This window comes from Rattus norvegicus, chromosome 17, assembly GCF_021556685.1.
Source record: "Rattus norvegicus strain SHRSP/BbbUtx chromosome 17, alternate assembly SHRSP_T2T, whole genome shotgun sequence".
Lineage (NCBI taxonomy): Eukaryota > Metazoa > Chordata > Mammalia > Rodentia > Muridae > Rattus > Rattus norvegicus.
In genome coordinates this window covers 59302959-59375047 of record NC_141550.1, presented here as the reverse complement: position 1 = coordinate 59375047, position 72089 = coordinate 59302959, and the positions used below count along the sequence as shown (strand labels likewise).

The window sequence follows — 72089 nt, the reverse complement described above, 5'->3', positions numbered from 1 at the left end:
CTGGCACCTGTCCGGCTCCGTGGTATAACCAGACTTTCTGCAGTGCTCTGTTTTTTCCACTAACATGTGCCAAGCAGGGAAGGAAGGAGCACCTTGGCCACCTCCACTTCAGGAATGTGAGTCTCAAGAAGCCTCACTGGACTGGCTCCCTGTCTCTCAAAAATGTCAGGCCAGATACTTCCTAGACTATTTCACACCCCCCCAAGACAAGAATGTGCTCCAGAATTCTCCCTAAAATGCCCACCCAAGGAGATCACCTCCACTTACAGAATAATGGATGCCTTCAGAGGTCTCTGTAGAGCAAGCTGACCCTGGTGGTTCCTGCTCAGCACCCTCCCTCCATACCATCAACTTACAATGTGGGTGAAGAACCGAAGTCCTTAAGTCGGGCAGGGCACAGTGTGGGCTTCCTTTGTACCCAGGATTACAGGAGCCGATCGATGGCTACTTTCTACTGCGGAACCACAGCTGGTTCACGGGGAATTCCTCACTTGTCCAGACTTGTCTCTCAGTTTGATCAGTTCTATCAAGTCCGTAAGTGCATTCTCCATCTTCCCTCCAGCTCTGCCCACTGTAGTCTGCAGGGTCATCTGTAAAGCTGCCGTCATGGCTTGTGTGTGTGTGTGGACACTGGTATGGAAGGTACACGCAGGGGTGGATCTCAGAGAAGGATGTGATGTCCTCTTTTATCCTTTCTACCTAGTCCCTTGAGACGAGGTCTTTCACTGAACCAGGAGCCTGCTGCCCAATCATAGTTTCCCATCACTCCATCCCCTCACCCCTTCCCTGGCCTGGCCTGGCCTGTCACTGACCACCAGCCATCTTCTTGTGTCTCCCTTCATTTTCCTGCATCCGGTGCTGGGGTTACAGCTCTTCGGACCACACCCAGCTTTCTACACGGATGGTTCTAAAACTCAGTAATAGAGCTTGTGATTGTGACTTCCCTCCAGAGCCCCGTCCCTCATCCGGTTACTTGTACTGCTCTTCTGAGCATCTGCATCCCTTCCGGCTTCACCAACACAGCGCCTAGACACCCTTTTCCTTGGGGCAAGCCACGCTATGCCCAGCTGGTCTTCCTGGCAGTTCTGCGCGTGGGATTCAAGATCTCTAAGGTAGATAGATCCTGCCAGGCAATCAACGTGGGTACCAGGCCCATATGCTGCAATGTAGGACCCTGGGGCTCCTTTCCAGGGCTCAGCTGCACAGCCCAAGAACACAGACAGTCAGCTATGCAGAATTGAAGACATAATAAGCCCTGGGCTGGCTACAGGAGAAAACATGATATGACATAAATCATCCCTCCAGGGCCAAAATAAAGTTAAAATCCAAAGTTTTAAAATGATGACTGCTCATTAAAGGCATCATCGGATAAAGCATTCTGCCTATATCACAAACCCTGGCACTGAAAAAGCAGAGCACTCTAGCTCGACCCAGGGGACTAGAGACTGCAGATTATGGAAGGAAATTACAGCATCCAGAGGACGCAGATGTGCCAGATGACACATGGCTGGTATGTCCTCTCATTTACCCTGCTGAGCAGCAGAGCAAGCACCTTGGCACAGACCTCTGTTTAACAAATTGGGGAACTGAATTTTTTTAGGCTGCTTGGCAGCTATAGTCAATGGCACAGTTGTGCTGGCTGAATCCATCGCTCTGGGTTCTGGTGTCTGGGAGTCTGAGATCACTGTCAGCACAGTGTGAAGACCCCTCCCTGATTCACTGATGGCTGAAAGGCATGTGAGTGGCCGGGGTTCCTTTTATAAAGCCACCTGCCCCTTTCGTGAGAGCTCCATTCTCATGACCTTAACACCCTTCCAAGGGGCTCACCTTCATCTGCCACCAGCCTCAGTATATGAATCTGGGAAATATATTCATTCAATAGCCACAAGATTCACAGAAACAAGAAGTCTGCTTCAGAGAATGTGAAAAAACACATGGGTCAGTGAGGTTCTGTCCCTCTTCTAGTTTTGTTTGTGTAGTTATGACAAAACCCTGTAACAAAAGCAGCTTTGGGAGAGAAAGGGCTTATTCAGCTTGAACTTCCGGGTTAGCGCCACACCACTGTGGAGAACTCAAGGCAACAGGGATTCCAATCAGCTGGTCACATCCACAATCCAATCAAAGAAGATGGATGCATGCGTGTCTGCACTCAGCTACGTTTCTCTACTCTTACAGGTCAGCCCCCAAATCTAAAGTGTTGTCTACTTTCAGGCTACGCCTTCCTACATCCATTAGCATAATCAAGACAGGGCTCCACAGATGAGCCCACAGGTCATGCTGATCTAGGCAATCCCTCATTGAAACTCTCCTCTCAAGATTATACATTATGTTAAGTTGGCAATTAAATCCACTGGTTCCCTCTGCATTACATAGATAGCAGGTGATGGGAGGACTAGAGCACCAGACTCTGGAGATAGGAAGTCTTGAGTGGCCCTAGTGAGGACAGTGGGGAGCTTCTTAGTAGTGAGCAGAGCTGGCACTGCAGTTTCCATGATTGGATAGGCAGGTAGCAACACCCCAGAAATAGGAAGAAAGAATAGGATGTGGGAACTCATACCTCCTATGCGAAGTGCACACTACCCTCAAATCTCACTGTGTTCTCTCAGACATGACGAGATGTGTATCATGATGAGCAGATAGGCGTCTTACTTATCCCCTTTCCTCCCATGATGGCCAATGAAGGCATTGCACACAGGAGAGGCTCCAAAAGGTTTTGTTTCTTTATTCATTCAGGATGACCAGCCACCCTTCTGACTTCTCAGAAGTAATCGCTCTGAGATCCTAATTGAGCTAAAGCTGTGTCCAAAGTTCCAGTTCATCTCATAGTGGTACCATCTGGGGAGACACTATCACTGACAACAGGCCTCTGAATCTTGTTTGCACAAAGTGAAAGGGGACACTCTTTAGTCAAATCTGGAGACAAAAGGCAACATCCTATGGCCTGGATACCAATCAGAGTCTGCCCTGACTGGCTGTGGCCTTCTTGGGGAGTTCAGTGACTCCAGTGCAGACTAAGTAGTAGTACTATATAACCATATGAGAGCAGGCAGAGGAGGTATTGTGGGTTGACTGGGAAATGTCCTTCATTGGCTCATGAATTACAACAGTTCATCCCCAGGTTGTGGGGCTGTTTGAGAAAGTCGTGGAACCTTTAGGAGGTGGAGTTTTGCTGGAGGAAATAGGTTCCTGGGGGCTGGCCTTTAGGTTTTCTAATTTGTCCCTATTTCCTACTTACTGTGTGCTTCTTGGCTCCAGATGTAATGTGACCTCACTCTCCTGATGCCTTCCCTGCCACGGGGGACTGTGTGCTCTTGAACTGTAAGCCAGGACACCCTTCTTTTCTTAGGTTGGTTTTGTTAGCTATTTTGTCCCAGCAAGAAGGTAGGTATAATAACTGATACAGAATCCAACAGGGAGAGAGAATCTTCGTGTCAGAGGCATAGACAAGGGGCCCTGACTGGGAGCGTGTCCACCCTGCTGTGCTGTGCCAGATCCCAAGGAACTCAAGAGAAGTTTCTTCCCTTTTAAAATCCCGCCCAGGTATTTACATCCAGGCTCAGAGCCGTGTAACTGCAGGAGCTGGGTGGAAAGGCTAGCAGAGTGTGTACTGAGGGAAGTCTGTGTCAGAGAGCGCTCTTTCCTCTTCAGACTTTTTACAAGACGCTCTGTGGGAAGGAAGGGAGGGAGCCTCATGGGAGAGGAAACAGGAGAGGAGCTAGACAGAGGAAACAGGGTAGAAGGGCCTCAACCACATGGAGCTTACCGTGGAGAGCCGTCATGTGTCTAATGTTCCTGTCACAGAATATTTGGGTTGGGGACATTTATAAAGCATATGGATTTATTTCCTGTTGTTCTAAAGGCTGGGAAGTCCAATATCAAGGAGCACACATGTGGTAAGGGCGGAATCCCCTAATGATAGACGGTTCAAGTGCTAGGATCCTGGGAGAGAAAGAGATGGCCAATTCACTTTGGTAATAGACCCCCACAATGGAGACCAATAGCATGTAGGTGACAGTGTCCAAGGTGGGGTCCCAAATGCCAACCATGACGGTGTATGGAAAGATGAATTCTATATGACATCCTTTTCCCCTTACCCTCATTTTCTTTCTTTTAAGGTTTATTTTTAAATTACATGTATGTGTGTGTTTCTGGGATAGGGAGCCGTATGTGCACGTGTGTGTGTGTGTGTGTGTGTGTGTGTGTGTGTGTGTGTGTGTGTGTACCCATGGAAGCCAGAAGCATGAGCTGGAGCTGGAGTTATAGGTGGTTGTAAGTTTCCCGGCATGTGTTCTGGAGAGCAAAATTAGGTCCTCAGGAACAACAGGATGCATTCTTGATCACCGAGCTATCTCTCCAAGCTCGTGTATCTTTATTTTCTATGATGAATATAGAAATTTCATGGCAGGTTATTTAAACTATTATTTCATAACAACTTAAATTTAAGTTTTTTAAAGCTAAGACTATGAGCCTTGCTCTGAGGAAGCTTAGCTGATATTGTTGACATTTGGAAAATTAAAAAGAAAAAAGTGTCAGGCAAGGCCTGTTCAAGTGCTGAGGCCTGCAGTCTGCCTTCTGTGGAGTCCAGAGCAGAGGGAGCAGAGTGCAGGGTGGCAGAGCCTGGAGGTCAGGGAGTCCGAGATGGAAGGACAGACACAGTCAGGGCTCCCCACCCTGGTGTTTTGCACGACTCCCATGGGCTGCACCTTCCCTTCTGGCTCCAGGTTGCTGTGCTACCCAGGTGTTTGCTAACTTCCTGAGCAGTGGAAGCCAAGTCTGGTGAGGTGGTGTGGAGAGATTGGCCTCTCAGGCAGAGGCAGGGCTCAGGTAGAGCTCACAGGTAGGGGCGCATTGTCTGTGCCCCCTTTAGTGACCAAGTCTGGCTGTGCCTTCCTCTGGGAGCAGGAATCTGTAGTGTGCAGTTCACAATGGCTGAGCCATACGTCAGCTTCACGCTGGGCTCCAACCTCTGGTGACTCAAAAGCTTTCCAACAGGCGAGTGGATACTGGCAGGAAAGGAGTAAATGATCAGATGCTTTATCAGATAATATATTCCTTGGTAACTAAAGTATTTTCAAACCACAATTGGCTGAATTCTGAAGCCAATCTCAGCAGTCTTTCTCACATTCTGCAAGTGGGTGTCACATCCATCCCAGTTGTTCCTGTTCAGAGTGGTGTGTTCAGTGGGTTAGCATAGCAGCTAACACTCCCAGGTTTATTTTAAGGATGTATTTTTATTTTAAATTGTGTGTGCATCTATGTGTATCTGTGTATCTGTGTGTGTGTGTGTGTGTGTGTGTGTGTGTGTGTGTCCATGTATTTATTGGTATGTGCATGTGAAGAGAGTTCAGAAAAGGGTGTCAGATCCCCCGGAGCTGAAGTCACAGGCAGTTGTGAGCTTCCTGGTGTAGATGCTGGAAATCAAACTTAGGCTCCCTATGGTCATGAGTCTAGGCGTTGTTAGAACCTCTTTTTCAGGGTATTTGAGCTGCATGAAACCGTCTGCCAGAGCTGGGTCCTTTCGGAAACTCATCTTGGGAAAAATCTACTTCCAAGTTCGTGCGGTTTGGAGAAGATTCCATTCCTTGCAGGTCACTGGACTAAGGCCCATAGCTCCCTGCTTGCAGCAGACTGGAGGCTGCGCTGAATTTCCTGTCACTGACATGTGCATAGTGCTTGCTCCATCAAAAGAGCCAGAGGAAGCCAAAGCAGTCTTCTGGGAAAATGGAAGATCTTCCCTAATATAACCACGGAGTGCCATCCCACTGCCCTGCCCTTGCTGATCCTGTTAACAAGAAGAAACACAGGGTCATAGACTTGGAGAGTATGGCCCCCTCTTCTACACATGGGAGACCAAAGAAAGGCCCTGGCACTGCACACCTGTTATTTTGGCACCATGGGTGTTTGGAAACCTGGTATGTTTGAGCCAATGTTGAACTACATAGTAAAGGACTACCTAAAAAGCAGAATGGGCTAGCAAGCTGGCTCAGTGGGAAAGAGTGCTCAGGGTGCAATCTTGAGGACCTCAGTTCTCATCTTAGAAGCCTTTTTAAAAGGCAAGTGTGCCAACAATGCTGGGGAACTCAGATAGAAGGACCACAGGGACTTCATGTCTGTGAGCCTAACTCCAGGTTCTGTGGATACAGTGGTCTAATAGAGCAGATCATTCAATGCCCTGCATCTCGTTTGCAGGCATGTGCCCCTCCTTATACACATGAACCACACACACACACACACACACACACACACACACACACACACCAATGAAAAGGGCCATTGAAACTTTTGACATCAAGAAAACCTCCTTTTTCTCTCATTAAAGATACAGTCCATGCACCACAGGAAGACCTACAGAGTCAACTAACCTGGGACCATGGGGCCTGACCAGGACTAAATCATCAACCAAAGAGCATTCAGGGTCTGGACTAGGTCTCCCTGACACATTAGTAGCCAATGGGCAGCTTGGTTTTCATGTAAGTTTCCTGACAACTGGAGCAGGGGCTGTCTCTAACTCTGTTACCTATCATTGGATCCCCTGGTTTGGCCTCTGTGGAGGAGGATGTATTTAGTCCTGCTGGGTCTAGATGTTTCAGGGTAGGATGCTACTCAAGAAGGGGCTTCCTTCTTTGAGGAAAAGGAGAGAGGGTAATGGGGGAGGGATTTGTAAGGGTGAGACTGGGAGGAGAGGAGGGAGGGCTTTGATGTAAAGGGAATAAATAAATTACTGAAAAAATGATGGTTTGTATGAAAATGGCCTCATAGACTCATAGGGAGTAACATCATTTGAGGTGTGGCCTTGTTGGAAAAAGTGTGTCTCAGTCTCCTTCTGCTACCTGTGGACCCGGATGTAGAATTCTCAGCTACCTCTCCATCACCATGTCTGCCTGTATGCTACCCTGCTTCTCACCACAGTGATAAATCTCTAAAAGTGTCAACCAGCAGGAATTAAATGCCTTCTGTTATAATAGTTGCCATGGTCATGGTGTCTTTTCACAGCCATAAAACCCTAATATGGTAATATCATCATAATTTTTAAATAGTGATTTAAATCAAAATTTATATTTTACATTTTTACTGAAATTTGGAATAATATTGAAATAATTAAATATAGTGCTACAGCCTTGAAGCTTGTAGGCTAACTGCAGGTCTCCACTTCTCCCTCCTCCCCTCAAAATCTAATCCCCCAGTTTCACTCCCATCTCAATGATCAATCTTGGGTAGCTTCCCTCTCCTCACTGCCAGAATCTACAGCCTAGACCTTTTCTTCCAACCTTCCTCCCCACTCATCCCATTGTCCCAGCCTCCAACTCCAGAGCAGGCATTCTCTGGGAACCCATCAGCCAAGCCTGCCATCAAAGCCGTCCAGCAAAGCAGGGGGGCAAGCTTCGGATCTTCACTCTGTTCTCCCTCCAGATCCAATCCCAAGTCTGTATCAGACACTTTTGCCCTCTCCCCACTCTCTGATCCCATTCCCATAATCTAAGCAGATGCTGGTAGAACTCTCTGCTTTCCTTTCTCCTGTTGTCTCCATCCCAGCTCATCTCCATTCCTAAGTGTCAGTCCTCAGTAACTAGAAACATTTTGCCAGCAACCCCCCAGTGGCCATATCTATCAGGATGCCAGAAGAATTTTCTACCAGGCAACACACAGTCACGGCAACCTAAGAACTAGAGAGGGGCAAGAGAAACCAAAGAACCTATCAAAGACATGGCCAGATATCAGCACCTAGATTCACAATCTTTCTAAAGGAAAATCAAAATGGCCAGGACAATGCCTCTGCTAGCAACCCTAGCAGATCAGACCCTGAGAATTCCAACATAACTAAAGCCCGAGACAAAGACCTTAAAATAGCTTTTACGGACATGATAGAAGTTCTTAAAGAGGAAATCTATGAAAACACAAACAGTGGAAGGAAACGAGTAAAACAGTTCAAGAACTGAAAGTGGAAATGTAATCAATAAAGAAAACTTAAACAGAGGGAAATTTGGAAATAAAAATCCTAGGACTTGAATAGGAGTCACAGAGGCAAGTTTCATCAACAGAATATAAGAGATGGAAGGGAGAATCTGGGGCATTGGAAACACCATAGAAGGAAAAGATACCTCAGTCAAATACAATGTTAAGTTTTTAAAATTCCAGGAAATCAGAAAAGACCAAATCAAAGAATAATAGGAATCATCTGAGGAAGGAGAAGAAACATGGGTGAAAGGCACAGAAAATATTTTAATAAATTCATAGAAGAAAAACAATTCCTAACTTAAAGAAGGAGATGACTATCAAAGGTACAAAAGGCATACAGAACTTGAAATAGACTAAATCAGCAAAGAAATTCCCCTCAACACATAACAATCAAAACACTAAATGTACAGAACAAAGAAAGAGTATTAAAAGCTGCAAGGAAAAAGAACCAAGTAACATGTAAGGGCGGGCCTATTAGAATTACACCCAACTTCTCAGTGGAGACTCTGAAAGCCAGAAAGACTAGGCAGATGTGCTGCAGTATCTAAGAGACCACAAATGCCAGCCTAGGTTACTATACCCAGCAAAACCTTCAATAACAATAGACAGAGAAAATAAAATATTCATGATAAAATCAAATTCAAGCAATACACACAAATTCAACCCCACAGAATGTGTTAAAAGGGAAACTCAAGCCTAAAGAAGTTGACGACAGTCAATAAAACAATTTAATCTACAAAAAAATAATCTGATTAGCAAATCAAAATGGTGAAACACACATACACACACCATAAAAGTAAGAACAAGGGGTTGGGGATTTAGCTCAGTGGTAAAGCGCTTGCCTAGCGAGCGCAAGGCCCTGGGTTCGGTCCCCAGCTCTGAAAAAAAAAAAAAGAAAAAAAAGTAAGAACAAATATATACACCATAACAATAACAAAACAACAGGCATCAACAAACACTACTCTTTGATATCTCTCAATATCAATGGTTGTAATTTTCCAGTAAAAAGACATAGACTAACAGAATGGATGCAAAAACAAGGTCCATTCATCTGCTGAATCCAAGAAACACAACCTAACGTCAAGGATAAACACCTCAGGGTAAAGGAATGGAAAATATATTCCAAACAAATGGGCCTAAGAAGCTCATGTATCCGTTTTAGTATCCAATAAAATAGACCAAAACTAATCAGAAAAGACAGGGAAGGGCACTACATACTCATCAGAGGAAACAAAGCACCAAGATGATGTTACAATTCTTAGTATCTATGCACCAAACGTAAGGGCACCTAAGTTCATAATTGAAACATTCCTAAGCTTAAATCACACATTGACCTTCACATACTTATAGTAGGAGACTTGGATACTCGACTCTCACCACTGGACAGGCTATTCAGATAAGAACTAAACAGAGAAATATTGGAGCTGACTGATGCCATAAGCCTAATGAACTCAACATATTTACAGAACATTTCACCCAAACAGGAAGAATATGGCTTTTTCTAAGCACCTCATGGAACTTTCTCCAAAACTGACCACATACTCAGACACAAACCAAGTTTCACTAGAAAACTGAAATAACACCCTGCATCCTATCTGACCACCATGGATATCTGTATATCAATGACAGCAGAAACAACCAAAAGTTTTCAAACCTGTGGAAGCGGAATAGCTCACCACCAAATGAAAATGGGCCAGGACAGAACTTAAGAAATTAAAGACTTTCTGGAATAGAATAGAAATGAATACACAACATATCAAACTTACCAGAGCCAATGGAGACAATGCTAAGAGCAAGTTCATAGCACTAACTTTCTATAGAAAAAAATGGTGAGATCTCATACTAGTAAGTTAGTGGCATACCTAAAAGCTCTAGAACAAACAGAAGAAATCATGCCCAAGAGGAGTAGGTAGCAAAAAATACTAAAACTCAGGGCTGAAATTAAATAGAAACTAAAGCAATACACAGAATCAGTGAAACAAAGAGTTGGGTTTTTGGGTTTTTTTTTTTTTTTGAGAAAAATCAGCAAACATGCAAGCCCTTATTCAAACTAAAAGAGAATATTTTGTTGATAGGTTATCAACAAAATCAGAAACAAAAAGGGGAATATAACAACAGACACCACAAAAATCCAAAGAATAATAAGGATATTATTTAAAAATCTGTACTCTATTAATTTAGAATAATCTGAAAGAAATGGATAATTTTCTCAATACATACCACCTACCACAAGTAAATCAAAATCAGATAAGCAATTTAAACAGATCTATAACACCTGTGAAATAAAAGCATGTCCTGCGCTATCTTGCCAGCAAGAACACTCGGGGACACACGAATCCTTCTGCAGCAAAAACCTTTTTATTGTATCTTAAAGAGAGGGCCCGGGGCGCCAGCATGGCGCGGCTTATATACACCCTAGCGCGGCACATCCACACCTGATTGGTCGCTTACCCATGATCTCATAGGCATGCCCCGGAGTGGGCAAAGACCTGGCACGAAGGCACTCTTGCACATGCGCACACAGTTAACTTCCTGAAAGGAAGTCGGCTGGCGCGGCAGAGGCCAGCGGCATCTTGTAATGGCAAAAAGCTATCCCAGCTTTCCACGTGGGGCACAGTGGAAGCCAGCGCCATCTTGTGGTGGCGAATGTTATTGCGGCTCTCCACATCTCCCCCTTATTGTTTTACTAATATGAGGCTGGTGTAGGTCCCTGTAGTTATGTCCATCTGCTGTGGCTCCTGTCTTAGGTCGTTCCTCTATGTCACAGCCTTATCCGTCGAAGGGTAACCCTATCACCACCGGGCCCCGTGTCTTAGATTGGTCTGTGTATGAGGAAAGTTGCCCATCTCTGGATACCACAGTGCTGTGTGACAGTAACTGTTAAACTACCTAGGGAGAACTCTATAAAAGAGGCCAGCCAGAAAATGAGTTAGTGGGGAAATCATGATCACCCTATCGCGTGTAATGAGGAAACCTCAGTGATGTAGAAGGGCTGATCAAAGAATCATTGAGTCTCTCTCATCCCAGTGTAAGAGCAGAGAACTCAGATATCGACTAATTCTTGAGCATAGATAACCAAATTCTAGGGGAGGCCCCTTGTTCAATGGCCACAAGTGCTTGAGTGATAACGACCTTGTCACGTTTTTGTTGAGATCTGAGTTTGCAAACCAACCATAGCATGAACACCAATCCACAGCATAGGGCTGTACCAAACAGAGCCACTCCCAATAAGTAGTGGGCACCTCATCTGGTTCTCCTCAGCTGTTACCATCAAGGGCTGTAGTCAAGCCACTCCTATAATAAAATTTAGAATTCCCAATTGTTAGCAACTACTCCAGAAAGTTCATCCACTGTGTTTGCCTAACAATAGATTGGGGGAGGGTAACTCTAGACACTGTAGACACAATGGCTGTAGCAGTAAATGGCTGCTACAATAGCAGCGAAAATAACAAGGTCTTTTCCAGGACAGTTTAGGATCTCTGGAACAACCAGCAGGCAAGGGAACCATGTCTGAGATCTGCACAACCAGGGCAGGGTTCCCCAGTCCACAGCAGCTTCACGCAGGTGGCATTCCTGTGAAGCTACAGACTGCAAAATGACAACACCAGTTAAGGCAGCAAGAGTCACCAGGGGAATGAGGGGGGGCAGCAATGGCTGGAGTCCAGTCTTCTCCAGCAAGCAGCAGTGCACAGAGGGTCAGAGAGCAGGCCACAGTGGGACGGGACACACACAGCGGTAACACTGACTGCAGCAATGCCAAAATCTCTGTGATGACAAAAGATGAGGGGGAATCTTCCATCTTCCTCTCAGGGCAGAGGAATGACTCCAGGGACCCGAACCAGGAGAGCTGAATCTTCATGCAACCAGGATTTGCAAGTCTCACCAGCCACTCAGGCAGCTGGCACACTCTTGTAGCATCCTGTAGAAAAAACACAAACATTCCCTCTTCCCCATATAAAATATCTGGACAGGATCATGTCAATATGTGCATCTTTCTATTTTACCTAGGCAGAAGTATGCCTAGTTGTAGGGTGCCATAAACACTCAGAGTGTTCCTTGGCATACAAATTTTAAAATTGAAATAAAAGGAGCATTATTTAGCATACATGGATAACTCCCCCTTTTTATTTATTAAGATATAGTAAAGATATTATTTATTAAGGTAAGTCTTCGAGGATTAAATTGAGGACACTGAGCACTTATATTTATAAATTGACTTGTATACCAAATTATTGTCTCTAGCATTATTGTTTTGGATATATAAAGAATGAGATTTTTTGACTAATTGTTCCTATGTAAGGCCTATAATCTGTCTGGTATCATTGCCCTCCCTTGTTAAGGAGTCCAGGCAATCCAATTTGAGTTCTTAATGTCCTATAAAGTAACAGTATTTAGTGTTCTTAACCACTAAGCCATTTCTCTAGCACCTCACAAACTTTATTTACCTAAACATAAGCATTAATTAGAAATGTCAAAACCTGTAAATATTGTCCAATTTCAGTCTTAATAGAAATCCCTGAGCTGGCAGGGTGAGGCTGGGAATTGAAAGTAAGCAAATGGAGTCTTCCTCTTTTCATATCAACTCCATTACCATTTTCAAAGAGCTGGGTCTATGGTTTTGTTTAGTTGTCTGAGCCAGAGCACTGAAAGGACAGTGAGTTGTCAGACAATTTACACTTAAATCATCACTCACTGATTTCATGTAGAAAACTTGTCTCTAGTAAAGCATTAAGTAATTGAAATCAATTGTAAACCACAAGCCACACATTGGCTATCAGTATGTGAATTGAAAGCTTGATTTAAAAACAGTGGCTAAACCACGGAATTTAATAATCTGTGTTGAAGCAACAGAAACTCAAGAGAATAAACAAGTGATCCAATCATACATGTAGCCTTTTCATTAGATGAACCACTTATAAATACAGTAAACGCATTTCCTATGGGTTGTATGCACAAATATACAGGAAGTACAAAAGCATGTAAAGAGTAAAATTATCAATTTTGCCTGAAAATTTTGTATATGTAATAGGTCAAATATCAGTATTTTGTAATAACCAATTTACTGCTGTTTGGAATAAGGTATGTTTTACCAGGTTTCTTTTTAAAATACTTCCATGACTCTAGCCTACAATTCTGTATTAACACAACTGAAGCTTTATTTCCAATGAGGATAACAAACAAAGACCTAAGTCCTCTGGTAAGGTGAGGTACTTAGCCAATTAACATATCCTTAGAAGCTTAAAATTAGCTTCAAATATTCTTTTTTTGGAGTAGTGCAACAGCTACTCCCCAAATATTAAAGCTCATTTTGAGAGCAAAGATTGGTAGTAAAAATTTCCATATACACTGAAAGATTTAAAGTTCTAACTTCTTACATTGAAGAAGCGACAAAATTACATAATACAAGGCTGTTAGCCATTTTTAATGATATCACTTTATGGGCTCTCTAAAATTATAAGCAAGCTCACGAAATGAAAACTCACAATCAATCCTCTAAATCTATCTTGAAATGGCAGTTGGAGTAAGCAAACAAGATGTAACGCTCTCACAAGTTCCAAAGCCTCATCAATCCTTCATAAATCCTGTAACAATCTCTACCTGTTTGATTTTTCTTAATTACAAATAAGTTTGAGTTAGTCAATGTAACACTGGCAATCCTTAATCACAATCTTTAAGTTCTCCTTGTAACACCAGAGCACAACCACAAGGTCACCTGAGTTCTGAGTACTTGACTAGGCAGCTGTTCTTGGGGCAGTGGAATTAGCATCAAAATACAGATAACTCCAGGGCAAACCACAACTTTGGAAAGCACAACTCAGCCTCTAACAAACTAGCTTCTAAAATCCAGTCTCCAAAACACTGTTACAAAGTTTGACTGTCAGTTCCTATAAATGAATGCACGATGGTGTGGTCTCCAATATCTCAACAAAGAGACATTATCCTAAAATCTTTTAGAAGCCTGGTTTCTAGAATAAGAATTCCATAAAAATATTATCTCAATTTAGACCTGTTTCCCTAGGTTGGCTCATGTCACATGTTGTCTAGAATGACTTTATCCAAATTACCAGCTTTATGTCAACTTTCTGTTACCAATATTATACCTTTTTAACCATATCCAATAACTTAAAAGCCAATAGTCCATAACCAAGGCATGTGGAGCATATTTATACATTTAAAACCAATGAGAAACAAAATTGAAGTGGCTACACATATCTTTAATATTTAGACCAAGCACCATTTTTACCTTTTTAGCTATGATTTTAAGAGAAGCACCTTGTCACCTGTTGAGTCTAATAATCAGCTCATGTAGACGCTTACCCCTGGGCAGCTTCTCCAGCTGACCTAGACACCTGGCTACAGGTACAGGGCTCCAAGGACTGATTGAAACTGCTTTTTATTCATTTGTTCCTTTTTTGAAACGAGTTAAAACCAAATCAAGGTGTGAATGACCAGCAGATAAAGTTTTTACCATTTTCTCTTTTGAACATGAAACATAAAACATTTAAGCAACAAGAAACAAAAACCACAGACATAAACTGACATACATGGATAGCTTGGTGCACCAAGGACAGACAATAGACAAAGAGGAAAAACTAGATGGTGTTCCACGAAAGGAACCCAGATTCCAATAGGAGTCAGCAGAGAGGTAGGATTTCCCCTTTCCCACCACTTCCACGGTGACCATCCACTCGAGTGGAGTTGATATGGACGATGGATTGTCTCAATTCCTGGACTAGTCCATCAACATGTTGAAACCAAATTCCTGTAAGATACTGAGATATATTACGGGATATCTGAGCAGCACAACTAACATTCACAAATGGTATGGAAGTGAAACACAGTCCTGAATATTTCCACTCACAACCCAATTACATTAACTCCATCAAGCTGTGCATGGGCATTGAGATGTCCTTTTGTTTGATTCTCCTGAATAAATTTTTCAGGCGGTCTACCTCTATCAAATCTGATCAGTATGACTCTGTGAAGCTTAGACAAAATTACCAGCCTTGTCCACAAAGGATCCATAACTTTTGGTTTCTTCACAGTGGCTCTCCACCTAGGCCCATATCTTTCTTCTTCATAGCGAGCTGCCTCATCTTCTAAATCCTCTTCCTCAGAGGAGCCAAGCTCATCTGTTTCTGAGCTATCAAGCTCTAAAGCCTCTAACTCCTTTACCGGATAAAGGCTTCTCCTTTTCAAAACTTTTTTCTCCTTTCTCTGTTTCTCTCCTGGGGCATTCTTTCCCCAATATCTCGCTCCCTCAGATCTGAAGTCTTTGGAAGGGTCTGTCTTCTTATATTTATCTTTTCTCTTTGAGCTCTTTAATTTTTTATCCCGCTCTGTTTCTGACATGCAGCCTTGTAACTTTCCTAGCACTCTCTGTCTGGCTATTGCAGTTGGGCGGCTCCCATCTTCCAGGCACGACCTCTGACGTTGTCTAGCAGCAGCCACAAAATCAAAAACCAAAAGAGAAAGCATGAAGGCTGCTAAAACGATAACAAAAACTTCCGCCGCATCTTCTAGCGGGGGAGAGAAGTGGAACAGATCAAGACCAAACATATCTTTCAGAGTTTACCTTAAACACTACAGTTCTGGATTCTCTCTGCGGACGGAGGACCCCTCCTCGGCGCCTGGCGATGGTGTGGCGTTTTTTATTCCGGGTTTCGGCACCAGATGTCCTGCGCTATCTCGCCAGCAAGAACACGCGGGGACACACGAATCCTTCTGCAGCAAAAACCTTTTTATTGTATCTTAAAGAGAGGGCCCGGGGCGCCAGCATGGCGCGGCTTATATACACCCTAGCGTGGCACATCCACACCTGATTGGTTGCTTACCCATGATCTCATAGGCACACCCCGGAGTGGGCAAAGACCTGGCACGAAGGCACTCTTGCACATGCGCACACAGTTAACTTCCTGAAAGGAAGTCGGCTGGCGCGGCGGAGGCCAGTGGCATCTTGTAATGGCAAAAAGCTATCCCGGCTTTCCACGTGGGGCACAGTGGAAGCCAGCGCCATCTTGTGATGGCGAATGTTATTGCGGCTCTCCACAAAAGCAGTCATTAAAAATCTCCTAACCAAGAAAAAGCCAGATAGTTTTAGTGCAAAATTCTATCAGACTTTCAAAGAAGTCCCCCAATGCTCCTCAAACTATTCCAAAACATAGAAATAAAAGGGACATTGCCCAATTCGTTTTACAAGGCCACAATTACCCAACACCCAAATGATATAAAGGCCCACCAAAGAAAGGACTAAGTTTTCTTATGAACACTGAAAAGATTTGCAAATGGAATTCAAGAACACAAAAAAAGTTCATTCACCATGAACAAGTAGGCTTCATCCATGGGATGCAGGGGTGGTTCTAATAAACAAAAATCAACAAATGTAAGGTACCATATGAACAACATGATCATCTCATTGGATGCAGAAAAGGCCTTTGACAAAATTCAACACTCCCTCATGATCAAAATTCGGAAGAGATTAGAAGTACAAAGAATATAAGCAAAGCATTTACAGCAAGCCCATAGCCACATTATCTTAAATAAAACTCAAAGCAATTCTACTAAAATCAGGAACAAGACACTCACTCCATACTTATTCAATAAGTACTTTAAGTCCTAGCTAGAGCAATAAGACAACTGAAAGAGAACAGGGGAAAACAAATTGGAAAGGAAATTGTCAAAGTATCTTTATTCACAGATGATATGATAGTATGTATAAATAACCTTTAAAATTACAGCAGGAAACTCCTACACTTGATAAACACTTTCCGCAAAGTACCTGGATATAAAATTAACTCCCTCAAATTAATAGCTCTCCCATATACAAATGACAAATGGACTGAGAAAGGACTTAGGGAAATAGCACACTTCACAGTAGCCTCAAATAACATAAAACATCTTAGAGTAATTCTAACCAAGCAAGTGAAAGGGTTGTATGGCAAAAACTTTAAGACACTGATGAAAGAAATTGAAGAAGGTATCAAATGAAAATACCTTTCATGCTTATTAATCGGCATGATTGGCATAGTAAAAATGGTCATCATACCAAAAGCAATCTACAGATTCAATGCAATTCCCATCAAATTTCCAAAACAATTCTTCACAGACATTAAAAGGACAATTTTAAGCTTCCCGTGGACACTCAAGAACATCAGGATAGCTAAAACAATGAAAGAACTGCTGGATGTGTTGCCATCCCTGACCTTAAATTGTAGAGCTATAGTCATAGAAAAAGCATGATACTGGCATAAAAGGAGACAGGTTGATTAAGGGAATGAAAGTGAAGGACCAGACATATATTCATACACCTATGCACTCCTGATTTTTTGATTCTTTCTGATAAAGAATTCAGAAATACACATTGGGAAAAAAGAGCATCTTCAACAAGTGGTCAAACCGGATGCCTGCAAGTAGAAGAATCCAAATAGATCTATATTAATCACCCTGTACAACATTCAATTCCAAATGGACCAAACACCTCAACATAAAACCAGACAACTAGAACTGATAGAAAAGAAAGTGGGGAATAACCTTGAACTCATTGGCACAGAAGACTTTCTGAAAATAACACCATTGACACAGGCACTAAGATAAACAACTAATAAATGGGATCTCATGAAACTGAAAGATTCTGCAAGAAAAAAGACAGCATCGTTCAGATAAACCAACAGCCTATGGAGTGGGAAAAGATTTTTTTTACCAACTACACATCTGACAGAGGGCTAATACCCAAAATATACAAAGAACTATATATCAAGAAAAGAAATAATAAATGGAATTGAAATGTAAATAAGAAATACTCAAGTTAATAAAGATAAAAAAGTTTTAAAGAAAGAAAGGCAAAAAAAAAAGAAAAAAGAAATAATAAATGGGATTGAGATATAAACAGAGTTTGCAAAGGAAGAAACTCAAATGTCTGAGAAACACTTAGGAAATGTTTAACATCCTTAGCCATCAGGGAAATACAAATCAAAACTACTTTGAGATTTCGGCTTACATCTGTAAGAATGTCTAAGATCAGTAAAACAAGAAACAGCTTATGTTGGCAAGAATATAGAGCAAGGGAAGCATTCGTCCATTGCTAGTGGGATTTCAAACTTGTAACTCACTATGGAAATCAGTGTGTCCGCACCTCAGGAAGATGGGAATTGATATTCCTTAAGATCTTGGGTGTATACCCAAAGAACACTTCACCCTACTACATAGACACATGTTCAGCCACATTCACTGCTGCTCTAATTATAATAGCCAGGAATTGTAAACAACCTAGATGTCTCTCAATACATATCTAGATTTAAAAAATATGGTACATTTACACAATGGAGTACTACGCAGCTGTTTACAAAGAAATAAAATCATGTAAGTCACATAGAAATAGATGGAACCAGGATAAATCATTCTGAGTAAGGTATCCCAAACTCAGAAAGACAAATATGGGATGTATTTGCTAATATGTGGATATTAGCTCTTAAGTCAATGGTAATGAAACTACGATCCACAGAACAGAAGTTAGGTATGGAGTAAGAGAGTTGGTGGGAGGAGGTCTCCGTAGGAAAGGATAGAAATTGTGGATGGGTGCAGGGGTGGAGTGTGGACTACAACAGGAGGATTAAGTGGATAGAGTGCATAAGAGGTGATGAGGGAGGCCACTGAAGGAGAGAAAGATAAAATTAAGGGCTACTTAAGAGGGAGTATGGAGGTGTAGTACAGTAGATGTTTCCTAAAAAACACATGTATGAAGGTGATCTAAATGAAATCACCAAATGGGGGAGACAGATCCCAAAATGGTCATCTCTTGTCACCAAATGAAGCTTCCAGTAGTGGGATTGGGTAATAATTGAGTCGTTGGCCAAAGGGGTCCCATGGGAACCCTCACAAAACCCAGGCTGTTGCTCTCTACAAACTGAGAAAACTTAAGACAACACCTGCACAGCTCCTAAATGTGAAAACGTTGAGCCTACACCTATGTAGAGCCTTTCCTCCCATGTGCTAGCATCTTCAGTATGGGAAGGTATTCAGCGAACCACCAAAGGAAATACACAAACACCAACACAACCAAAACCTCTTTGATCTACAGTGCTGTCCTCCCTGCAAGATATGCTGGATAATTGTGGCACAAAGTTTATGGGAGCAACCAACCAATATCTGATTTAAGGCCCAATGCATGAAATGGAATCCACACAAGACACTTCTTGAGTGACCAAGGACCTGAGACTAGAGGTCCCCGGGACCTAGGGTAAAAACAAATACATTTTTTTTAAACGTAGCAATATAATGCCTCCTACTGACATTCTGCTATATTCACAGATCAGCACCTTGCTCAGCCATCATTCCAGAAGCTTCCTGCACCCATCATCCTCCTGCAACAGATAGGATCAAATACAGAGCCGTATACAGTCAGACATCATACAGAAAATGAGAGACCTTGTCTGCATCAAATTCCTCCCCTGACGGCTCATGGAACCTCAAAGAAGAGGAAGTGGAGAGAGGGTAAGAGCTAGGGGGATGAAAGGCACCAAGAAAACAAGGTCCTCTAAATCAACAAGATTTCCATGTAGACTCACAGACACTGTGTATGCACAGGGCCTGCATGAGTCTGCACCAGATGGAGACCTAGAGCTGAAAAGAGAAGTGGGCACAGGCCCCCATCCCTGACCCAGAAGCATTCTCTAATTGATAGCCACTTGTAAATAAAACTTTGGCTTCCTCCAAGCGAGTCTCCCTGGAGAAACAAGTCCCTCTCCAGGGCAGGCTCCATGCCAGCAGTAGATGACTGACTAAGAGAAAGTAAACTAAATGGTGTCTCTGGATGCTACTTGTCTAATGTGTCATGTCAGGGCTTTTCCTTTTTTATCAGTTTTTATTTTTACCTTGTTTTATTTATGTTTTCCATTACAGTTTTTAGCTTAGTGGTTTTTATGGGCTTCATGAGTGTACGAACAGATGGGTCTCTGACTCATATGCCTTCTCTTGGGTTCTTCTCCTTCTGTTTGTTTTGTCCAATTCCAATGTGTTAGTCTGTTTTATCTTGCTACATTTTATTTTATTTCATTGTTATCTCTTAGGAGCCTGTTTATTTTCTATTGAGAGTCAGAAATGGAGTAGATCTGGATGAAAGGGAAGGTGGGGAGGAGTTAGGCAAAATAGAGGGTGGGGGACCATTATCAGGATGTATTATGTGAGAAAAAAATCTGTTTTCAATAAAAAGGAAAAACTAAAAAAAAACTAGATACAGAAGACCTTTTTGTTTTTACACGCATGCCTTTTTGGGTGGATGAGTATGCCTGTGTGTATATTCATGCATGTGTGTGTAAATGCATGTATTCAGATGGTGCACATATACATGTGCGAACATGTATATGGAGACCAGAGGGTACTCTTAGGTGAAATTCCTCAACAGCTCTTATGCTAGTCAATTTTGGTCGATGTGACATCACTACTGTCACTTAGGGAAAAGGAACGTCAACTGAGGAACCACCTCCATTATCTTGGCCTATGGCCATGTCTGTGGGGCATTTTCTTGATTTGTGCTTGTGTCAGAATGCGTCCCACTATGGACAGGTACTCCTGGGTACTGTAAGAATGCAGGCCGAGCAAGCTATGGGCAGCAACCAGTGAGCCGCATTCTCCTAAGGCCTGTACTCAGTCCTTGCTTTCATGGCCCTGCCTTGAGTTCCTGTCTCGGCTTCCCTTGACAATGCACTGTAAGCTGCAGGCCAAATAAATCTTTTCTTCCCCAGGTTGCTTTTGGATCACAGCATCACAGAAACTGAACTAGGATAACTGTCTCCCATGTCTTGTTTTTGCTTGAGATTGTTGTTATCGTTTTGGGTTTTGATACAGGGTCTCTCGGTGGGATGGCGCGCCCACTAAGAAGGCTAGGCTGAGTGGATCGCAAGGCTAGCGACCACCTGTCTTAGTTTCGTTTTTGTAGTTGTAGTAAAATACTCCAGCGAAAACTGTCACGGGAGAAAGTTCATCACGCACTTCATCAGAGCTGAGAAGTCAAGGCAGCAGGGATTTGAAGCAGATGGTCACATCAATGGCCAAAGCAAGGAAAGGTGGATGCCGGTGCGCCGGCACACAGCGCCATTTCTCTGCTTAGTTCAGCCTCAAACCTAGAGGGCAGTGCTACCACTTTCAGGCTGCGCCTTCCCACATCGGTTAACATAATGGAGACAGTCCTCCACAGATGAGCCCACAGGCTCTAGATGATTCTTCGTTTCAACTCTTTTCCCGGATGACAATACTTACCTCGCCACCACCCCACCCTTGGTGGAACTGTTTAGGAAAGTTTAGGGGGTGTGGCCTTATGGAGGCGGTACATGACTAGGGGTGGACATTGAGGTTTCAAAAGCACACTCCTTTCCTAGGACCTCTCTCTCTCTGCTAACTCTCAGATGAAGATCTGAGCTCTCAGGTCTCCTTGAACGTATACAGCTCATGCGGATGCCACTGCACATTTTGTATTTGCCATTTGTGACAGAAACAAAGAATGTGGGCTTGGACTCCTCCAAGAAATATTTATTTTAATCTCAGTTGACCTGCACAGAACTGTGGCACATTTTCCCCTGCCCCCTCCCTGATTTTGATCGGCACTGCCAAAACGCCTATTTGGGTGTTAGAACTAAAAGACTGTGGTTAGCCAGACAGAAGTATGGAGCTCTGGTTTTCATCTCTTGGTTTTCATGCCCCTTTTTAGGCATCTTTGAACTGGGAGGAGAAGGGCTAGGAAGCCTGAACTTTTCCGAAGGCTGAGACAGCCCACTGGCCTTCCAGTGCAGCATTGTCTGCTTTGAAACCACTTCAGAAATGCCCTATCCCCAGACTAGTCTATACATTGTACAGACCTGTGACAGTGAGTGGGAGTAGTAGACTGAATTCTGATCTGCCCCGAGGCATTGGCACAGCTGGCACAGAAAGTCAGAGCTGTTGAATTCCCTCTAAACAAAAGCTGTGGGAGGCAGACTGTAGAAGGCTAATCTTTTTGCTTTTGGGATTTTTTCCCTTTTGTTTTATTGATTGGTTATTTGCTTTCCTTTTCGATCAGCTTGACTTTTTAGTGCAGTCTCAGGTTTGCACATGATGCTCCCCGTCTTTTGCTGTACCCTCTGGCTGGTGGCCAAGTTCCTGGCACTCATCATCTTTCAATATATTCATCGCTGACAGATCCGCCGAGGAATGGCATTCAGCCCACATTGCTAAAGAAGGAAAGAAAAGGAAATTAAACTAGATAGCAAATGGGATAAGTGCTGAAGAATTTGCAGAGGGAACAAAGCCTGGGAGGATGGTGCTTCCTGGTCAAGGACACAAACAAACTCCCAGCACCTGTGTGTGCCCACACCAGTGATAGGAAGCACAGGCCCCCTTAACCCCTCGAGCAGAAGAGGTGACACTGGAGGGTGTGGTTAAGCACCACAGTACTGTGGGCAGTGCTGAGGCCAGGGATGCTGTACACAGCAGCAGTGAACCATCACCATTAGCACCCACCTGGCACAGAGCTTCTAAGTAAGTCCTGAGCTGGAGCAGTTCATGTATGCCTTGACAGTGGGTAAGGACTCCAGTGCAACCTACAGTCACTTCTTCATCAGAAAACACATTTGCATTCCTGTCTTCCTTCCATTAGCTCTGAAATGTGTCTCTGTCTCTGTCTGCCTCTGTTTCTCTCTCTCTCTCTCTCTCTCTCTCTCTCTCTCTCTCTCTCTCTCTCTTTCGTGTGTGTGTGTGTGTGCTTGTGGCTGTGCACACACAGATGCAGAGGCTAGAAGAGAAAGTCAAGTGTCCTCTATGACTCTGTACCTTGTCCCTTGGAGACAAGGTCTCTCCCTGAGCCTGGAGTCATGTTAGTGGCCAGCAAGGCCCACTGATCTTCCTGACCCATCCCATTACACAGTCAGTGCTGGGGTTGCAGACACATGGGGCCATTCTCTATGTTTTTATAAAGGTGGTGAGAGCCTGAACTCAGATCTTCACACTTGTGCAACAAGTGTTCCTACCCACTGAGCCATCTCTCCGCCCAATTGTTGATTCTTTCTACAACCTTCCATGCTATGTATCTATAATGATGAGGGGAGATCACTCCTGACCATAAAGTCTTCCCTGGAATCTTACATTCTATACTGAGTAGATCCTTCCTCCCCAGCCTTTCCTCCTGGGTTGAGAAAATGGCTAAGGCATTAGATGGCTTGTTTGCAGAAAAATCTGGGGACCTTGGTTGGAATAGGATTCAGCCTTGGTTTGAATAGAGCCGTGCTACCCGGGGCATGTGAGTACCAGTTCAGTGTGGGAGCTGACACTTACTCTGCTGCAGACAAGACACACAAGCTATGGGATCTAGGAAGCTGCCATCAAGCCAGTAGCTCGACGAGTCACATGGCCCTGGGGATTTTTCAGGCCAAAAAAAAAAAGGCATTTCATGTCCAGTGGGCTGCGATATAGGGGTAGAGACCTTGCCATAGTCTGAGCTCCATTATTATAAATGGAAAAAGAAACACAAAATAAAATCACACTGAACATATTGTATCTGGCATGCTCAGCCTAAATGGCAAAGAATCTGATACTTTGGCCAAGTTTTTCTGTAAAAACCACAATGTTTTGTAAAGGAAAAAAAAAGAAACGTTGAGTAGGACAAAGGAACACATCACAACTGTAAGGGAGGTCCAAGGTCCAGAGTGGGTTCTCAGTGCAGTCAGCAAAGGGAGGTTCTGCCCTCTGCTCAAGCCTGGGTGGGGTTCAAGTCCCAGTCTTCAAAATGAAAGCTTTTTTGCCCTTGATTTATCCTGTATCATTTCAAGACTTGGCTGAGGCTCCTGAGGTCCCTTCGGCATAGCCAGTGCTTGGAAAGACTCTAAGACTACAAGGAACATTTTCCCAATGAATCATAATCTGGTGGGGTAGGAAGAGAAATCAGTCAAGTAAGTATCAGTTTTCCCTTGGACCATTTGGACCATTCAGATAAGGAAATTGTGGCCACAGTCCACATTGTTTTGTTTTCTTTGATTCCTTATTTGAATTTGTTCTGAGGCAGGAAGCGAATGTCTGCACACATAACGGGAAAGAAGAGCGGCCTCAGCAAACCGGCTTTGGAGACATTTTCTAAGTGATTGGTCCTGGGATTCCGCCCTTTGGCCATAAATCCCACTAAATGAGCAATGTCCAAATTCTTCAGCCAGAAGTAACTGAAGCCCCTCTGTAAGTACCCATGGCAGAAGTCAGTGAGCCTGGAAACGAGCGCCTCTTAGACTGGGAATCAGAACAATCAAGCACAACGAATTATCAACAGACTCTGTGAAGTTCAAATTCAGCATCTTTGGGTCTCATAGTGGTTTGTGGAATTCATGTTTCTCATACCCTGTCAAAACTAGTCCAGAGACAGCAGTTACCACCACACTGTCTTCACAGGGCCTGCTTAAGACCAGCTCTGTTTGGCTTAGCCAAGTCACCTACAGTGGCTTCTATGCTTAGAACTTTCAGGCATAGCAAGCTATCTCTTGACTGGAGAGAAAGCCCCCATGGTAATGATTCAGGGTAACATCTGGCTGACACTCAACTTTGCACTGTGGTTGTCAAGCAAGCTCCAAGGTTCAGAGGTAGAGCCTAATTTAAACACAGGCACACACATTCTTCATGCACCTTTGAGATCTCCTCCACTCAGGATGAGCATTGCTTTTGACAAGTGCTATTTCTCTATGTTCTAAATCAGGTAAATTTTATGACAGCCAAGCTTCTTGGCCAGGTCTGTGTCTGAGAGAATTTGCAAAAATCTCTTATAGAGGTTCAGGAGGAGTCCCGTTTTACAAGTGGCATCAAAATGATGGGGCAAGAGAAACATGGACACAATAAATACTTATAGGGACTTGTCCAAAGAGAGACATGCGGTGAGCATAAAAGCATGTAGCAGCAATTGGAAAAGGTTATGCATTGCATTGAGCTACTGTGCTTAGGATGAGGTAAGTACAAATACCCGGACAGGTAGGTTTGGAAAGGGAGTAGACACCACTCCCAAGGCTTGGAGAACAGGACTTTTTAAAAGACAGTCTGATTTGACTTCTCTATTGTTACTGTGTGTATGGGATATGCATGTATGGGCATGTAGGTAGAGACCAAAGAACAACTTTGTGGAATAGATTCTCTGATTTTACTTGGGTCCTGGAGATTGAACTCGGGTCATCAGACCTGAGATGAAGGTCGGCATCTGTAGACATCATAAGCTGTCTTTTGTTTGTTTGTCTTTATTTTGTATTGTTTTTTTTCCTAAAAATAAAGGTTCCCCTGAATGATTCTTTCAGTACTAAACCAAGGGAAGTCCTGTTTTATTCACCTTACCTGAGAATAACTCTGAGCAGCAGGTTGGTCTGACAGGATGCCTATTGCCTCCACCTAGCAGGCAGGCAGGCTATCACAGTCATGAGAAGTGACGAGTTTCACAAATCCTGGCTGACCTTGGGTTTCTGACAGGCAGTGCTTATAAACCTCATCAAGGCCACAGAATACAGAGGCTGAAAGGACAATGGGAGCCAAGGGGGCTTTCCAGGGGCAAACCCAGCACAAACAGTGGCTTTGATTCTGCTCAGGCTGCAGCTGCTGAAGAGAAATTGTGAAGGGAAGGAGCCCATAAAAAGCCTTGCAAAGTGCAGGCTCCAGTGTTGGTCCCTGGCAGGCCTGGTGAATCATGCTGAATGCCTCCTGGGCATGAATGGCAAGATGACAGCTGGCTCCCATTGGCAGGGAAACTTACATCACAAACCAGCTCAGCTCCTGTGCCTGGCCAATTTGCCTTGCCTTGCCTCAGCCTAACTCAGACCTTTGTAGGTAGCTTAGGGAGGAAAACCCTTATGTCTTCCACAATGGACGCTAGAGACACTGAATCTCAGAGTGAATAAGATGGTGTACCCTTGGCCTTCTATCTAGTGTTGTAGTTAAGAACCAAGTTCATGCCCACGAAGGACACTCCCTTCCTTTCATAGCCAGTGCTCTCACATAGATATCCTGTGCTGGAACATTCTGTCCTGTGCCAACCCAGCCTTTCATCCAGCAGTGGGCATAAACAGAGGCCATTCCTATTCTAGAGACTACACCCAGAATGTCCAGAGTCATTCTCCTTGGAAACTTGATAATCACAGAGACTCCTGGGCAAGGGACTGCTGTCTCCCAGTTGTTTCTCCCTCACACCCTACTCCACCCCCCACTGCTCCTCCTCACCCCATATTGACAATACAGTTCCTCATCCATCCTTAATTTATACAAACTTCTTATGGACATCCCAGAAAAAGAGAGACCCCCGTGGTATCTAGAGAAAGTAGTAGAACTCACAATACTGTGCTGTTTTAGATTTCAATTTATACTTTCCTTGAAGTAAAGTTGCCAAAATAAAAATAACGGGACAGTGTTCTAATTTCATTTCTGTTGCTGTGACAAAATACTCTGAAAAAAAGCTCAACTTAGGGGAGAGTGAGATTTATTTCAGTTGACAATTCCAGGTCACAGTCCATCATGGTGAGAAGGTCAAGGTGAGGACATCGAACAGCCAGTGATGTCACATCCAGAGAGAAATGGATGCATGCACGTTCACTTGCTTGCTTGTGCTAGTTTAATTTCTCTACTCTTAGGTAGTCAGCCCTTGCCTAGGGAATTTGGCAATGCCCACAGTAGACTGGGACATGCCATTTCAGTTAACTGAAGACACTTTCCCCACAGGCATACCCACACACCAACCCAATGTAGGCAATCCCCCTTGAGAATCTCTTTCCACATGATTCCACATTAATGCTTAAAGCTAGTCATAATAGAGGGGGTGTCCCATCAACTTTTCCATGCATTTCTAAAATAAACACTCTAATCTGTGTATTTGGCATATGGTACATTAGGTGCCAAAACTAGAGATGTGGACCATGCCCTTGAGGAAAGCACAGGTTTTTTTTTTTCTTTCAGAGAAAAAGATAAGTGAATGCATACATTGTGGATATTATGACAACAGTCAGGCAGAAGGCTGTGGGAGCCTTGGGCCCTGGGGGAGGACACGGGGCTCTCTCTCTGCTGAAGCCATTGGCTTGGTGAGCAGAAGATAAAGGCCACTGAGAATCAAGAACAAGGGTCATCAGCCATCTACAAAAGGGTAAAGGTGCAGGAGACAGTAGTCTGTCCTTCAAATGACAGAACCTTAGAGCAAACAGCAAAGCAAGTGGAAGACATCTGACTCAGTGACAGAACCCTTAGAGCAAACAGCAAAGCAAGTGGAAGACATCTGACTCAGTGACAGAACCCTTAGTGTGCACAGAGGATGCCGTGGGTCCATCCTTAGCAATCTCCACTCACTTATTCCCAAAATAGGTAAAGCAGGGCCAGATCCCTTGGGCCTTGCGTGCAATGAGAAGTAATTCAGGGTTTATCATGGGGTTTTTCTCTGGGAGTTTGGGGAATTTAATGACAAGGATTTGTCTCTGTTTTTTCTATAAAGGAAAAGTCAGGGCAAGAAGAGACTTGAAGTAAATAAACTAACCAGAGGCTGTCAGCTGTGGGCCAGGAGAGGAAGGCTAGATCTGGGTGGTGGCAGTGGGGGTTGGAGGAAGGTGGGAAAATTGCTGGACATCTGGGAGCAGACATAACAGGGTTTTGTGAGGTCTGGCTCTGAGAAGTCAGGACGGGCCATCTGGAAGCGCGAGTCGAGATTACCAGAGCGAATCTAGGCTGGTGCTCAAGTGTTTAGAGATGGGATGCGCTCTCCTATGGCTCAAGGCTGGAAGACTGTGGAGAAGAATAGATTGCAGCATGTAGTAGCTCCAGGCTCAAGCTCAAATACTGTCTCTTAATGGAGTAACAACCTGATGTTCAGTCCCAAATCCAGGGCACACTGCGCCATCTCTAATAAATGCATTTCAACCCACACAGGTGCTGGGAAAGCCCCCAGTACAGAGTCCGTGCAGATACTGAGCCAACCCACGAACGGAGGCTCAGGAGGACTGCTCAGGTGAGGAGGCACGGGGAAATAAAGCAGCCTCTGCGGTGGATGTCAAGAGCTGGGCTGTCCTGCTCAGCAGAAAGCATGGAGAGTGGCCCTGGGGTCCACAGTAGTCCTACCAGGTCAGAACACGGGTCTTCTGGAGCCTGCTACACAAGTAAATTAATAAGTAGCTTGTCGGAATTTGAGTTTTCAAAAATCCTCAAAGCTGTCTGTTCACTGCTCCGACACTGCTGAGGTCAGCAATCTTCTGCACCGTCTTCTATTGCTTCGCTGTTGACTAATTAGGGAAGAATCTGGCCCAACAGGGTTGATCAACCACGTTCCCCTTTCCTCAGGAAGCCACACTAATGCAAGCTGCCTGGAGGAGACTCGCCTCCTGCTTTCAGCAGCTCACTGTGGGCCTACAACTCCCTTCGTGTTTAACACCAGATCGGCTTAGGCCACTGGGCTCAGCCCGGCAGCTATGCAGTTTAATTATTGAGATCTACATGTCAGATGGCACAGGGAGAGGCAGTTTCTATTAAAACTAAGCTGGAAACCTAGGAGCTTTGTACAAATCAATAGAAAAGTTGCCTGTGTCTGACTTATATACTGGCAAGGAAATTGCAAGCTCTAGAGAAAAAGCCAGAAGACTCTAGAAGGAGGAGGCTACAGTCAGATAGCTGCCCATATGCCTTTCAGTCTGAGCTGTGGTGGAGGCTTTCTAGGGATGGTGGATGCTCGGAGAGCAAAAAGGAGAGCTTTCTTGGCAACGTTGGATGCAGAAGAGGTTCTGATCACAGCTGGTGACCCGCAGTACTCCAGCCAGTGTTTGGATTGCTTATGATTATAACATTGTTCAAATTTCAATGTGAGACAAATCTGCAGGCTTCCCTCCCCTGCTCTCCTCCTGGAGTCTTCTCTTTCCTGCCCTCCTCCCTGCAGTCTTCCCTCCCCTTCCCCTCCTCCCTGCAGTCTTCCCTCCCCTTCCCCTCCTCCCTGCAGTCTTCCCTCCCCTTCCCCTCCTCCCTGCAGTCTTCCCTCCCCTTCCCCTCCTCCCTGCAGTCTTTCCTCCCCTTCCCCTCCTCCCTGCAGTCTTCCCTCCCCTTCCCCTCCTCCCTGCAGTCTTCCCTCCCCTTCCCCTCCTCCCTGCAGTCTTCCCTCCCCTTCCCCTCCTCCCTGCAGTCTTTCCTCCCCTTCCCCTCCTCCCTGCAGTCTTTCCTCCCCTTCCCCTCCTCCCTGCAGTCTTTCCTCCCCTTCCCCTCCTCCCTGCAGTCTTTCCTCCCCTTCCCCTCCTCCCTGCAGTCTTCCCTCCCCTTCCCCTTCAATCTTCCCTCCCCCTGCAGTCTTCCCTCCCCTTCCCCTCCTCCCTGCAGTCTTCCCTCCTCTTCCCCTCCCCCTGCAGTCTTCCCTCCCCTTCCCCTCCTCCCTGCAGTCTTTCCTCCCCTTCCCCTCCTCCCTGCAGTCTTCCCTCCCCTGCCCTCCCTCCTGCTTCTCTTTTATTGTCCCTGTGCTCTGGGTTGTCCTCTCAGCTTGACAGAAGCTTCCTCGCCTTCCCAGACATCATTCCCCACATACTGACCCCATGTCTCTCCTAGGACACTAGGTACCCAGGACCCATTAGTGCTCCCCTTAAGACATATTAACTCAATAACTTAGTGTGAAGGAAAAGATTTTCCCCCTGAATTTGAAGCAAAGCTAGTCTACATATCAAGTTTCAGGCTAGCCAAGGTTACACATGGAGACCTTGTCTCAAAAAAGAAAAGAGATAAAGGAAGGCAACAGTAATTAAAATGGTAACTGTGCAATCTTAAATTACAAGTTTTAAAGTCCTAACAAACTCATAAACATCAAAACATCAGGAAAAACAACTAATGCAGAATTTTCACAGGCGACCCTCAACAATACCATCTTTTCCTAGAAAATGTTGGAAATAACTTAGTCTTTCCTCTGACATGATCGGTATTTTTGGTTTCAATGCTTAAATTAGGGATCATTTGTAGACACTCTGTTTTACATTCACAGTCTTTTCTTGGCCATGTCAAGTAGGGTTAGGACAGTGTCCAATTGTGCAAACCCATGTCCAGTTTCATTTATTCTGAGAGCCATGACTTGCAGGGCTTTCCAAGTTCTCTTCACTGTAACTAATTGCTACAGCGTCGAGTCCACATCGTTTGTGTTAAGCAGTTTGTTTGTTGCTTACTCTTTCGGGTTCAGGTTTTTTCTTCATTCTCTTTACCAGTATCTAAATTGCAGTTCAAATCAGCAAGGAACGAATGGGTACCTGTGCAGAAGTTAACAGAAGTCACATTAACTGGGGATCAAGAATGGAATGGTCCAACAAAAGCAAAAAGTAAAACTATGTTGGCAACAGTGGGCAAGGATAATAGCGTCCAAGAGTCAGAGTCTGGGCTAGGGCTCCATGGTCGAGCATTTCCCAGCATGCAGAAGGCCTTGGGCTCCATCCCCAGCACCAGGATGTGAAATTGTAACGAAGCAGAATAGAGTGACAGCCAGACTCTGAAAGAAAGGGCAAAAAGTATCAAATACAGATGTCCCCTGGGATCCGTAAGGGGTCGGTTTCAGGACATTCTGGCTTCTAGGATTGCCCAGGTTCTTCACCTGGAATCACATTGCATTATATATTTCCCACATAGTTTATCTCTAGATCACCTGTAATATCTCATAAAAAGTAGACATCGTGAAAACATTGTTTACGCTGCACTGTTTAAGAAACGATGGTGAAGCCAAGAACATGCCTTTAATTCAGAGACTCAGGAAACAGAGGCAGGAAGACTGCTGTGAATTTGAGGCCAGCCTAGTCTACCTGGGAAGTTTCAGGCTAGCCAAGGCTAATAATGAGATCTTATCTCAAAAGAAAAGAAGAGAGGGAGGGAAGAAGGAAAGAAGGAACCAAGGAAGGAAGGGAGAAAGGGAGGGAGAGAGGGAGAAGGGAAGCAAGCAAGAAAGAAAGTAAAGAAGGAAAAGAGGGTGGGAGGGAGAGAGAAAGGGAGGGAGGGGAGAAAGAAGGAGAGAAGGAAAGAACATGTTTGGTACAGTTGTAATTTTTTTTCAAAATATTTTCCACCAGACTACAATGGCTAAGAACAGATTATTTTGCCCTTAAATTAAGGGGTCACAGTTTTCTTGGCTTCTCTACCAAGCTGAAAAAGACAATGGAGAGATTACTGGAGTAAGTCAAATGTCATCATAAGTTGTAACTCTGCCGCAGACCCTGTGGGAAATAGGGTAACTGTACACAGAAGAGTCTGTAATTGGGGGTCTCAGATAGCCACTATCCCCACCCAAGATGACAGCATCTCAGCTCTTCACCACATCAGGGTACCAAGTTTGCCTTGGAGATCCCTGTGGGCAGTGAGTCAGGGCTACTTCATGCTGGGAATGGGAGCCCAGTGCATAGAACATGGGGCCATTTGTTTTTGCCCATTGAAGAGATCTTAATGCACCATTCATCATTGCCCTTCCTTCCCATTGTGTTGTTTTACCTCTGCAGCAACTCCTCCTCCATCTTGTGCATTTATGACATCTCTTTTCTCCACATGAGCTTTCTTTTGGTTCTGTTTCTTGTATCTCTGACAAATATAAAACACACCTATTAATTATTCCCTGGTGAAGCCTCTGAATTTTCTGCTTTTACCTTTCAGGGCCCCAAAAATTCCTAGGTCATAAATGTGTTCTTAAGAATATTAAGTTTATATCTCTTTATATATTAAGATACATTTTTATGTTTAATGAGCCTGAAGTTTCTTTATGTACATGATGTAAGGTCAGACCTTTGTTTTCACTCAGAAGACTTTTCTGGGTGTTACTGTGTTTAAATAGACCCTTCCCCTCACCATCACCAAACTGCAAACCCACCTGAATTGTATGCTAAGTTCCCACTTGCAGTAGAATTTCTTCGAGGCATCTCTGCTGTCCCACTAGTCCGATGTTCTTATGTGGGATCCAGCAGAGAGGGTGGTAGAGCTGTGGGAAGCATTCAAACTTGAAGTATGGCAGTCAGAGTAAGAAAAGAAATGGACCAAAGGCAGAAAGATCCTTGAGGAATGTTGTAGTTGAATTCTGTTCCCAGCAAAGGTGTTCAAGTCCTGTTTCTCAGTGTCTGGAAATATTACTTGCCTGGAAAAAAAAGATCTTTGCAGATGTAATCCAATGAAGACAAGAGCATAGTGGCTTAAGGTGGGTGTCCTGATGTAATGACTGGTGTCTACCTTTATCAGGGATATGTAGACACATGTAGACACATGTAGGTACATGTAGACACTGGGACTTCTTTCTGTCATATTCTCATCATGGTGCCTAAATGCTTGAGATGGTCAATTTATGAGAAAGAAAGGTTTGTTTTGACTCTGAGCTTCAACACTTTGGGATCCTGTCATGTTAGATCTGCAGTGAAGCAGAGCATCATGGCGGAATGCATAGAGCAGAAAGGTACTTACTTCTTTTGTAGTTTTCACTACAAAGAGAAATGAAGACGCTGGGGTTTCCACATCCTCCTTCTAGGTCCCCAGTGACCTATGTTCCTCTTACTAGGTCCTATCTTAAAAAAAAAAGATTCCAGCACTCAATGATATGACAAGAGACCGAAATCAATCACAGCGACACACACAGAAGAGATACAGGGAGCAAGAATGGATGCCAGGGGTAGGGGCAGGAGGGAAGGGGGACAGGAGGGATGTGCCTATCAGCTGAAGCATGCCAGGAGCTTCCAGAAGCTGGAAAAGGGCATGGATGGATAGGAGTGGCCTGCAGAGGGAGCCTTGATTCAGGGCTTTGAGCTCCAGGGACTGAGAGAAAACAAACTCCTATTATGCTAAGGTATCCATATATGATAGTCAGCTTTAGCAGACTCAAGAAAAGAATCCACGGAACATGATTACTTCAAGAGAGGGACAGGAAAGCCAGAAGAAGGCATTGAGCAGGGAAGTGGGCAAAGGGTCAAAGGGCACCAAGATCCAGCAGGTAGGAGGGCTGTACAGTTGAACAGTATGAAAGGGAACTCAATATCCGAGAGTTGAAGAATGGATAGAAGATGGGAAAGTCACAAGTTAGTGCAGACTACACTATCAACGTTTTTGAAAGAAAAAAAAGTCTTCTCAGTTAGGAAAAGGAACAACACCTCCAACCAGGAGGTGGGTAACCATTCAAATAGTTTAGATTCAACACCACCTAAGCTGACTGACTCATAGATCAGAGTAGAGTAAACTAGACTAATAATCCAAAGTGCTTCTCTGTGAGAACACAGCTCAGGCAAGGGGGACTCTGCACATGCTGGACCTGAAGTGTTACCATGACAGTGGCCAGCTGCTTGAGTCTTTTCTGCCTTACAATAATGTCACTTCCCTGTCTCCCCTCTCCCCTGTCCCCAGGACTATTTATCCAAGCCAGGTATGGTGACCTTGTCCTCTTGAGACTTCACCTGCTACTCTCTACAGAGTGCTTGACTCGCAGAAAAGACGAGAAAGCTAAAGAGGTGGCGTGAGTAAGAACATTTACTGCTCATCCTGAGGTGCAGTTTCCAGCCACTATATGGGACCTTATGACCACCTATAACTTCCGCCCTAGGAGATCTGATGCCTTTTCTAGTCTCTGAAGGCACAGGGAATGCGCGCGCACACACACACACACACACACACACACACACACACACACACACAGTACACATGTGTACAAGCATTCATATACACAAACTAAAATAAAGTAACCTTTAAAGCACAAAGAAAAACGAAGAGCTATCAATTTGGATAATGCAACAAGTTCTCTTGATGAGGGAGTAGAACTTCCTTTTAACCCTGCAACTTTGTACCAGATTCAGACCCCAATCATAGTTTCCTATCGCTCAAATTGTATTTATTCTCAACTTTATTTCATGTTATTTTTTCTGGTGCCGAACATGAACCCAAGAGGAGGAGGAATGGGGGAGGAAGAGGAAGATAAGATGGGGGTGGGGGAAGGAGGAGGAGCAGGGAGAGGAAGGGGAGGGGAGGAAAGAGGGCAGACACAGACAGGCAAAGGCATCCCAGTTCCTTCAGAAATCTAGCCACACTCAGTAGGAGGTGGGAGATAGACCATGCACAAGTTCCCAAGATGATGTGTCTCTGGCAATGGCAGATGACAAGAACAGGAAGCAAAAGACAATTTCTGCTGGAAGGAAGAGAAGGAACATGTAAGTGCAAAGGAAAGGAAGAGCGGATGTGTCCTTGCAGCCCCCCATGGCACTGACAGCACATGGAGCAGCCAGCACCTGAGCAGAGCTGACAGCTGACCTGTTGGAACTGGAACTCCACTTGTGTGTTTTCAGAGTTTCTCAGAAAGGACCTGTGAAAACGTTATTTCTTCTTATCTCTAGAAAGAAAAGAAAACTTTGAGGCCAGCTTGTGCACAGCCTGGTGCTTTATCTGTGAGGAAGAGACAAGGCACACAGAGTTTGGATGCATTCCTTGCTAACAACTATCTTCCTTCCTCTCTCATCCACCCCAGGCAGGCTCTGCCCATGCTGTCTGCAAAAGCCTCTTTGCCCTCAGCCCTCCCCTTCCTCCTTATACTTCCTTAAGGGGTGGCTAGTGAAGGAAAGAATTCCTAGGACAGAGACTCCTCCTGACCCTCTTGTCTAGACTCTGTTGACCTGGAAAGTGGCCATTATGTCCCTTGATGGTCACGGAAGAATGGCCTATCCCTACCCTGTTCTGCCACTAGCTGTACGGTGGCTGTTCTAGGCTTGTCATTACATGCGGGACCAGAGCAGAGAAAGCAGAGATCAGAGTTCTCAAAGCTGCACCAAAGCAACAATGTGTGTCCTGGGAGGAGTGAGGTTTGGTAAGGATTAGAAAGGCAGGCACCACCTTGTATGCTCATACCTCCCCTCCCCATGATATGAAGTGTGGCCTGGCAAAATCTATGGGGGCACTGAGCTTCTGGTTCCAGGCAGAAAAACCCTGAAAGGAGCGGCTGCTGAAGTTCACATGTAGAAGAGAGGAGGGAGGTGAAGAGAATGAAAGGAAATGGGAGAAGGGCCAAGTGACAAAGTGTGGCCTTCAAGGACTCTGTCAGAGCATGAAGTAAGATACCAGGCAAGTAGGCTAGCGCAGGCCTTTCTTCATTTCACAGAGCAATGGGTATCAGCCTGGGGCTTGTCCAATTCTCTTTACCTCTCATTATGGTTGGGTGGGAAATGGCCCCCACAGGCTCGTGTATTAAAAGCTGGATCCTCAGCTGGTGGTGGTATTTGGGAAGCAGGTTGGAAATAGGGGGCAAGGTGAGGGCTAACTGAAGGAAGTAGGTTACTGGGGAATGCATTCTGGAAAACTGCCCTTGTCCCAGCCCTGTCCTGTCCCCCCTCTTCTTCTTAGCTACCATAATGTAAGCACCTTGGTTCTATAAACCCTTCCTCCATCCCTCTGTCTCACTGTGACCTAGAAACAAGGAGCAGCCAGGGACCAACGCTCCTGACGCAGTGAGTCAGATAACCTCCTGTTCACTGCTATCTCTAAAAGGCGTTACCTCCAAATGTTGTTAGCTTAGTTTACAGATTCAGTTTGTAACACAGCAACACATTCAAACTAGAGAGCAGTTACCTTCAAATCTCCCTTGCTGGTCAGAAAACTACCGCAAACGGTGGTTTAAAACAACACACATTCTTTACCTCAAGAAGCCGTCGTGAGAAATCTGGACGTGGATTAGCTAGGTCTTCAGCTCAGACGCCTCCAGGCCAACATGAAGGTGTTCACTGGGACTGTGAATTCACCCCAGGTTCAACGTTCTTCTCCAAACTCACTGGCTGCTGGTGAAACTGAGTTCCAGGCAGTGGTGGGACAAGGCTCCATGCTTTCGGTGGCTGTCAGAAACGGTCACTGCTATCCTTTGGAGGCCACCTCTGTGGTGAGTAACTCGGCTTTGGTCTGTCTAACCTACACAGGGGAGAAGACATATAGCCTGGGTATGGTCTTGGCATCATGGCTGATGACTTCGATTTTTTACATTCTGTTGGTTGCTCAGAGAATTAGGCTCAGACTATTGGGCATCCCCGGAGTAGGAAGAAAGGGTGCTGGAGCTTCCCACAGTTATCATGAAGCCGGGATGCCTTTTCATCTACAGAGAGAAAGAGAGAGAAGGAGAGAGGGAGAGAGGGAGAGAGGGAAAGAGGGAGAGAACTAGGTAAAGGCAGGGTAGTCTTAGCCCAGCATACCTCCTTTGTCTTGTACATTCTAGTTCTCTTTAGAGAGTCTATATTGGCTGGGGAGATTGTCCAATGGTTAAGTACACTAGCTACATGAGTTTGAGGACCAGAATTCTGATCTCCAAAGCCAATGTAAATATTGTTTGGGCATGGCAACCCACCTGTGCTTCCAGAAAGTAGGAAACAGGCCATCCCCAGAACTCCATGGGCGAGCTTTTGGCTTCAGTGAGTAAGGTAGAAGAGCCACTGAGGATGGTTTTGAACAACTTCCAGCCTGCAAGTGCATAGTCACATGCACACATGTGCACTCACACAGACAAGTTTCACAGACATGTGAACACATCTGTGCATACACACACACACACACACACACACACACACACACACACACACACACACACAAACATGAAAAAAGGAAAGGCAATAATAAAAAAAAGTGAGCACTAAAGAGCTTGAGATGGACATGTTCTGGTGCTTCTCTGGACGTTTCTGGGCACCCTGATTTATAACTGAGAAGTGCAGACCTCATACTAGTCAGCAGAGAACTTGCTTTTCTTTAAGACTCCATTCAAAGGGACCCCTTATACCCTGATGTAGCTTAAATCTGAAATGTTCCTCACAAGTTCACACTTTGAGAGCTTAATCTCCAGCTCACAGTCCTCCTTTGAAAGTTATGGAACTGTTAGAAATGACTGGGGCAGCACTCTAAAAGTTATCCCCACCCACTGTTTCAGCCTGCTCTCTCTGCTTCCTAGCCCATCATGAGTATCCTCCATAACTTGCTCCCACCACCATGAACTGAAACACTGCCCCATGGTCATGAACTAAGACCCCCCTGAAACCATGTGCCAACCTAGATCTCTTACTCTAGAGCTGTGTTTATCAGGCGTTTCTGTCACAGTGGTAATAACTATGAGAATCTCTACCATGAGGCTTTCTCTCTAACTGGCAGGAGAAACTCCTGTTTTAGGGACAGCCTTCAAGCTGAAGTTTCTCCTTTGCATAGCCTTGGTGAAGGCACAGAAAAGTATTCATATATTTATAGATTAGAAAGAGAGGAAGAGATGCAGCTGCAAAGAAAGATCTAGACATTATCCATCCATCATCCTAAAATCTAAGAGCCACTCGGATTTGGGGTTAGGCATCTCTAATGGCTCACAGCTATGCAGAATGTTCTCCAGGAGAACAACTGAGAGTGAATAGGACAAGCCTGGTGCCCTCTGAGGGGAGCCTCTGAAGAGACAAGGGGTGGGATGTCAGGAAAACACTGAGGGAGGGGTCCACCCACAGGACACTCCAGCTCTCTCAGGCTTCTCCACTCTTCCTGGAACTAAGTCTTTCCTGTCCTCATTCCATTGGCACTGCTTGCAGAGAAGCCTTTTGGTGTGAGATATTTGTCATGTGCGAGGCTCAGCAGGAACTCAATAAAGAGGCTAGACACCAAGTCTGTGCAAGATTCCATGACAGCACCAAATATAAAAAAGACAGAACAGTCAGACCAGGAGGCAACCGGTGATTCATAACCAGATGGTGCACATAAAACCCTTCAAGGAGCTCAGAAGAGGTAGAAGTCCCCTCATGCTGACAGGCTAAGGAGGGCAACTTCATTAAAACTGTCCAGTATGGTTAAGTCCCTAACTAGCTTTTTCTTTTGCCACTGGCTATCCCTTTCCCATAGATCTTGTAGATGTTTGGAAACTAAGATTAGTTTCCAAACACTTTTGTAGACAAGTTGTCAGTTGGTGCTTAAACTTGGTTACCAAAGACAGCAGGAAGCTCAAATAAGCTGCTGTTTTTTAAGTAATTAGCTTTGTTTGACATGGGATCTTAGTTACCGCAGGAAGTGCAAGAAGCTGGAGGTGTCCGCACAGTCTCCTTTTCTCAGTGGTATCTGGTGTAGAGTTCAGAGCTTTTAGCCACTGCAAGCCGGTCCTGCGTCAGTGCTTCTAAGTCTGTCCCTACCCAAGGATACTACAAAAGTCCTCTGAAATGATCTAATGAATCCCCAACTTGTCATACTAGAGAGCAGACATGGAACAAGTAATTACAGCACTATGTTTTGACTATCAGTGGGCAGTCATCACCACATAAAAGCCATGATGAATCTCAATGACTCGAAATATCCATTGGTTTCATTCCTCTCTGCTCTGTGGGTGGACTTCCCTGGTTTCAGTTCTTTCTGTATTGAGTTGCAAACATAGCGTGAAGGTACAAGTCAGCTTCAAGTTCCATGGTCTTCCCTTGTAAAGGAGCTGGCCCTGTATTTCTTGAGATTGTGGTGGCTGGCTTTTGGTAAATTTGTGTTCGCTATGAAATATAATGGGGCAAGGTAAGTACCTGGCAAGCCCATGCCAAGGTATGCCCCTGAGTAAATTATGCCATGCAACAGGTCTAGTATGAAAGGGGTCTACTGTGGGAAGGGAGAGGAGTAAGGGGAAAGAATAGAGGTAAATGAGTGGACATGTAGACAGACAAACAGACAGACAGACAGACAGGAGTAGAGTCATGAGGGAAGAGAAAGAAGGTTGCACAGAAGGACAGAAATGAAGGGGAGAAAACATGGGAACAGAGAGAGATTGCTGGGATGGGAAGCACTTCTCTCATATTCAGTTCACATCTGGCACACTTGGTGATGGCAAGTGGTGACAGAAGCCATTGCTAGGTCCCTGGGAAGAGCCTAGTGAAATTGCCTGTGAGCTAACAGTGTCCTGGTTAGTTTTGGATGTCATCTTGACCCAGCCTAAATTTACCTGAGAAGGAAGACTCAACTAAGGGGTCACCCAGATCAGATGGGCCTATAAGCATGTCTGTAGGGAATTATCTTGAGAAAGGCTGGGCCCACTCTGAGAAGATGATCTTTGGGTGTGTAAGAAAGCTAGCTGTGCGCAAGTCTTTAAGTAAGCCAGCCACTAGAAGTAGTGTTCCTCCATATTTTCAAGTTCCTGCTTCCTTTCTAGCCTGACCACCTCTACTGATGGACTGTAACTTGTGAGGTGAAATAAATCCTTCTTCCCTACTTTGGTACAGCAACACAGAGAGAACTAGAATAAACTGGTAGGTTTGACCTAATTATGTTTCTATATGTGGGTAATAAAACATATGGAAACATGTAGCTTACTACAACCTACTACTATATGTACACAATTATGTACTTAATAGTACATCCTTGACTCATAATCACAGAAGTCAAGCTTCAGTCAATCATGGGCTGAGTTAATCAGAGAAGGCAAGCTTCAGCCAATCATAGGCTATCAACTGATCAGATCCTATCCATACAACATAAATACAGACTGTAGCTGCCCAGCTTTTTGCCTTGCTTCTTTTCTCTTGGCTATAAAAACAAGCAGTAGGAGTAGAAAAGCCATTTGTCTTAGTTAGGGTCTTATTGCTGTAAACAGACACCATGACCAATGTAAGTTTTATAAAGGACAACATTCAATTGGGGCTGGCTTACAGGTTCAGAGGTTCAGTCCATTATCATCAATGTGGGAGCATGGCAGCATCCAGGCAGGCATGGTGCAGGAGGAGCTGAGTTCTATATCTTCACCCTAACAAAGCCAGGAACAGACTGAACATCTCCAGGCAGCTAGGAGGAGGGTCTCCAAGCCTACCTTCACAGTGACACACTTCCTCCATCAAGGCCACACTTTCTAATAGTGCCACTCCCTGGGCCAAGCATATGCAAGTCAGTACACCATTCTAATCCAGTTTTGAGTTCTGAATACTGTTGGGTCCTAGAAATTTCCTTACTTAAATACATTTTCTAAATTTGACTCACCTCGGGGTCTTGTTTCTTTTTGTGTGTGTTTGGAATGATCTCAATGGGCATTTTCTAAGAGCACAAGTGTGGATGTAGACTTCATTCACTTGGGGGCTTCCTCTACCCTACACAAGTCTATTATGCAAGCCTGTGTCAATCATTCTCTGTGCCATTCTGACAAATGTCCCAATGGCCAAGTCAAGTCATACCACCAAATATGGCAGAGGACTATGCAAGGTCATGAAAGTTGGGACATGTGGCTTACTTGGGGACCTGCACAGAAACAATTCATCAGTATAAGAACACACTAGGATTGCATGTCCTCCTCATAGTACCTCACCCTTAACGTGGCTTGACAGAGGACAGCATTAAGACTCAGGTGTGGGTTGGGGAGATGATCCAGTCAATAAAGTGCATACTGCATGGACATGTGACTTGAATTCAAGTCCAACACCTATATTAAAACCAGAAGCAGTGGTCCATTTTGTAGCGGCAGTGCTGGTGAACTGGGGACTCCCAGGGCTGGCTGGCTAGTCTAGCTGAACTGGCAAACTTCAGGTACATTGAGAGACCCTGCCTCAAAAAGTAAGGTGGCATGTAATTGAGGAAGAGACCTAATGTTGACCTCTGACCTCCACAAGCATGTAGTGCACACACATATCAGATGTAAAGGATGGCTGGCAGAAGAGATGTGCTCATAGTTTTGTCTACTGAGCAATCACATGACTCCTTTCGAATATTCGTTGTAAGATTTGTGGCAAGTCTACATGAACGCAGCCAGGTCTAGTTCAGTCAGTACTGCCGGTTCTTACCTCAGACTGAACACTCAAGACCTAGAGCGCCAGGGCCGGAAATCAGTGTCCATGTCTAAGGAATTGGGCAGAGAGGAAGTCCCACCTGCCTCTGCTCTCAATGACTGGGTGATGCCAATCATGAAGAAGGGTGACTTGCTCACTGAGTCCTCCAATGCAAAGACACCCAGAAACAATGTTTAATGAACTATCTGGGCATCTTATGATCAAGTCAAGTTGATTCATTGATGGGGAAAATTAAGTCAGAACAAAAGCAAAAGGAGAACACACAGAGACCACCTGCAGGAAAAGTTACTCATACTTATTTGCTGAAACAGCTGCCTGCAATTACCCCTTTTACAGAAATAAAAATACCCTACTGGCTGCAGTCGTTATCTGCTTCTGTAAACAAGCTTAACCATAAGAAGGGAGTTCCTCATTTTTGATCTTAGTCACATAGACCCTCGAAGGCTTAAAGCAATTTAAGCCCACCCATGATGTAACAGTTTAAAATAATTCTGTAAAAACCGATAAACACTATTTTTTTTTTTTGGTTGCTTAGTGTTAAGGAGGTGACTCCTCTTGGACCGTCCATGTAATAAATCCTTCTGATCCCTGACTTTGTCTTTGGTACCTTCATTGTTTTAGTTTTATATATTATGAAATTGGCAATTATAGTGAACTTTGATTTCTTTCCATTTGATCTGATCCCCAGAGTAGCAGCCCTGAAGTGTGAGCTCACATGAATGTTTTTAACAACATTCTAGCCAGTGTGTGATGGTGCTTCTACTGAGCTTGCCCACAGTGGCCTTGCTATCCAATCACCCCTACATCACAAGAAAGAGACAAGGGAGCACAGTTCTTCCCCCTCAGTGGTCTCACCAGTCTACCCTTTCTGTAAGGATATTCATGCCTGCTGACTTGAGACAGTGGGACTCAGACCTGAAGCTGGTTGGCGTCCATCTCCATCCTCAATGGCTTAGTTGTCTGTTCAAGACAAACCAGGTCCTCAGGGAGGAATAAAAGTTGAAAAGCTGAAGTGACCTTGCGTTCTTGTTCACACTCTGTCCATCTCCCAGAAACTCTTCCACACTGACCCTTCCGTCATTCCATGGTTACTCAGTGTTTTAATGGGAAGAGCCAAGGTGCTGCTTGGCCCTGGCCAACACTGGTATCACTAGATCTCCCATCACATCCAACCCACCCTCTAGCCTGACCTTGTGTGAGCGTGCTCCTGAGCAGTTCTGTCTGATGTGTTTGCTCTGTGTGCCCACCCCTTACCTGTACAGGTGTTCACTGTGAGCCATGCCCAGTGTGTGTGTGAGCTCAGGAGCACTCGTGCACCTGCTCAAGGGCATCCTCTAGAGATGTGGCTTTTGCCTTGTGTTTGTACAATGGGAGGTTGACATGGCAGCAGTTGATAGAGACTGAGGTAAGATCAAGTTAGAAATGAGATGGGGACAAAAACCATTCCACTTGGTAAGGTCTTGCAGAATCTCTGTCATTCCACTTACTGATTTTTGTCCCAAGTTAATCAACTATGACAGAACACCAACTTAAGAAAGGAATTTTTTTTTGCTTTACTATTTCTAAGGGATATTTTGTTTGTTTGTTTTGTTTTGTCTTATTTTTCAAGACAGAGTTGCTTTGTATAGTATTAGTACTGGCTATCCTAAAACTATCTCTGTAGACCAGTCTGGCCTCGAACGCAAAGAGATCCATCTGCCTCTACCTCCCGAGTGCTGGGATCAAAGGCTTGTGCCACCACCACTCGTCCAGTTTCAGGGATTTTAGACCATAAAAATGCATTGGTTGGTTCCATTGCTGGTGGGCTACTGGCAAGTGCTTGGTGCCAAAAAAGATACTTATGTGGGCCAGGAACAACAGTCAGAGAGGGGGATCCCAGATAGACTGATCCCAGCATCCTGTTTCAAGAGGACCCCCCCTCCAACGACCTAACTTCCTCCCATTGGTCCCCACTTCCTAAAAGGCCCTAACAGTACTCCAGAACAGCCTTAAATACACAGATCTTTGGAGAGCATTTAAGAACCAGACTGTAACATGCTCTCTCTCACTAATTCTCACCAGCTACCTACAGCCAGCCAAATGTTCTTTCATAGTATTCCATAGTAAGCATCTCCAGCCCACAGCTTACACAGTTCATGCTGGGACTGGAACTCTCCCCAGGCAAATGTTCATGGCTGGACGTGTACTTTTCCCATAGAAGTCTTAAAAAAAAATGTGCTGACATCTGACACAGGCAGACATTTGGCTGGGTCCAGCTCAAATATCTCTCCACATTGCTACGCTACAGCACAGTACCCAAGTGCCTTTATTGTTTGTTGGTTAATTGTAGAAACTTTATTATGAAAAATTGCAAATAAATAATAACACCATTCATGAAAATTCACTGGAGCCAATGTCCATATAACTGAATACAGTCAGAAGAGGCATGCAGAGCAAGAGCTTCAGAGCTCTGTACCATATTTTTATACTTTCGGTAACAAATATATTTTATGCACTGACCCACCACCGAAACCAAATGTCCATGACAGAATTATAAACAGGAAAATAATGATTCTTATATCACAACTCGCATCCATTCTTTTTTTTCCCTCCATCTTTATTAACTTGAGTATTTCTTATTTACATTTCGATTGTTATTCCCCTTCCCAGTTTCCGGGCCAACATCCCCCTAACCCCTCCCCCCTCCCCTTCTATATGGGTGTTCCCCTCCCCATCCTCCCCCCAACTATCACATTCAGTGGGGATTCAGTCTTGGCAGGACCAAGGGCTTCCCCTTCCACTGGTGCTCTTATTAGGCTATTCATTGCTACCTATGTGGTTGGAGCCCAGAATCAGACCATGTGTAGTCTTTGGGTAGTGGCTTAGTCCCTGGAAGCTCTGGTTGGTTGGCATTGCTGTTCATATGGGGTCTCAAGCCCCTTCAAGCTCTTTCAGTCCTTTCTAAGATTCCTTCAACGGGGGTCCCGTTCTCAGTTCAGTGGATTGCTGCTGGCATTCGCCTATGTATTTGCTGTATTCTGGCTGTGTCTCTCAGGAGAGATCTACATCTGGTTCCTGTCAGCCTGCACTTCTTTGCTTCATCCATCTTATCTAATTGGGGGGCTATATATGTATGGGTCACACGTGCGGCAGGCTCTGAATGGGTGTACCTTCTGCCTCTGTCCTAAACTTTGCCTCCCTATTCCCTGCCAAGGGTATTCTTGTTCCCCTTTTAAAGAAGGAGTGAAACGTTCGCATTTTGGTAATCCTTCTTGAGTTTCCTGTGTTCTGTGCATCTAGGGTAATTCGAGCATTTGGGCTAATAACCACTTATCAATGAGTGCATACCATGTGTGTTTTTCTGTGATTGGGTTACCTCACTCAGGATGATATTTTCCAGTTCCATTCATTTGTCTATGAATTTCATAAAGTCGTTGTTTTTGATAGCTGAGTAATATTCCATTGTGTAGATGTACCACATTTTCTGTATCCATTCCTCTGTTGAAGGGCATCTGGGTTCTTTCCAGCTTCTGGCTATTATAAATAAGGCTGCTATGAACATAGTGGAGCACGTGTCTTTGTTATATGTTGGGGCATCTTTTGTGTATATGCCCAAGAGAGGTATAGCTGGGTCCTCAGGTAGTTCAATGTCCAATTTTCTGAGGAACCTCCAGACTGATTTCCAGAATGGTTGTACCAGTCTGCAATCCCACCAACAATGGAGGAGTGTTCCTCTTTCTGCCCATCCTCGCCAGCATTTGCTGTCACCTGAGTTTTTGATCTTAGCCATTCTCACTGGTGTTTAGTCATAAGGGAAATGCATCCATTCTTCCTGTCCTCTTCTATTAGCCTTTCTTGACCTCCTGTCTTCAAGTTACTCTGTATTCACACGTACAATTGTTTAGCACATAAACATATGAAAGAGACATGCATTTAATTCCTTTCTGCGAGTATGTGACCCCACCCGTTACACATTCTAAATCTGTCCATTATTCTGAAAAGCTTCAAACTTCATTTTTCTTTAGAGTTGGATAGTATTCCATCACACACACACAAACACACACACACACATACACACACACACACACACACACATACACACACAATGAACAACTAAGTTCCTTGCTGTAGTGAATAAAGCAGCAATAAACATGGAGATGTTAATATTCCTTTTGTGGGGTATGGCATTCTTAGGTATATACCCAGGCATGAAACAACTTGGTCATAGGGTAGTTAGTCTACTTTCAATTTCTCTCTCTCTCTCTCTCTCTCTCTCTCTCTCTCTCTCTCTCTCTGTGTGTGTGTGTGTGTGTGTGTCTGTATCTGTCTCTCTGTCTCTCTCTGTGTATCTGTCTCTGTCTCTCTCTGTCTCTCTCTCTGTCTCTCTGTCTCTCTCTCTGTCTCTGTGTATGTGTGTCTGTATCTGTCTCTCTGTCTCTCTCTGTGTATCTGTCTCTGTCTCTCTCTGTATCTCTCTCTCTCTGTTTCTCTCTCTCTCTCTGTCTCTCTCTCTCTCTTTCCATGATTTCTCTGTGTAGCCCAGACTGACTCCAAACTCAAAAACCAACCTGCCTCTGCCCCCTGAGTGCTAGGATTAAAAGTGTGGACCACCGTTCCCAGGTCTATTTTCAATTTTTTATGAAGTCTCCAAATTGACTTTCTCAATGGATCCCCCACCAACCAAGAATAAGTGTATTCTTTTCTCTCCAGCATTTGTCATCAACATTACTGATGACAGCCATTCTGACTGGGGTGACATTATGGTAACTCAAACTGGTCTTATTTTGCATTTCCCAAAGGCTAATGTGTTAGTTATGTTTATCTTATTATGAAAAAATGACATGACCAAAGCAACTTATAAAAGTGTTTAACTGAGAGCATACAATTTCAGGGGTTTAGGGTCCATGAGCATCATGGCAGGGAACATGGCAGTCAGGCATGGTTCTGGAGCAATAGCTGAGAGCTCACATCTTGAGACAAAACCACGAGGCAGAGAGGGACAGTGAGAATGATTTGAGTCTTCTGAAACTTCAAAGCCCACCTCCAGTGACACTCGTCCCCCGAATCCTTCCCAAGCATTTGGTTTTTGTGTAGTCCCATCTGTTGATACTTGTAGTTTGTTTCTGTGTTATCAGTGTAAAAATAGAACAGCAAGTGTCTTACTGTATTTGAAATTTTAAAGGGAAGATGTGTTGGGTGGGTGTGCATGCCAGCCAAGCCCTCGTCTATCTTAGTCCTAAGGAGATGCCAAACTAGGACATCTGAGAAAGAGTAGGAGGCAAGGTCATCCCATACATACCGCATACTCAGAACGAGGAAGTCCTCTCTGCACAAAGCCTCACAGGCTGCACTTTCCTAAGAATTTGTCTTCTCTAAGCTTCGGGGATTTATTCACAGAGGCATTGAACTGAAAATAAACAGACCTAAGAATCAGTCTTAGCAGTCTAGAGATTTACCTAGAACTAATGTGGCTTTCACAGGCAAAATGTCACCTCTCCAAGCTCTCTCAAAGCCTCAATGCCAGCTGCTTGGAGGGGATGGGGGGTGGGGTGGGGTGGGGTGGGGAGAATGTGCTCACCAGAGTACATACAGAGTGTCAGTGCATGGCCCAAGACAGAACAGAAGAAGCAGGAGTGTGCACTCTGGGGGAGGGAAACCATCAGGGAAGTCTAGCCCTCCCTTGTTGGTGAAACTAGGGGCATGGAGAGCAACAGCTGGGGTAACTGGAATTGCCTAAAAAATTCCAAGCAGGCCAAATGCTTCAAGGGGCCCTACAGAGTGAAATGGAAAGGAATAGAAAATTCGAAAGAAAGAAAGAAAGAAAGAAAGAAAGAAAGGGAGGGAGAGAAGGAAGAAAAACAGAAAGGGGGAAGGAAGGAAGGGAGGAAGAAGAGGAGGAAGGAAGGAAGGAAGGAAGGAGAGGGACAGAAGGAGGGAGAGAAGAAAGGAGAAAAAAGAAAGGGGGAAGAAAGAAAGAGAGACAGAAGGAGGGAGATAAGGAAGAAAAAAGAAAGGGAGAGGAAGAAAGGAAAGAAGAAAGAAAGAAAGAAAGAAAGAAAGAAAGAAAGAAAGAAAGAAAGAGAAGGAGGGAGAGAAGGAAGAAAAACAGAAAGGGGGAAGGAAGGGAGGAAGGAAGGAGAGAAGAAGGGAGAAAAAAGAAATGGGAAAGAAAGAAAGAAAGGAAAGAAAGAAGGAAGGAAGGAAGGGAGGGAGAAAAAAGAAATGGGGAAGAAAGAAAGAAAGAAAGAAAGAAAGAAAGAAAGAAAGAAAGGAAAGAAGGAAGGAAGGGGAGGAAGGAAGGAAGGAAGGGAGGAAGGGAGGGAGAGAGGAAGGAAGGAGAAAGGAAGAAGAAGGGAAGAAGGAAGAGACAGAAGAGAAGGAGGGAGGGGAAGAGGGAAGGAAGAAAGAGGACGTGGAGTAACCTGTGAATTCCAATCATCAGCTCCAAGGTCTAAACTGAGAAAACTGCTTTTTATCTTGGGAATGCTGGGTGCATACACACAGCAAGTGAGAGGTGCCTACTTTTGGCTCACTGGGCTCTGAGCTCTTTTTAGGAATTGAATGGATTCCCTCCTCAGCTGCTCAGCACCCCTGCAGCTGCAGGGGAAACTGTTTTATGTCCTAGCTGCTCTGAGCAGCTCCGTTCTGCTGCCAACCCTCTGTCACAGCATGGAGCGGGACGGGGCCCCATCCCTTCACCTCTGCAGCTGCAGTATGCCTTCTTGCTCCATTACTAGGCGAGACTCCTGCTGCTTTCTCCTTTCAGCTTTCTAAGGAAAAAGGGACAATTGTTGAGCATACACTTGATTCTGGTTAAGATGGAGCTCTCATTGCCCCTCACCCTCGCTGTCTCCTCACTCTTCCTTCCTAGGAAAGCAAGTTGCCTTCAGCTTCCAGTTACGTGTGGGCCCCAGAGACATCACTACCTTGGCTGAGTGTCAAGAATGTTCAGCTGAGTATCAAGGTCAGAACTCCGGCCTGTGCTATCTAGCCCTGCAGTCCTAACCGCCTACACCACTGCCTACGGCCCACAGCTTTAATGGCCCTGGAGCTTTGGCAGGGTGGGGCAGCAGCTTTGTGTGAGTCCCAGTGGGGTCAGCTGTCCGGTTCTAACACTACACTGTGTGCACTTCCACACCCCTCACAAGTTTGAGAACTCCAATCTGAACCTAGAGTTCTCTTTTCAGAAACAGTTTGAAGCCAGTACATCCAAGAACGATAAGAGTTTGGTGAAATGGTAGGGGATCTTGCTTACAGAAAGGGTAGAGAGCCAAACACAGCTGTGGGGAGGTGGGGAGGAACAAAGGAAGGAACATAGAGAAGGAAGAGGAAAAGAGGGGACTGGAGAAAATTGGGAGAAGAAAATCAGCAAAAGGACAAGGCGTTGGGGAAGAAGGAGGAAGAAAAGGAGGAGGAAGGAATCAGAAACAAAATTGGAGAAGTTTGGGGCACTGCCGAAACTGCTGGTTCACTTTATCCTGGTGTGCCGGCTTGCCCCAGCTGGCAGGCAGGGTGGCAGTGAGCTATTTTGTAGGACCTGAGCAGCACCTGGAGGTTGTTGGCTCAGGTGGCCTAGTCCTGGGAGCTGAGGCCAGCCACATGTGAGTCTCAGCTGGTAACAGAAAAGATCTGTAGGAAGCAGCCACTGATACTGGAGTTTCTTGGGCAGGAAAATTAGATGTCAAATCTAATGAATCTTTCTTACACAAGCAGCTGAGCCAGAAGCCAGAGCACTCTTGGTTGAGGGGCCTGGACGCCAGGTGTGAGGGAGATGCTGGTTGTAGCTAACAAGGCCATCTCTTTAGGCAAGACCTCGGATGCCTGGTTGAAGAGGAAGCTGCACGTTGAGCATTTTGTAGTGATTAGCTCACGAAGTGGCATACTAGTGGGTAAAATTGCATTTCCATGTGTGAACAGAATATCCATCCTCCATGTGTCCTCTCCATCCATCTCTAACCCTTCCCAGATGACAGTTAGCACGCTTCTGCTTTGTTTCATATTCCCTATTCTGGCCTGCACGTATGACAGAGAATATGACCCAGGGATGCAACCACGGTTGCCATGGATGGAGCCAAGCCGAGCAGTTTGCAATGACATGCTCCAGCTGACTTACTGCCACGTGGAGAGGTGGTTTTCAGCTCATACTGAAAATGGCTTCTCTTAGGCTCCTACAGAGTTTCAATGTTTCCATGTTCTGGGTGAAAGAGGGAAAGCCTTGCTCAGCTCAAGTTCCTATGCCGGTTGGTATCATAGAGTCACTAAGGAAAACAAGAGACCCTTATATAAAGCACAGCTACTTCTTTTCTAAGGCATGGCTAGGGTCAGCAATGAAACCATCACTCAAGTGCAAACTTGGCCAACCCACCAAGCAAACCACAGGAAAGGTTGTGTGCTTCTAGCTGGGCGTTACTTGGCAAATATCACAGAACTATGACACTTAGTCCCAGGACACAGGGTTATCCATGCTTAGGCAAGTGAGGATGGCTGATCATCCTGAGTGCCCCAATGCTATCCTTCTACTCTCTACTCAATCCACCCCACCCAGTAGCTTGTTAGGATTAAGACTTTCCACTCTAGCACCTGGAGTGTCCCTGGGGCACTGTGTTCTGGGTGGTTGTTCGGCCCAGGGCTAATGAGTTCTTGGGCTCTGCTACTCCAAGAAAGTCCAGGAACCATCACATCAGCATCCTCTGGGAGCTTGTTAAATATGATGAGTTGCAGACCCTGCCCTCAATCTATAGTTTTAACAAGACCCCAGGAGGTTGGGACCAAAGTTGGATATGCATGGCTCATGGTTCCCCAGAAGGTAAGGGAGTTTCTCCCAACAAAATCATAAAATGAGTGTTCATTCCTGCTAGCTCATGGACCTGACCCAGGTTAGGATACAGACCCTTTAAGACTCTGGTCACTCTTTAGGTCGGGATCCCACAGCCTGGAGAAATCTATTCCCAAGTGTGGACCCCAATCATGTGTCATTCAGGCAAGCGACTAAACATTCTGGCAGGGTTGACTATGCTCTGGTAAATAAGCCAGCACCAAAACAGGCAAGCAAACCTAACTAAACACAGCAAGTCACATGCACGCACTCACGCGCACACACACATACATAATGCACACTCACGTGCATAAACACATGCTCGTGCACATACACATGTATAACACATACTGTGCAGGAAGAGACTCTTGGGAAGAAGGGGTTCAGAGCAGATAATAGAGCAATGAGGAATGGGAGAGATGATTAAAATACATTACACTGTGTATGAAATAATCAAAGACGAATATAAACATACTTTTTAACTGAGGAAAGGAAAGAGCTCTGATTGTTTTCCCCCCTCTTTGGATGCTGTTTGATCTGGAACTATAGGATTCAACCGACCCATCAAAACACTATTTATCAAATTTCCACCATATGTGAACCTGGCTAAAACTTTGCCCAGTCTGCTCAGTGGAGAAAACCCAAGCCTAGGCTCACATAATCCTTCCACTGGAATACACTGGAGAAGTTCACAGTCAGCTTTTGAACATTCTGGAAAATTACATGTCTCAGAAAACCTTCCATTCACATTGAGTCTCTTGGTCTTTCTTGTTGGGCAATGTGAGAAAGACAAGGGAGGAGACTGTCTGGACAAGGTTCATTCATGTGAGCAAAGCATTGTTAAAAACAAAACAGAAACCACACACAGAGAAAGACATCCCCTCATGTCCAGGAATTTGCCACAGTTAGCTTTTCCAGTGGCCACTTGACTCAGATTGTTAGAAGCATCCTGTTGGTAATGCCACAGCAGGAGGGGCTCCTTCCAGGGCAGCTGGTGGGGTTCTTTATGACCCTGGCTGCTTCACTGAGAGCTCACTCAGGCGAACTCAAAGACTGCAAATCCTCGGACACATGGAAATGTAAAAGTGTAGCGTCCACGGTCAGAACAAACAAGCCTGAATGGGTGGACAGGAAAAATGAAGGGGACTAGAGATAAAAAGAAGACTCTCAGCCTGAGACTTGTTTCCCTTACCTGCCGCCTGACAGCCAAGAAACTTCAACAGCACCATGTTAAAGCTGCCTCCAAACAGCATGTGACTTCCTAAAGAAATGAGATGCAAACCCAGGATCTATCTTCATGCTAGCAGAGGAACCATGCCTCCTCAGGATGCAGATGCTAAAGCTCTAGTTAGCTGACATGCCTCTCTCACCCCTGAATCTAAGCGACACACTCACTACACAGAAGCCGCCTTACCTTTTCACTTCCGACAAGCCAGCTCAGAGACTTTTAACGTAGATACCAAGCTTTGATTCCGTTTTAAGTCTGACAAGTGGCCCACACAGCCTTTGAAAAGTGTTACTGAGAGCCCCAGCATCTCACATACAGCATTGTAAACAGACTGAAGCAGCACTCCTCTGAGAAGCCCACCCCTGGCTCTGGATTTTTTATTTTCTTGAATGACTCTGTGTGAATACTTAACAAATTCACTGACTTTGCTTCTAGTGAGTTCTTCCTGAAACTTGCTGTGACAGAGTCAGGGGTTCTTCTTAACCTGAATGGAGACCCCTAAGAGGGACAGCAGCTCAGGCTGCCTCTGACTCTATCGACTGGCAACCCCTGCTGCACTGGCACAAAGTTACCTGGAGAGGTGACAACAAAGCACGCCTGTGTCTGTTCTTTCCAGCATACAAACGTGTCAGCTCATCACAATGACCAGTGTCCAAGTCCAGTCTCTCCACCCAGTTGCCACTAAACTGTGAGAATGGCATGGCTGGTTATTTATACTGGAGGTTGACTGTTCATTGAGGAAGCTTTCATCAGGGTGCACTGAGATACAGTTTACTGGTAGAGTGGTAAAATTTGCTCTTTTAAAAATAGAATCTTTATAAACTATAGGAAAGAAAAAAGTAATGAGTAATTTGAGAAATTTTGCTCAGCTAGTATTTGGGTATTGTTTAACCGCACCCAACTTTGTTTAACCTTTTGTCGGTTTCCTGCATGGAATTTTGGCAGTAATGATTGGAGCTCTAGCAGCCATCCCATGGTCTTGAGGGTAAGTTCAGGATGCTGTGCAAAAACAGAACATTATGTCCTTGATGCTTTCATAGAACTATCCATGTCTGGAACAGAAGAAAAGAAACCTGGGCGTTTAACTTACCATAACCAAATTTTTATGTGAACCTGCTTCCAAAGGATAAATTAACTGTTCATGATGTTGAACAGTGTCCCTGAAACCCAGCAGCAAAGGATCAGTACAATAAATGACAGGAACCCATAGTTGGCCACCAGGAGACTCTCTCTACTCATTACACATCCTTGATAAATGAATTTTGTAGAATGTTCTATGAGGCACCAAGAAAAACACGGGAATACATAGCTAACCATGTGGACACAGTCTCTACTCTTAAGAGACTTCACTGTTCATTAGAATTGGAAGCCTATATAGGCTGAGATCACCCCATGTGGGTGTCCAGATCTATCCTTCCTCTAAGGTCCAGGCTGGGCCAGTGGTTCTCAATCTTCCTAATTCTGCTGACCCTTTAATACAGTTCCCTACATCGTGCTGACCCCCCAACCATAAAATTACTTCTTTGCTACTTCATAACTATAATTTTGCTATTGTTATGAATCATAATGTAAATATCTGATATGTGACCCCTGTGAATGGGTCATCAACCCCCGAAGAGGTGGCAACCCACAGAGTGGGAACTGCTACTCTAAGGTGATTGAGTGTCAGGCTAGCCCTCTCTCCCTCCCTATGGGAGTGGCTAATGCCTCACTTCATTCTTTGGAAACTCATTAAAGCTCAGTCTTGAAACTTGTCTCTGATGCTATCCCTCAGTGCCCTGGAAGCGGTGAGGAGGGCGTATCGGGAGTGACCATCATGAGTCAATCCCACTGCCTTTCTTGGGACAGTTCTGTTGTTCATCAGCATTCAAAAGTACAAACAGGGTCAGTAGGCCAAGTGGTGCAACCTAATGATCTAAGGTCTATCCTTAGGCCCACATGGTACAAGAAGAGAACCAGTGCCCACAAGCTATCCTCTGACCTCCACAGATACACTCATGCACAAATTAATAGGTGCATACACATATAAAGCAAAATGTAAATAAAGTGTATATATACATATATAAATACTTAAGTAAAATTATAAAGGAGATGCTAAAGAGAAACAAGTAAGAATACCAGCAATGATTATGGACTGTAAAGTTCAGATGATCCCTCGTTATCTCCATTTATTTACCTCTTCTAACATTTTAGGAATGCATATCCCCTTGGACTTTTCTCTCACAGCTCCATGCCTTTACCTCTATCACAGGCTTAGAGTAATGGTGCCCCCACGGAACCAGCTCTCCAAACAAGAAGCAGACCATAGCAGCTTCCAGAGACCCTGTGCTTCCTCTGAGCTGGGGGATGCTTGGCCTGATCTCTAAGAACCATATGTTAATTTCGCTAGTGTCTCACTTTGTGCACTAGCATTCTTTAATTTCATGTCAGGTCTGTCTTTATCTAGCATTTATATGAGATTCATTCCTGCTGTTGAGCATAGATCCAGATACTTCTTTATCTTCACAGGCAATACTCCCCTAGAAGATTGAACTAGCTTGCCAAGTTACTCTGTGGGTTGCCAGAAAATCTCCTTTGGACTATTACATACAGGTCTGAACGTATTGTGTGTTTCCTCTCGGGCATATGCCTCAGAGTGATATCGTCAAGCAGTTGGACGAGCATATGTTTATCCTCTCAGTAGGACTGCCAGCTCTCTGAACTGGCAGTTGTATTGCTTTAGAAATAAGAAAAGAGGGCTGGAAAAATGGATCAGTGGGTAAAGGCACCATTTTCCTGAGACTCAAGTCCAAAGCTTTTAGTGCAATACTGAATGACCTTTGACTCTAACCTGTCCATCCTGCCTGCTTCCCAGGATGTAGCTCAGCACACAGGGCACCATGGCTAAATGTCAGTCTTGTTTCTTCCACACCCCTCCCCCACAGCCCACTCTTCTCAAACGCTTTCCCATCTACAGTCAACATTTAAAAATATGAAGTCTATATCGAACACCATTATTGATGATGATTCTGCTGGATTTTTCTGCCTCACATTGCATTAGTCATGTCTCACACTTCTGTTCCCTTAAATCACTGTCTGTATCCCTCTCACAGGATCAGGCATAGTTTGCATCTGAAGTGTCCCCCAGAGGGTGGCCCTCAAGGCTCAGCCCCTCCTTGGTGCCATTGAAAGCTCATGAAAATGCTTAGAGGGTCTCAGGTCACTGGGGCTCCACTGGGTCACTGGAGGGACAATGGGACTCCAACCCCACCCTTCTCCTCTCCCTGAGATGAGTTTTATCGTCACTCACTTCCTACAAACAACAGGGCCAGTCATAGACCAAAACATCTGCGACAGGGAGTCAGCAGGAACCTCTCTCTTCACAAGCTGAGTGGCTCAGACCTGGAGAGGTAGTGATGCCACAGCAGCATAGCACAGCTGTCATGGACAGTCCACTCAGTCTCAATGTTCCCTGACAGAGTTTTTGCTCCTAGAAGTCTTGAAAGACATTCTGACCTAATGCTCAGTAAATTAGGTTGTGCATGACTGACTACCTGGGGCAGAGCAGGAAGATCTGCTCCAAGTGGGGCTGAATGTAGGTGGGATCAGGCACTCATGGCGGATCTTACTGCTTTTAAATTTTTCCCTTGTTATAAGTGTGAAGGGTGGGTGTGCAAGGGCATGGTACATGTGGAAATCAGAGGACAACTCACAGAAGTTGGTTCCACGATGTGGATTCCAGGGATTGAAGCCTTGGGGTACAGTATGTTAGAATGAGCCAAGCTTTGCCACCATAAAAACCACTGCAAAATCCCAATGTTTTCTTTTTTTTTTATTTTTAAAAAGATTTATTTATTTTATTTTTTTTATTAACTTGAGTATTTCTTATATACATTTCGAGTGTTATTCCCTTTCCCGGTTTCCAGGCAAACATCCCCCTCCCCCCTCCCCTTCCTTATGGGTGTTCCCCTCCCAACCCTCCCCCCATTGCCGCCCTCCCCCCATAGACTAGTTCACTGGGGGTTCAGTCTTAGCAGGACCCAGGGCTTCCCCTTCCACTGGTGCTCTTACTAGGATATTCATTGCTACCTATGGGGTCAGAGTCCAGGGTCAGTCCATGTATAGTATTTAGGTAGTGGCTTAGTCCCTGGAAGCTCTGGTTGCTTGGCATTGTTGTACTTTTGGGGTCTCGAGCCCCTTCAAGCTCTTCCAGTTCTTTCTCTGATTCCTTCAATAGAGGACCTATTCTCAGTTCAGTGGTTTGCTGCTGGCATTCGCCTCTGTATTTGCTGTATTCTGGCTGTGTCTCTCAGGAGCGATCTACATCCGGCTCCTGTCGGTCTGCACTTCTTTGCTTCATCCATCTTGTCTAATTGGGTGGCTGTATATGTATGGGCCACATGTGGGGCAGGCTCTGAATGGGTGTTCCTTAAGTCTCTGTTTTAATCTTTGCCTCTCCCTTCCCTGCCAAGGGTATTCTTTTTCCTCATTTAAAGAAGGAGTGAAGCATTCACATTTTGATCATCCGTCTTGAGTTTCGTTTGTTCTAGGGATCTAGGGTAATTCAAGCATTTGGGCTAATAGCCACTTATCAATGAGTGCATACCATGTATGTCTTTCTGTGATTGGGTTAGCTCACTCAGGATGATATTTTCCAGTTCCAACCATTTGCCTACGAATTTCATAAACTCGTTGTTTTTGATAGCTGAGTAATATTCCATTGTGTAGATGTACCACATTTTCTGTATCCATTCCTCTGTTGAAGGGCATCTGGGTTCTTTCCAGCTTCTGGCTATTATAAATAAGGCTGCAATGAACATAGTGGAGCACGTGTCTCTTTTATATGTTGAGGCATCTTTTGGGTATATGCCCAAGAGAGGTATAGCTGGATCCTCAGGCAGTTCAATGTCCAATTTTCTGAGGAACCTCCAGACTGATTTCCAGAATGGTTTTACCAGTCTGCAATCCCACCAACAATGGAGGAGTGTTCCTCTTTCTCCACATCCTCTCCAGCATCTGCTGTCACCTGAGTTTTTGATCTTAGCCAATCGCACTGGTGTGAGGTGAAATCTCAGGGTTGTTTTGATTTGCATTTCCCTTATGACTAAAGATGTTGAACATTTCTTTAGGTGTTTCTCAGCCATTCGGCATTCCTCAGCTGTGAATTCTTTGTTTAGCTCTGAGCCCCATTTTTTAATAGGGTTATTTGTTTCCCTGCGGTCTAACTTCTTGAGTTCTTTGTATATTTTGGATATAAGGCCTCTATCTGTTGTAGGATTGGTAAAGATCTTTTCCCAATCTGTTGGTTGCCGTTTTGTCCTAACCACAGTGTCCTTTGCCTTACAGAAGCTTTGCAGTTTTATGAGATCCCATTTGTCGATTCTTGATCTTAGAGCGTAAGCCATTGGTGTTTTGTTCAGGAAATTTTTTCCAGTGCCCATGTGTTCCAGATGCTTCCCTAGTTTTTCTTCTATTAGTTTGAGTGTGTCTGGTTTGATGTGGAGGTCCTTGATCCACTTGGACTTAAGCTTTGTACAGGGTGATAAGCATGGATCGATCTGCATTCTTCTACATGTTGACCTCCAGTTGAACCAGCACCATTTGCTGAAAATGCTATCTTTTTTCCATTGGATGGTTTTGGCTCCTTTGTCAAAAATCAAGTGACCATCGGTGTGTGGGTTCATTTCTGGGTCTTCAATTCTATTCCATTGGTCTATCTGTCTGTCTCTGTACCAATACCATGCAGTTTTTATCACTATTGCTCTGTAATACTGCTTGAGTTCAGGGATAGTGATTCCCCCTGAAGTCCTTTTATTGTTGAGGATAGCTTTAGCTATCCTGGGTTTTTTGTTATTCCAGATGAATTTGCAAATTGTTCTGTCTAACTCTTTGAAGAATTGGATTGGTATTTTGATGGGGATTGCATTGAATCTGTAGATTGCTTTTGGTAAAATGGCCATTTTTACTATATTAATCCTGCCAATCCATGAGCATGGGAGATCTTTCCATCTTCTGAGGTCTTCTTCAATTTCTTTCCTCAGTGTCTTGAAGTTCTTATTGTACAGATCTTTTACTTGCTTGGTTAAAGTCACACCGAGGTACTTTATATTATTTGGGTCTATTATGAAGGGTGTCGTTTCCCTAATTTCTTTCTCGGCTTGTTTCTCTTTTGTATAGAGGAAGGCAACTGATTTATTTGAGTTAATTTTATACCCAGCCACTTTGCTGAAGTTGTTTATCAGCTTTAGTAGTTCTCTGGTGGAACTTTTGGGATCACTTAAATATACTATCATGTCATCTGCAAATAGTGATATTTTGACCTCTTCTTTTCCGATCTGTATCCCTTTGATCTCCTTTTGTTGTCTGATTGCTCTGGCTAGAACTTCAAGAACTATATTGAATAAGTAGGGAGAGAGTGGGCAGCCTTGTCTAGTCCCTGATTTTAGTGGGATTGCTTCAAGTTTCTCTCCATTTAGTTTAATGTTAGCAACTGGTTTGCTGTATATGGCTTTTACTATGTTTAGGTATGGGCCTTGAATTCCTATTCTTTCCAGGACTTTTATCATGAAGGGGTGTTGAATTTTGTCAAATGCTTTCTCAGCATCTAATGAAATGATCATGTGGTTCTGTTCTTTCAGTTTGTTTATATAATGGATCACGTTGATGGTTTTCCGTATATTAAACCATCCCTGCATGCCTGGGATGAAGCCTACTTGATCATGGTGGATGATTGTTTTGATGTGCTCTTGAATTCGGTTTGCCAGAATTTTATTGAGTATTTTTGCGTCGATATTCATAAGGGAAATTGGTCTGAAGTTCTCTTTCTTTGTTGTGTCTTTGTGTGGTTTAGGTATAAGAGTAATTGTGGCTTCGTAGAAGGAATTCGGTAGGGCTCCATCTGTTTCAATTTTGTGGAATAGTTTGGATAATATTGGTATGAGGTCTTCTATGAAGGTTTGATAGAATTCTGCACTAAACCCGTCTGGACCTGGGCTCTTTTTGGTTGGGAGACCTTTAATGACTGCTTCTATTTCCTTAGGAGTTATGGGGTTGTTTAAATGGTTTATCTGTTCCTGATTTAACTTCGATACCTGGTATCTGTCTAGGAAATTGTCCATTTCCTGAAGATTTTCAAATTTTGTTGAATATAGGTTTTTATAGTAAGATCTGATGATTTTTTGAATTTCCTCTGAATCTGTAGTTATGTCTCCCTTTTCATTTCTGATTTTGTTAATTTGGACACACTCTCTGTGTCCTCTCGTTAGTCTGGCTAAGGGTTTATTTATCTTGTTGCTTTTCTCAAAGAACCAACTTTTGGTTCTGTTGATTCTTTCTATGGTCCTTTTTGTTTCTACTTGGTTGATTTCAGCTCTGAGTTTGATTATTTCCTGCCTTCTACTCCTCCTGGGTGTATTTGCTTCTTTTTGTTCTAGAGCTTTTAGGTGTGCTGTCAAGCTGCTGACATATGCTCTTTCCTGTTTCTTTCTGCAGGCACTCAGCGCTATGAGTTTTCCTCTTAGCACAGCTTTCATTGTGTCCCATAAGTTTGGGTATGTTGTATCTTCATTTTCATTAAATTCTAAAAAGTTTTTAATTTCTTTCTTTATTTCTTCCTTGACCAGGTTATCATTGAGTAGAGCATTGTTCAATTTCCACGTATATGTGGGCATTCTTCCCTTATTGTTATTGAAGACCAGTTTTAGGCCGTGGTGGTCCGATAGCACGCATGGGATTATTTCTATCTTTCTGTACCTGTTGAGGCCCGTTTTTTGACCAATTATATGGTCAATTTTGGAGAAAGTACCATGAGGAGCTGAGAAGAAGGTATATCCTTTTGCTTTAGGATAGAATGTTCTATAAATATCCGTTAAGTCCATTTGGCTCATGACTTCTCTTAGTCTGTCGACATCACTGTTTAATTTCTGTTTCCATGATCTGTCCATTGATGAGAGTGGGGTGTTGAAATCTCCCACTATTATTGTGTGAGGTGCAATGTGTGTTTTGAGCTTTAGTAAGGTTTCTTTTACGTATGTAGGTGCCCTTGTATTTGGGGCATAGATATTTAGGATTGAGAGTTCATCTTGGTGGATTTTTCCTTTGATGAATATGAAGTGTCCTTCCTTATCTTTTTTGGTGACTTTTAGTTGGAAATTGATTTTATTTGATATTAGAATGGCTACTCCAGCTTGCTTCTTCTGACCATTTGCTTGGAAAGTTGTTTTCCAGCCTTTCACTCTGAGGTAGTGTCTGTCTTTGTCTCTGAGGTGTGTTTCCTGTAGGCAGCAGAATGCAGGGTCCTCGTTGCATATCCAGTTTGTTAATCTATGTCTTTTTATTGGGGAGTTGAGGCCATTGATATTGAGAGATATTAAGGAATAGTGATTATTGTTTCCCTTTATATTCATATTTGGATGTGAGGTTATGTTTGTGTGCTTTCATTCTCTTTGTTTTGTTGCCAAGACGATTAGTTTCTTGCTTCTTCTAGGGTATAGCTTGCCTCCTTATGTTGGGCTTTACCATTTATTATCCTTTGTAGTGCTGGATTTGTAGAAAGATATTGTGTAAATTTGGTTTTGTCATGGAATATCTTGGTTTCTCCATCTATGTTAATTGAGAGTTTTGCTGGATACAGTAACCTGGGCTGGCATTTGTGTTCTCTTAGGGTCTGTATGACATCAGTCCAGGATCTTCTGGCCTTCATAGTTTCTGGCGAGAAGTCTGGTGTGATTCTGATAGGTCTCCCTTTATATGTTACTTGACCTTTTTCCCTTACTGCTTTTAATATTCTTTCTTTATTTTGTGCGTTTGGTGTTTTGACAATTATGTGACGGGAGGTGTTTCTTTTCTGGTCCAATCTATTTGGAGTTCTGTAGGCTTCTTGTATGTCTATGGGTATCTCTTTTTTTAGGTTAGGGAAGTTTTCTTCTATGATTTTGTTGAAGATATTTACTGGTCCTTTGAGCTGGGAGTCTTCACTCTCTTCTATACCTATTATCCTTAGGTTTGATCTTCTCATTGAGTCCTGGATTTCCTGTATGTTTTGGACCAGTAGCTTTTTCTGCTTTACATTATCTTTGACAGTTGAGTCAATGATTTCTATGGAATCTTCTGCTCCTGAGATTCTCTCTTCCATCTCTTGTATTCTGTTGGTGAAGCTTGTATCTACAGCTCCTTGTCTCTTCTTTTGGTTTTCTATATCCAGGGTTGTTTCCATGTGTTCTTTCTTGATTGCTTCTATTTCCATTTTTAATTCCTTCAACTGTTTGATTGTGTTTTCCTGGAATTCTTTCAGGGATTTTTGCGATTCCTCTCTGTAGGCTTCTACTTGTTTATTAATGTTTTCCTGTGTTTCCCTAAGTGTGTTCATGTCTTTCTTGAAGTCCTCCAGCATCATGATCAAATATGATTTTGAAACTAGATCTTGCTTTTCTGGTGTGTTTGGATATTCCATGTTTGTTTTGGTGGGAGAATTGGGCTCCGATGATGGCATGTAGTCTTGGTTTCTGTTGCTTGGGTTCCTGCGCTTGCCTCTCGCCATCAGATTATCTCTAGTGTTACTTTGTTCTGCTATTTCTGACAGTGGCTAGACTGTCCTATAAGCCTGTGGGTCAGGAGTGCTGTAGACCTGTTTTCCTCTCTTTCAGTCAGTTATGGGGACAGAGTGTTCTGCTTTCGGGCGTGTAGTTTTTCCTCTCTACAGGTCTTCAGCTGTTCCTGTGGGCCTGTGTCTTGAGTTCACCAGGCAGCTTTCTTGCAGCAGAAAATTTGGTCTTACCTGTGGTCCCGAGGCTCAAGTTCGCTCGTGGGGTGCTGCCCACGGGCTCTCTGCAGCGGCAGCAACCAGGAAGACCTGTGCCGCCCCTTCCGGGAGCTTCAGTGCACCAGGGTTCCAGATGGTCTTTGGCTTTTTCCTCTGGCGTCCGAGATGTGTGTGCAGGGAGCAGTCTCTTCTGGTTTCCCAGGCTTGTCTGCCTCTCTGAAGGTTTAGCTCTCCCTCCCACGGGATTTGGGTGCAGAGAACTGTTTATCCGGTCTGTTTCTTTCAGGTTCAGACGGTGTCTCAGGCAGGTGTCCTGCCGCTCCTGGGCCCTCCCCCACGGGAGCCCAGAGGCCTTATACAGTTTCCTCTTGGGCCAGGGATGTGGGCAGGGTGAGCAGTGTTGGTGGTCTCTTCCGCTCTGCAGCCTCAGGAGTGCCCACCTGACCAGGCGGTTGGGTCTCTCTCTCACCGGGTCTGGGAGCAGAGAGCTGCTGCGGGCCGGGATCCGCGGGTCAATCCCAATGTTTTCTAACCGTGTGCTTAACTCATGTCTCGGTTACGGATGGACATCACAGCAGCCTCATGAGAAGGGAGTGGAGTTGTCATCAGCTGCTAAGCAGTTCCTCTGGAAGAAAGGAAAGAAACAAAGAAAGAAAGAAACGAAGAGAAACAAAGAGCTGTGGAAGACCTTTCCCTACCCATGAAGGTTCAACTGACATACACATGACCATTCCAGGGTTTCAGCAGCCAGGATGTACCCTTCTCAGGTCCTCAAAGCCTACAAATGCTTTGAGAGAGTTCTCATACTTCTGAGGGGTAAACAAGGGCCAGAACTGGGTCTAGGATAATCCCTATGACACTACGTGGGTGATGGAAAAAAATTAAAGACAAATCTTCATCGCTCATCTGGACTGAAGGAATTGGAGTGAATGACAATTACTTGACCCTGTGGAAATGGGTATGAAGGGAAGGGAGCAGGGCTGCTGGGGAGATGGCTCAGCAGGTTAAAATGTTTGCTGTCCAACCGTGAGGTTCAGATCCCCAACACACCTATACACGCACACACAAGCACACATACATACACAGGCATGCATAAGCACACACACATACACACACACACACACACACACACACACACACACACACAGGTTGGGGAGGCACAGAAGTTACAGAAAAGAGTCTGCAGCATGTGTAGTTGCCAAGACAAAGTGAGACTAGAAAACAACCACTCCAAATCTCCAGCCTGAGGAAGGAGGGAACTGGGTGCTGGATGTGAAACACGCCTGGACGACCATTTCTGTGGGAGAAAAGCAAGTTAAAGAAAAGACGTTTTATACATGCTTTGTGTAAAAGCATAATCCAGCAAAGCCAATTCAGTGAGTCCGCACCTGGCCCGATGCAGGGCTGCTCTCTCTGTGTTCACCCTCAGTTTCCAGCTCTGCAAGACACACCCCTGCAACAAGCCATGGCTTTGGGATGTTTTAGATAGGAGCATGGCTCACTTAAACAATTCTGCACGGAAAATTCCCAAGCTTTGGTATAGACTGCCAGGCGGTGCTTAAACAAGTGTTCTGCTCATCTGCATAATCCCGACTCTTCCAAGCCACTTTGAATAAAGTACTTGATGAATGAAGGAATTCAGTCTTTTCACCGGACTCCAGCCACTTTGTGCTTCAGCTTTCAAACAGAGCCACAAGCACAGGCCTGGCTCAGGCAGGCAGCCAGAAGCTCTGACCTTTGGTTGGTCTCTTGGACCTTCAGTCGCCTATGATTTCATGAAGGTTTCTTTAATAATCTCCAAATCTCTACCTATGCATGTCAGAACCAAAAAAAAAAAAAAGCAAAGAGATTAAAAATAAAATTCCTTGATGGTAGGGTCCGCAGTATAGTAAAATAGAAGGACCTGCCTTTGAGGGAGGCTACAAGCTCAAATGCTCCCATGAGTACCCGCCAAGAAGGGCTTGCTCCTTCCTGGGCTGGCTATACACTGAGTGCTTCCTCATGCCTCATCCAGGGCCCCAGAGGCCTCTGTACTTAATTTACACAAGAGGAAATTGGACTCTGACATCCATTCCTCAATGATAAGGTAGAAGTCACCCATGCCCTGTAACAAATACACACACACACACACACACACACACACACACACACACAGACACACACACACACACCAGTCTTTCTGCCCTCCCACCTTTCTCCCTGTTCCTCCTCTTCCTTTCCCTCCCCTTTTCATTTATTTTGAGATGTAGAGTTTTACTCTCTAACAGATATGAGGGTGCAACTGTTTAATCCTAGCACCCAGGAAGGAGTGGCAGGCATATCTCTACAAGACTGGCCTGGTCTACATAGTGATACCTAGTTTCAATCATTGTCATGGTCATTGTCACTGTTGTTATCATCATCATCCGAGATGATTGCCAGAAGCTCAATGTTACTTTTCATATGTTCTATTTCAAAGTTACTTTTTGTATTTTTCATACTCACTCTAGGTATTGAAAGTTTTGTTGAAGACAAAATCTACTGTGAGCCTTGGCAGGGCTGCTACTAGGAATTGATGACAGTTGATCGAGGAAGAGGCACTCTCTCCTGGACAAGTGACTGCTGGTAGGTTGTCCTTACCCCAGTGCTTGACCCCACACCCATGTGGGGTCAGCACAATTGGATTGGGAACGGTATAGATAATAAAAAGAGGACATGAAGTTTGCAGGTGTTATATTTCATCTTGAGACATGTTAGAGTCATCTGAAGGAGGGAAGCTTAATTGAAAAACTGCCTCTAAAAGACTAGGCTATATGCAGGCAAGCCTGCTGGACCATTTTCTTACTTAGTAACTGATGGGGGAGGTCCCAGCTCATAGTGGGTGGGGTCATCCCTCAGCCAGTGGTCCTGTGTGGGCGTGTGAGAGGTCAGACTTGTGAAGGAAAAAGAGAGATGGAAGACAGAGGTGCCGCACACTCCTGGGACTCCCCGGAGAGTCCTGATACAAGGCATTAGATCTAAGATATCTCCCATACCTGTGAGACATCGAAAGGGCAGTGGCTGCTTCCCCATCCTCACAGAAGTCTAACAGCCCCCCGCCACACACACACACACACACACACACACACACACACACACACACACACGCACACGCACACGCACACGCTCGCAAGTACTTCATCAGGCAGGGATTTCACTGGGGCACCTTGTCAGTGTGTCAAGATATGATTGGCTGAGGATCTAGGAGCTTGGGATTGGCTCAAACACTGTATATATACTTCTGCGCTGCACAGTAAACTCAGATCTGTACCCTGATGCTGGTCTCCAGAGTCTGATTCCTGGGATTTGTCATATGACTCCATCACCTCTCATTCCTACAGTCCTGTTCCACAGTCCTGGCTTCTGTAAGAAAGCAGGCTGAGCAAGCCAATAAGCAGCATGTCTCTGTGGCGTCTGCATCAGCTCCTGCCTCCAGGTTTCTGCCTTTTTTTGAGTCCCTACTCTGACTTCCTTGTGTAAGCCAAATAAAGCCTATCCTCTCCAACTTGCTTTTGGTCATAGTGTTTCATCACAGCAATAGCCATCCTAACTAAGATAGGTGGGTATGGGTGAGTCGGAGGGAAGTAGTAGAGAGAGATGATCAAAATTCATTGCATAAGAATATGAAATTTTCAAAGAATAAGTTTTAAATGTTATTTTGAAAAAACTGCTTAGGAAGACCATAGAAGACACTTTATAACTCACAGTCAGTTGGGCTTTTAATGTGCTCGTGCATCATGATTCTTCCCATGATCTGTGGTGAATTTTCCTCCTCCCCCATTGCTTACCATCAAGCTCATTTCCTTTTCTGGTTGCACTGCCTCCTGGAGCAGCCCCACCTCCTGTCTCCCAGAGCAACCCCACCCTCTTAGAGTAGCCCTGGTCCTCTGCCCCTCCACTTACTCTTTCAGACACTGGTAGAAAACAGGAGAGGTTCCTCAAAACATAAATATAGGAGTTACTATAGGACCTCGTAAGCACAGTGCATGTACACACAGAGGGGCAACAGCATCAGTGTACAATACTGTCCGAAATCGGCCATGACTATGTTTTGTCTTATTTTAGTTTGGGGCTCTTCTAGATTTAAAAAAAATTATTGTGTGTTAACATGCACAGCACACCACATATGTGGGGAGAGGAACTTGTAGGAGTCTGTCCTTTTTTTCCACTCCCTGGCTTCCAGGGATCGAACTCAGGTCATCAGATTTGGTGACAAGTTGCTCTTACCTAGAGAGTCATCTTGCCAGCCCAGTCATTTTGTCATTGAGGGGGAAAAAACAGAAGCAACCCCTGCTGTTTCCTCAGCAAACTCAGGAATTCCTCTAATCTTTTAGAAACCTTGACTCAGGTCACAGCAGGATTCTTAGCTTTGACTATAAATTTCAGGGCTAGGTGGTCTGATCAGAAGAAGTTGGTAGTTTTATTATAAATACCTTTAGAATAGGCTCCAGTGTGAAGGTTAGGAGGAGGAGGGGGAGGGAGAAGAAGGAAGAAGAATAAGAGGAGGAGGAAGAAGAGGAGGAGGAGGAAGAGGAGGAGGAAGAGGAAGAGGAGGAGGAAGAGGAAGAGGAGGAGGAAGAGGAAGAGGAGGAGGAAGAGGAGGAGGAAGAGGAAGAGGAGGAGGAAGAGGAAGAGGAGGAGGAAGAGGAAGAGGAGGAGGAAGAGGAGGAGGAAGAGGAGGAGGAGGGGGAGGAGGAGGAAGAGGAAGAGGAGGAGGAAGAGGAGGGGAGGAGGAGGAAGAGGAGGGGAGGAGGAGGAAGAGGAGGAGGAGGGGGAGGAGGAGGAAGAGGAGGAGGAGGGGGAGGAGGAGGAAGAGGAGGAAGAGGAGGAGGAGGAAGAGGAGGAGGAAGAGGAGGAGGAGGAGGAAGAGGAGGAGGAGGGGGAGGAGGAGGAAGAGGAGGAAGAGGAGGAGGAGGAAGAGGAGGAGGAGGAGGAGGGGGAGGAAGAGGAGGAGGAGGAAGAGGAGGAGGGGGAGGAAGAGGAGGAGGAGGAAGAGGAGGAGGGGGAGGAAGAGGAGGAGGAGGAAGAAGAGGAGGAGGGGGAGGAGGAGGGGGAGGAGGAGGGGGAGGAGGAGGGGGAGGAGGAGAAGAAGAAGAGTTGTCTTACTTTCTGAGATTATCTCAGAGGAGCCACACCCACACTCTGGGTGTGTCAGTTTTCCTCCTGTGCCTCGCCTTCACATTCATCAATCCTTGCTCTACCACACTCATCTCCCGATGTGGTAATCTTGGAATATATTTCTAGGATGTAGCTACTTCATAGAAGTTCATATTCTGTAGCCCATAATAGGTTGGATTCTTCTAGATGCAGTAACTGAGATATATTTTTGTATAGATTTTTCCCGTGTGTGTGTATGTGTGTGTGTGTGTGTGTGTGTGTGTGTGTGTGTGTGTGTGTATGCTGTATATATGTGGGTGTTTGGGTGCATATATGTGTGTATGGATATACACAGTGTGTGGAGGTTAATCTCATGCCAACCAGAGGGTCAACCTCAATTATCACTCCCACCTACCTTTTTAAAACAGAGTCTCTCACTAGCCTACAGCTTTCTCATCAGGCTAGTTTGGTTGGCCAACAAGTCCCAGGAGCCCCCTGTTTCTACCTCCCTAGATCTAATCTGAAATTTCAATACATATCACCATGACCTGATTTTTTTTTTAATATAGTCTCTGGTGGTTTAACTCAGATCCTCAGACTTGTATGTCAAACACTTTTAACTGAGCTCTCTCCTCAGTCCAAGTTAAGTTTGGATTCTTATGACACACTCTCAAGATTGAAGTTTGGGGAGGAAAGGGAGCTGGGGAGAAGAGCAGAGAAAAACGAAGGATTAGACAGGGAACTTGAGCTACAGCCAGGCTTTAGGAGACCGACTGATGACACCAGGGACTCTGCAAACTGACCAGGGGCTGTAGGGGCCTTTCCAGAGTCCTCTGAGTTGAAGTGAAAAGGCCAAGTGTTTGTACCCTCTGCTAGTCTGTATTGAATGTGGTTGGTTCCAGAAAGGAACAAAACCTTGGGCAAAATAGCTCTGTTCAGCTGAGTTGATCCCCTCCGGAGGCTAAAATCTGGATATGGGAACCTTAGGGTCACTTCTGGTATTAGGAGGCAATGAGTCCTTGATTCCTAATGTGGTATTGAATGGAGTGGGGGAGGGGCACTGCCCCCAGGCTGCATTATTTGCAAGCAATTGAGTGAAATGAAGTTCTTGTCTGTTACCTCATTACAGCCTTTAGTGGTCAATAGCAGATTATGAATTTACTAAGAAGATTTGCACAAATCCATAACTTAGAAGACATTGACGACCATTTATTAGAATCAGCTGAAATTTACACTTAGGGGTCATGTGTACTAGAAATCATAGCTCAATTGAACAAACACACAAAGAACATTAAAAGGCAGACTTGGACAAAGGATTTTTAGATTGAGCATCAAACAGCACAAGCAGCCATAGGTAGGTTAATCCTCGGAAACCTGAGAAAATGCTCTCCACAAGCAATGCTTTCTTAAAACCCACAGAACAGGAAAAACATGTTTGCCAATTGCTTTTCTGATGAAAGATTTGTATTTGGATTATATGACGTAGCCCATTAAGACAACCAACTAAAAGAAGGCTTAGAAATAGCCAGTAAGGGGCTGGGGATTTAGTTCAATGGTAGAGCGCTTACCTAGGAAGCACAAGGCCCTGAGTTCGGTCCCCAGCTCCGAAAAAAAGAACCAAAAAAAAAAAAAAAAAAAGAAATAGCCAGTAAGCCCATGATGTCATTAGTCACAAGATAAATGAAAATCCAAACCATGGTTTAGTAGTCACCACATGACCCATCAATTCCTTTCCTAGAGAAGGGTCAAAGAGAAGTAAGCCATAGTGAAGCTTGGGGGTTGCTGCTCATCCAGGACACTGAGACAGATTGTCCCTTTTAATTACTTTTAATAATGCATATGTGGGGGGGTGTACATGTGATTGTAGGGGTCTGAGGAAACCAGAGGCCCTGGATGCTCTTGAGCTGGAGTTGCAGGAGGTTGTGAGCCACCAAAGGTGGGTGCTGAGAACTGAACCTGGGTCCTTAGGAAGAGAAGTAAGTGCTCTTAGCCTCTGAGCAAGCCAATCCTACATTGTTTACTAGAAGAATGGTGAAGACCATGGACAGGCAGACATAAGCATGGTGGTGACTCAGGAACTTTCAGGTCCGTGATGCAGAGTGGCACCCTTATTGTAGGTCTCAGAGGAAGGAAGAGTGGGAGTTTCACGGTGTGAGCCTGCAGCTACACACTCCCTGATCCCCCCTGCTTCAGGAGGAAGGAAAGGAATGCTGGGAAAGGAACGTTCAACTCCTGTATCCATTATACAGGTGAGAATGTGTTGTCAGCAGTAGACTTCTGGTGATCTGAGAGCAGCCTGAGGTCTGCAAGCTTGCTCAAGGACATGAGAACGGCACCTGGGAGTCCATTACAGCCTCACAGACAGAGCAGCTGCAGATGGGCAGAACTTGAATGATGCTGGATCTGGTATTCTAACTTGCAGGTCTGTGTACATCCAGTCTGTAAGGGTCTGGCATTCTAACTTATAGGTCTGTATACAACCTGTCTATAAGCTCAAAAAGCCAGCAGTAAAAGCAATGAAATGCCTTTCAAACAATGACTAGAAAGCCAGAATTTGGAGCACTGTTGATCTTCAAAAGGAATGATAACGTGATTTCTAGACCATGACTGAGTCTTACAAGTGTCATGCTGAGTGAAAATAAACCAGAAGCACAAAGAACGCACATCATGTGATTCCATTTGTATGAAATGCTGGGAATAGGTATAGCCAAGTAGGTGTAGCCATTGACATACTCGTCAGTTATTGGAGAGGTAGTGAGGAATTGAAGGACTATAGGGGCTCTTGCCAGCCTTACACCCATCACCTCAGGTCAATATTAGGCCAAGTACCAGCTTCCCACCTTGGGTCAAGGCTAGGCCAAGTTTCATTCTTCACCCACAGTTCTTAGGAAGAGCAGGAACATTCTTGAAAATCCGAAGAATGTACTGACTGATAGTCGCCTGACCCTCTGGTCCCAGATAGAGTTTGAAGGCATGTCATATGCTTGCTAGCCAATAGATTCAAAAGTCAATATGCTTAGCCAATAAGTTTAAACTGTACCCTTGCTGATGTAACCTGTACCCCTAAAAAGTATAAAAACTGCTTGCTATAGCCATTTGGGGTTGCCTTATAGTCACTTGTCACAAGGGACTGATTGAGGGTCACCCCTGACGAGCTGGAAAAATAAACCTCTTGCATTTGCATCGAACTCCATTCTTGTGTCTCACTTGTTGGGGTGTCTCCCAGTAGTTAAGATTTACATTTGGTGTTTTGTCTGGGAAGCCACCCCTCCCATGAGGTTTTGAGGAACTTTGGTCGGAGGAACAGCTTGAGCTTCATGTTAGGTACCATGGTTGTCTGTGTCCGTGTTGTCTGTCTTGCTTTTGGTTTGCTCTCAAGCGCCTGTAAGGCTTAGAGAGTCTCTGGTCTGCTCTGCTGTGATCAACTTGTAGCTGGCAGATATGCCTTAAGGTTCTGACCTCGGGGAGTCTGGAGAACATTTCACCACCCCACCCCCAATCCCTTGAAGAGACTAGGGAGAACTCTGCTCCTTTTGGAACCTGTTGGACTTGTTACCAGCATAAGCTGGTGGGTTACCTGTTATACCAGCATAAGTTGGCCGAGTCACCTGATTACCTGGTTTCTGTGCCTTTGGTAGGGGCAAGCTGTCTATGTTGATTGTCTTTCTTTTTGTTTTTGGACTTCAGTATTGGCAGGAGTCTTGATCTGCACCTGAGGCAGGGGTGAACTGTCTGTGTGTTGATTGTGTTTCTCTGTGTTCTGGGACTTGGGCTGATGTTAATTTTGGACATGGAACACACTGAATCTACCCCATTAAACATCCTAGTTAACCACTGGAGGGAAGTTAGGGGAAGAGGAGAAAACTTGTCAGTTGTAGTAAAGAAGGGCAGGTTAGTTCCTCTCTGCTCCTGCAAATGGCCCACCTTCAGAGTAGGGTGGCCACCCATAAGGATCCTTGATTTGCAAGTGATCAAAATGATAAAGGAAAGAGTCTTTAGACCAGGATCCCCTGGGCACCTAGACCAAGTGCCCTATATAGTTACCTGGAAGGATCTAGTGGAGAACCCCACCCCCCACCCCCAACTCCGAGACTCTTGAAGGTCCTGACCATGAAGGAGAAGAACCATGTAGAGACCAACGAGACTATAAAGAACATCCTCCAGCACCCTTCCACAGTGGATCTGATACTGATGGATCCTCCACACCCCTACCCCTACCATGGCCCCAGTTCTCCTCAAGGATCTCCCTTGAACACTCATCCAGCATCCTGTTATCCCCCCTCCTCCAGCCCCATCAAAGAGGGAGGGTGGGGAGGGTCTTTCAGAACTGGGACCCGCCATGGGGACCTGGAGCAAAAGGGCCACTTCGTCTGATACAACAGTGGCCCTCCCCTCCGAGCCTACAGGCCCATAGATGAGGATTATAATTAGGTCATGCAATATTGGCCTTTCTTTTCTGCCGACTTGTACAACTGGAAGGCCCAAGAGCCCCCTTTTCAGATAACACCAAGGGGCTGATTAATCTCAGACTGTTGTATTTACTCATCAGCCCACCTGGGATGATAGCCAACAACTCATGAGTGCTCTTCATGACCAAAAAGCAAGAGAGGACAATGCAGGAAGCCAGAAAGAATGATCCCTCAGACACTGGGGCACCGTCAATTGACCAGGCTGTCATCAGCAGTGTATTTCCCCTGCCACCTTGCTGCCCAATCCTGACCTGGGGCCACCACAGCACAAATATCAAATGTTGGCAGAAGCTCATGGGTCTCTGGAGGAAAGACCTCTCCAACTGACCCCTGTCAGGAGCCGAGGCTACCTAGTTTACAGGCAGGAGCAGTTTTCTTCATGAAGGTCAGAGATGAGTGGGTACTGCCGTGGTGGTCAACACAAATGTCATCTGGGCTGGTTGAACCTCTTACCCCACCCCCCCCCAAGCACACTGGCACAGAAAATGGAGCTAATTTTCCTTGGAACTTGGAGACAGCAAGAAAATTAACACCTACACAGATAGCAGGTATGTTTTTGCCACAGCCTGTGTCCCAGGAGCTATATACCAAAAGAGAGGTCTGCTCACATCAGAGGGAAAAGAAATTTAAAAAAAAAAAAACCAAACAGGAATTCTTGAATCTCTTGGATGCCCTGATGAGGCCAGCAACTGTATTATTCATTGCCCAGAACATCAGAAGGGAAGAGACTCAGTGGTGCGGGGCAATAACCTGGCAGACCAAGTGGCTCGAGAAGTGACTATGCAGAAACCTATCCTGGTTAGGGGCCTGCAAGAGATACTTGCTGGGAACTGGGTTTGGACTAAGGGATGGCCTCACTTAGAATATACTGCAGAAGAAAAGGCTCAAATTTCTTAAAAGAGGAAGGACAAGGCACACTCAAGGGGGAAAACTGTACTCCCCAGAGACAAACAAAAGACTCACTTGGCCAAATGCACAAATGGATTTCCCCACCAAGCAGAAAACAGATACTGTGGTAGCCAAGAAGATATTAGAAGAAAATTTTCCGAGGTTCTGAGTGCCCAAGGGAATTAGAAAATGGCCCTGCTTTCATTTCTAAGGTAAGTCAGGGGTTGGGAACTAATTGGAAGCTCCATTGTGCGCACTGTCCCCAGAGCTCAGGGCAGGTAGAGAGAATGAACAGAAACCTAAAATAGACCTTAACTAAATTGACCTTGGAGACTGGTGCTGACTGGGTGGTGCTTCTTCCCTGGCCCTGTTCCTATCCCAGAATACCTCCTACCATTTTAACCTGACCCCTTTGAGATCCTGTTTGGTATCCCAACTCCCTTGGTGTCCACTGGGCCCTCCCTAGAATTCCAATTCACTCATAGGAACCTCATCTTGAGCTTCTAAGCCTTTCCATCAATAGAACATGAGATTTGACCCAAACTGTCTGCCTTATATGCTCCAACAATGCCAGAGACCACTCTCCATTTCCAGACTGGTGGCTGGGTCTACATCTAGAGGTATCAGGTACAGTCGCTGGAATCCCAGTAGAGGAGACCCTTCCTGGTACTGTTAACCACTCCTACAGTTCTAAGGGTGGATGGTATTGTGGCCCTGGTACATGCATCCCATGTGAAACCTGCAGATGCCCACTCCCCGGGGACTCCTGCTGCCCCCATGTGCTGGTCTGTCTAACCTGGACTGTGGTTTCCACTGGAACTAGAGATGAGGTTGCCTCCCTGATGGCCTCCAAACCTCTCAACACCTGGTGACCCGACCTCACTTTTGACCTGTGCCAGCTGGTGGCAGGACTTGACTCATGGGACACCTCCACCCATGGTGGGAGTGCTGGCAGAAGCAAACTGCCCATATGGGAGAAAGAGGACTGTGGGCTGGGGGTGGGGGTGGGGGCGATAGGATGTGCATTCCCTACACAGAGTTATCACTTGTGTGAGGGCCCCCACTTACGTTTACCTTCGATGGAAGAAACCAGGCAAAAGTTCACTGATGTGGGAGTCCAGACCAGTTTTAGTGCACTTCCTGGGGATTGGAGACTACAGGAGATACCCCCTGGAACCCTCTTGGG

At 44.8% G+C, this 72089-nt stretch overlaps 2 long non-coding RNA genes across 2 annotated transcripts in view; one reads left to right on the top strand and one right to left on the bottom strand.

Annotated features, from left to right (window-relative positions):
• Positions 1-477, bottom strand: part of LOC148000212 (uncharacterized) — a 7795-nt gene extending 7318 nt beyond the window's left edge. Inside the window, exon 1 of the long non-coding RNA XR_015642031.1 lies at positions 357-477. This is a non-coding gene — a long non-coding RNA (uncharacterized LOC148000212). The remainder of the gene's footprint in view (positions 1-356) is intronic.
• Positions 478-35453: 34976 nt separating this feature from the next.
• On the top strand, positions 35454-63035 carry LOC120097795 (uncharacterized). Its single transcript, XR_015642030.1, has 3 exons — positions 35454-35794; positions 47521-47613; positions 62921-63035. It is a non-coding gene; the product is annotated as an uncharacterized LOC120097795 (long non-coding RNA).
• Positions 63036-72089: the final 9054 nt, after the last annotated feature.